Raw genomic sequence first — 72089 nt, forward strand, 5'->3', positions numbered from 1 at the left:
TTAGTATGCTAAAAAAAATTAACTTATGCTAAACTATACATATTCTGACTTAGAAATTGGTGCTTGATTTGGTTGTTACATAAACACGAGTAGAAAAAAAATTAACTATGTACATATTGAAGAAATATTAAACTATTAACGAAGGACATATCTGCTCAATTTCACATACTTTGAGGGCATACTTAATCCTTTTTCATTTATTTTCCTGTTCTTTGGAGGTTACTTTACTTTGTTGGTTCCCCAAAACCAACAAGTTAAAGTCTACTAGAACAATAAGCTAAGTTACCACAAGTATTTGTGGGCGAGTGGTAAGTATCCCTCCATCATTAATCAAATGTCTTAAATTTAATCCATAAAAATGAAATTGCCTTTGGTATAAAGTGTTTAATGCCTAAAGAAGGACTTTCCGGCTTGAACCGAATTAATCGGACTCCAAGCGAGTATTTGACACGAAGTGAACTTTTTTCTTCTTAAAAAAAAGCTAAGTCTTAAAGTCAATGGTTTTAAAATGACTTTCAATAATATGATTAAAGAGTTTTACGTTATCGATCAATTTTGCTGAATAATATATATTTGAATCGTTAAGGTAAACACAGGTACTTTAAGACTTGAACCAAACCAAAAAAAACCAAATTTGAACTGTCAAGGAACCAAAAAAAAAAAAAGAGTTATGAATTATTTATTAGTCGTGGGCTCAAGTCTCCCATTGACAAGTGACAAATACTCAATTAGACACGCAAAAATCATTTCTAATAAAATAGAAAGGTTGAAAGATTTGGTAGTTTGAGTTCCATGTAGTGTTGCTGTGGTCAACATCTCCTCTTTTGGTCCGCTTTTAAAATGTAGAAATTATTGGTAGGAAGTGTGTTTTTCTTCCATGAATTTTATGCGATATAAATTTGAATTAATCGGGTTAGTAAATTTCAAATATCGAATTATTATAAAATAAAATAATATCTTCTTTAGAAGTCTTTGACGGAATTGAAATTTATGTTTTTAATATTCTTTTGTAGAGATGATGTGCCTTAATTTTTGGGAAAATAAGTGTTTGAGTTATTTTCATTTTTTGAATAACAATTCTACTTATTTAAAATTTATTGTCTATTTTATAATCCAAAAATCATTGTGAAAAAAATGCTATGCCAAATTAGTAGAATAAAAATTTGAATTTTTGTTAAAAGAAAAATAAAGAAAAAATGAGGATGAGAAAGTATATCAATTAGATTTAGAGGAAGCAATACAATTTTGAAGAGTAAAATATTAACTTCTAAGAATCCATTTGACTGTTTCCTTATTAGTACCAAATAGGCAACACAAAGCAAAACACTCCACGCCACTAGGATGTGGTTGCAAGTGATTTAAAAATACAAATTATAAAGTATTCTTCAGATGGTTTACCAACAAAAAAGAGAGAGAAAGAACCATAAAGGTTGTTGTGGGATAGATAGGATTTCTTCATTCTTAATCAAAGATCTCAGGTTTGAGTTTTGTATATGAAAAAAAAATTATATTAGGGAGCGTTTCCCCCTTAATGAGCCTTACGCGGTGCCAATTTGAATAAATCGAAGCCCCAATACGAATACTGAACACCGAATGATAAATCACAGAAAAAAGAGAGAAAGAAAGATGATAATGATGATGAGAAGTGGTCAACTAATCGCAACCAACTGAAATAGGAAAAGTGTTAAATCATTAAATATAAATATTATGCATTTTATATGTTATCAGAATTTTTTTAAGAGTTGTATAGTTGATTTTTGAAGATTTCTATTCTGAATAATTAATAATCAAGTAACACAACATGTCAACATTTCATCTCATTAGTTTTCTTTTAAGTATAATTATGCCTTTCTAATTGCACAAAAGTATTTAGAGAAAATATTACATTTTGACTGAGTTAAGATAACAAATGACTAGCTTATTAAAACATTATGATATCGTTGTACATGAAATATATGATTATATGGCTATTTGGAAATTTAATCCATACCAGGCACATATAATACGAGGTTATGTCAAAAAGATCAATTTTCAAACTTATTAAATTGAACATTAGAAAGATAATCACATTTAATGTTGGATCATGAAGATAAATTAATTCTACTATCTAATATAAGATCATGAAGATAAATAATTTGGCATTTAATAAAAAAAAATCTTAAATTTTTCCAACAGTTATCTACGGACTGTGGGTAATAGGTATTAAAATAAACTCAAATATTTTAAAGTAAATGTATACTTATTTCTCTACATATGATAAATAAAAGCTGAATTATATGAATGATGCATGTGAAATGTGTATTTGGTGGTTGAGATTGTAGAACATATGTTATATCAATACTCCCCATCCCAACCGATGTGAAAAATGCATCATAATAGTTGGCAAGATTTTGAAAGAAATTAATGATGTTTATATTTGATGGCATTAATAAATTTTAAATTCTAACAATATTCTCAATTTATACAGTCATTCAAACTAAGTTTTAATGTTATGTGGCATCTTTGAAAAGTTACGAATATTTGATATTTTAATTAAAAAAAAAACTTGAATCAACACAAATTGTTTCTAAGTGTCATTATGTGACTATGATGGATTTAAAGTTGATATCACATTTTGTTTTCATTCGTGATCACTTTGAATAATATTCACGTGTTAATCTAACTACTTGTCAATATGAAATTTTATTATTTATGTATGCGAGTTTACAAATTAACTCAATAAAGAGAAGTATTAATAGTTGGAAAAGACTATTTCGTGCTCCTAGAAAGAAAATAATAGCTATGAATAGTTGCAAAAGATTGTACCGTGCTCATGAATTTTTATTCAGTATGTTGTGCAAGAAAGTATAAGATTGTTTTCAGGAATCTAGAACTGAAGAAATAGAACCTGGAATACTAGTGGAGGCTACTATGAGATATGATGACACTGTTTTTTTCACCATAATCCTCTTGATCCTGGTGCTCTATATGATGTAGGAGTGGCAGTTTATGGGGATTCTTTTTCCTAATATAGTTTCCATGAATGAGGCTTCTGAAATGTTCATGGAATGCAAGGGGAAGACAATTCCTCCTCAAAATCTGATGGGAAGAGTAACAGAGAACAAAACAAGGAGGACCACCATGAAGGAGGTCCTAATCTTGTTCAACAAAGCATCACTTATTTTAACAATCTCTCACCTAGGAGTAACCTTATTCCTGGAGGGAGCTTTTGCTCAAAATCTGTGGATTCTTCCACTCAACTTGTTGTCCAAACAATCCTCCCACCTAATGTTTCTAATGATTAACACAATATCTTGGAATATTAGGGGAATAGGATCTAGTGGATCACTAGAAAGAAATAAAACTTTCAAACAAGAATTCCATATCCCTTTGCTTTGCCTACAAGAACCTTCGGTAGATTGTAGAAAGCTGAAAAAGTACAAAAGAAGTTTAAGATTCCATCATGCCTTTAACAACTGTTCTAACAAAATTTGGGTATTTTGGTCCAATGGTGTTAGAGTGGACATTATTCAAGACAATATTCAACACATCCGATGCAAGCCCACTTGCCTCAAGGCCATTTACAAGGAGCCAAGCCCGGGAACTACAACACTTGCAAAGCCTATTCATTCAGCATACTTTTGAAAGCATCTTGATCCCAAGTCCATTTGTGATGAAGATTGCTTGGGGAGAATAGAGGAAATGGGAAGTTACCACAATGGCTAAAAGATGAAGGAGTGGGCTATTCTTGCAAAGGAGATTTCAAGATTTTGGAAGAAAGGAATAGCCAAGGCCACTCGTCTCAAGCGGTGTTTATGTCATTTTACATTTCTTTTATTTCTAGCATAGTATAAATACTCTCTTCTTCTTCATGGAAGACTTAGACTATTTTGGATTGATATTTTGAGAATTGTGAACTCTTTTGAGTGTTGAGGCTTGCTAAGCTTTTCGAGATTGTGAAATTGTTGAGAGGATTGGTTCTGTGGTGTCAAATCCCTATCGGGTCATCCTAAGAGTTTGGTGCTCTTTAGTTCCTAAATTAGAGGTCAAGTTAATCTAAAAACTTTGGTTGCTAATTTGGGTCTTTAGTCGTCAAATTATCTATCCTTTTCTTTTCTTGCGTTTTATTTCTATTTTCGTTCTTAATCTTGTATCAATTGGTATCAGAGCTTGGATTAGATTTGTTCTATCAAATCTAGCCTACGGTTTGTTACTATTAAAAAAAAAAAAAAAAATCGAAAATCAGAAAACCCCAAAAATATTTTGTTTGTTTTGTTGTTTTGTTGTTTTGTTATTAGATTCTTGTTCCTTAGTACGTTAGGGTTTCAAATCTTCAAATTTCGTGTCAATCGGGTCAATATTGAAGAATCCACCATTTTTGAGTCAAGCTTTTGAAAACTTGAAGAACTTGAAGTTCGGGTCTTGTTGATTTGGGTGAAATTGGGACTTGACACTTATCGGGCTTTGTTCTACAAGTCTGGGGAGTCTAAACGAAATTTGAAGGAAAAACAAGTTGATTTGAAGGTAGTTGGAAATTTGAAAATTGTTGGTGTTCTTGAAGATCTTCAAATCTTCATAGGGGTTAAGGGAGCATTTAATCCAAAGTTTTCAAGTCAAGATTTGGGAAAAGTGTTTTTCTACCCCAAAAAGATAAATACTAGGTTGAGTGGGTCTAGAAACGTCACCAGATCCAAGAAATTTGGTTCAAATTTCGAGAAAGTCGATATCTACACGAAAATCACTGTAGCAGAAAAGGGGAACTTATACGGACCGTATATTTTTATACGGACCGTATAAGTTGGTCGTGCTTCAGGACCAGCGAAGACGACTTACTGTTTCGTGACATCATCTTATACGAGTAACGACCGTATCCTATTCTCGACCGTATAAGTCGGTCGTGCTTCAGATCGCCGAAGGGCGAGAGTTCTTGTTTTGTGACATCGTCGTATACGAGTACTTCCACGGACCGTATAGTATTATACGGACCGTACAAGTTGGTCGTGCTTCAGGACCCAACCAAGAGCACTTACTGTTTTGCGACATCATCTTATACGAGCAAGTCCACTTCGACCGTATCCTCTTCTACGGACCGTATAGCCGGTCGTGCTTCAGACCCAACAAAGAGCACTTACTGTTTTGTGACATCATCTTATACGAGCACTTCCACGGACCGTATTCTATTCTACGGACCGTATAAGTAAGGTCGTATTTCTCGAGGTAATTTACATTGATCCAAGTTTCATTTCTCAAAAATTTCTTGACTCTCATTATTGATTTTGTGTCCCTATTCCTTTGGTAGGGAGCAAAAAAAAAAAAAAAAAAAAAAGAGTATAGAAATTTTAAAATTTTCATTACTTCAAATTGATACCTTGGATCAATTGGGACTTCACGACCGCGTTTTCAAGTTATCACCTACCCGGGCCTGAAATTTTATTTATTTTCCCGATTTTTGCATTCCATTTTCTTGTGTCTCTCAACTAGTAGCCATTTAGTAGTTGTTCCTACTTGTGTTTACTAGTTCTTGTGTCGGCATTTCTTTCGTGCCAATTTTTTTTCGTGCTTTTCTTCGTTTTTGCTTCGTTGTTAATTTCTTGGTTCAAGTCCGTTAGGTTGAATTGAGTCGTCCGTCTTCCTTAGTCTCACAAGAATCTATCCCGACCAAGAGTAGAATTTGAACCCTTGTGACTAGTCGACATTAACAAGCACACAATCTTTGGCGAAAGCAATCGCGAGGCAATTAAAGGTGCGCATACTTGAGCGATTGTGATTTGATTTTACTAATCTAACGTGTTTCGTTTGTTTTGTCGAGTGTCTTTTAATAGGTACCATGGCTACGGAGGATGAAACACAAGTTCCCACCATTGATACAAGGACGGATACGCGGAAACGAGAAATTAAAAAGGATAAACAAAAGGAAAAGAACGATAGATAGATTGACACAAAAATAGGCACAATTAGGCAACCAAGGTTCTTCAATAACCAAGACCTCCTAATTACACTCTAGATAGCACCAACCTCTTAGGATGACCTCAAGGGAATTGAATTCCCAAGCAACCAATCCTCTCAACAATCAATAATCAACAAGAGCCTACCCACAAAGGCCTCTCACAAGTTTCTCTCTCTAGAGATAACCCTAAAACACTCAAAATATTCATAATTCATCCAAAAGCCCTTAAATGAAATGAAAGACAAGCTATATATACAAGCTAAGTAAAGAAGACTAATAGGCAATTACAATGCTACCCTTAATGAAGTAAGAGCCTTGTTTGGCTAGTCTTCTTAGTGTAGTCTTCAATTCAAGGATTGGCCTCCAATGGCCAAACACGTCCCTCCTGCATAGATGACCCTCTAATCAACCTTGCATGCATGGCCTCTTGCAATCATAACCCCTTTTTGCGCAAAGTAGCCACTTGCACAAATAGCCCTTTGCGCAAGTAGCCATCTTCCGACCTTGAATCACCCAAGCTTGCAATTGTAGCCACTTTAAGAGGCAAGCTTGGGACTTGGACTCTTAAAGCCTTCCATCCAAGCTATCTCCCATATCTTGAAGGCCATCCCATGTGGACCTCCCATGATCTTCAAAGACTCCATTTTCAGCGAAGCTCGATGGAATTGGTCTTGTATCATTCTCCCTTCTTGAAAAGGATTCGTCCTCAAATCTAAACCTTGCAAAACCATAAAGGAGACAAACAAAAACCAAGTCCTCAACGGATGAGGGTTAGTGTTAGGGTGGACTAACCTACCACCATGCCAAGTAAGCACAAATTTGTCATATAGCCAAGTATCAATCATTTTCAAGCAAAATAAGCTCTCAAGTAGAGCACTAAGAGCTTGGCTAACCAAAAGATTAAGAAATGAGGATATTCTAAAAGAGCCAATGGTGTCAAGACACCAAGTTGGCAGGACATACAAATGATCCTCAATTGCAAAATGATACCATTCACACCAAGTTAAGACTTCACCGGGTCAAAGGGAAAAGATACCCGTATGTCACGGGCAAGGTAACAACTGAGTACCCCAATAGGACCCCGCCCTCCATAAGATGCACTCCCAAAAAGATCATGAATGTCATCATAAGCAAAAAGATAATAAAGAAAGGTGTCACGCAAAATAACTTCATCTAGGGTGTCCTCAAATGTAGTTTCACTATGAAACTCAAGAGCATGGTCGATACTACTACTATTCGGAATACCCAAGGAAGAATTAGCAATTTGCGACAAGTTTCACCTTCCTTTTGAACACTTCCCCTCCCAATAAGTGGATCACAATTCCTCGGGAGGATCTCCGTCATAGGAAGAGTGTTATCATCCCATAGTGGATTTTCAAATACCATGTAGTCACCAAAAGTGGCCACACTTTCAACATTACAAAACATTCCACTAGATACTTTACTCAATAGTCATGTCATCCTCAAATAAAACATTATCCTTTACAAGAGAGTAATCCATGAACAATGAGGAGTCAAAGCATGTCATTTCACTCTCAAAAGAACCAATGTCATCTTTCAATGCATTTTCGCTCACATGACTATCTACATGACACTCATCACCACTACAAGTTGGAGTCTTATCACATGACACTAAAGTACGATCAAGAGACCCGTTTTGACATGAAACAAACAAGGGTGAGATGTCATATTCTTTCAATTGACCAACTATATCAACATCATCACTAACTAGAGGTACATTAAAAACATCACAAAGATCCTCAAGTAGTGAATTATCATTACAAGCAAGTTGATCAATACAAGTTTCAACGCGAGTTGGTAGTATGTCAAACTCGCAAGAATTACTAACATGATGACCACATGACATTGTTCTACCAATCAATTCACAAGTGTCAACATTAGGTGGACACAAATCGATCTTACAAGAAGAATCAATTTGGTCATCTAAAGGATCAACTAGTGTTTGAGCACCTTCATTCAATAATGCACTATCATTCAAAGCACAAGTGTCAACACTAGGTGGACACAAATCAACCTTACAAGAAGGATCAATTCGGTCATCAATAGGATCAACTAGTGTGGGAACACTTTCAATAATGGCATTACCAATACACGGCAAAGAAGCATTAGGCTTAACGCAAGGTAAACTAACTTTCATACTTGACTTGACATTAAAATCATATGAAGATGTAGGAGTATAAGGATAAGTGATCTTACCTTGGTGTTCATGCAAGCTCCTTTGACCAATGGAAGAAATAGTTGTGGCCGCCGTCCTTGCCTTCAAGCATGGGGTTCTCTCAAAAGAGGTACCCCTCAAAGATTCATTTTTTCTCACATGTTGCTTGGGATATTGGCTTCTCAATATCCTTTTCATGTCCTCCCAAGTCTTGATGGGACTCCCTCACTGTCTCCTACAACATTTCACATACTCCCAATATTTGACAAGCTTTGAGTCAAAAGTTTGAACGGCTAAGTCCATCTTCATTTCTTGTGAATAGTTGTAGCTAGCGAAGATTTCATCTATTATGGACTCCCATTTCTCATATTCTTCTCCACTAGCTTCCCTAGCCAAGGTAGGCCATTTCACATGGGTATCTCGCACTTTTGCACTTGGACTCTTCCTAGTAAGTATGCATGGAAAGAGAAATTTTCCTTTTTTGTCCACTACAAATCGATGCCAATCTTGTTCATGTGGGATTCCATGCTTTTGGAACCAAGGGACTCCTAAACATACATGACAATTATCCATTGGAAGCACATCACACCAAACCTCCTCTTGGTACTCGCCAAGTGAAATGGATACCATCACCCTTCTATCAACCCAATATCCTCCCTCATCATAATAAGGATTTCGCCGGATCGCACAAGGTAACCTTAACACTTCAATCGCACGAGGGGTGATGAAATTTGTATAACAATCGTCATCAAGCATGAGAAATACCTCACTACTACCAATGTTCACCTTGGTCTCCATGAATCGCCTCATTGGGACTACCTTCTTTTGTATAGGATGACCCCAACTCGTACTCACATTCCCACTCATGCCACTTTGCTTCGAATAGGAATTACTACAAGAATGAGCATATGCATGCCCACTAGAAGTCCTTCCATAATCAACATTAGCACTTCCACTACCTCCATAGACATACCCTTCACAAGTCTTATTTGTATAAGGATTTTCCCCATAAGACCCACGTGTGAAGGAGAGTCATATCTCGAGTCATCTTCATCATCATGATGTATAGCACAAGAACCTTCACCTTCATCATGTGAAGCATAACAAGGTTCTTTCTTCATCCCCATCTTCTCATGAGACCCATGAGTACCACTCTCTTCATATTCTCCTTCAAAATGGTAATTTTCTCCCCGAACTTCCTCATGATCACCATTTCCCATATAGCCTCATATTCCCCATCGTCACACTCTTGATAGCTCCCATAGTCCTCCCCTTCATAACTACAACCATCATCATCATCATAACAATCATAATCGCCACCACATGAATCGGAATCCATGGAGAAGTACCTGCAAAGAACACTTAGCAAACACGTTAGTAGTAAAGAGACCTCACCACACTCGTGTTTACACTCGTTTGTGCTCGGCTAGCACCACTCAAATGAACTCACACACTCTTTGCCTTTTACCACTCAAATGGATTGGCCGATGTTGATTCTCGATTGGATTCGATTGCTTGCAAGGTGCACAATTGCTACTTGAGGTTGGAATGGATTCTTGTTGACTCGAAGAAAGAAAGGACGACTCAATTTAAATCAAACGGACTTGAATCAAGAAATTAACGACGAAGTTGTAAAACGAGAAAAGAACGAAAAGAATTGACTTGAAAGAAAGGACAAGAACTAATTAACAACCAAGTAAGAATCAAGTACTAATGGCTAAGTTAGCTAAGAGAATCAAAGAAATGAGAAGAAATAAGCAAACTTTAGCCAAACACTTAGACAAATTTTTTGGAAGTTTTGACCAACATTTAGAAATTCGGAAACAGCTTGCATTTTTTTTTTTTTTTTTATAACGCCTATAAATTTTTCTACAGACCTCTGGTGGATGAACGGCTTGTTGATTCGGAAAGTAGACTTCACGAATTGAATTTACATATATTATGGGTCCGGTAACTCCTTATACGCACAAAGATATGCCCTCTCAAAGTTGGACCGTATAATCTGCCACCACTTAGAAAATTTTTCTAATGTCAAAAACTCCCACTCTTTGAATTTGACCCCCACGGTCCGAGGCGCGTCGTATCTTAGGACCAAAATTGGTCCGACATCATCGGTCGATGTGGCAGATGACGTGGCAATCTTTTTTTTTTTTTTTTTTTTTACTTACTTGGGCCCATGAAACACTTTTTCATAATTTTATTTGGCAACTATTTGGATCAAATAATTTTACTTTGGAGAGTCTTTTCCTTTGGGAAATTATGAAGATTTGAAGGTCTTCAAGAACACTCGAAACAATTCAAAATTCAACTACCCTCAAACCAACTCCAAATTAGCTCAAATTTCGGATTTAAGTTCTCTTTGATGTAGAGAACAAAACCCAGGTTTCAACCTTGATTTCAACCAAATCACAAGACCCACTTTTCAAGTTCTTGAGTTCTTCAAAGCTTCAAATAGCAAAAATAGTAGATCCTTCAAAAATACTCCAAATCACTTCAAATTTTGGATTCTTAACTTCTTCACTAGAATACAACCCAATGACTTTCAAGCTCTTTTTTTTACTTCTTCTTCAAAACCCACATTCAGCTTAAAACCTTCAACTCCAACAATGGTGAATGACTCAATATGACTCCAAATAACTTGAAACTCAAGATCTAGACTCAAAAAACACTAGGGAACTCAAATCTAGTGTCAAAAACAACAAACAAGGACAGATCAAACACGAATTTGAATTTTTGAATTTCAGATTTATTTTTATTTTTTTTTTAATTTCGATTTTTTTTTTTGGTTGAATCAACACCCAAGACTAGATTTGTTGGAACAAACCTAAGCTAAGCTCTGATACCAATTGATACAAGAACGGATACGCGAAAACGAGAAATTAAAAAGATAAACAAAAGGAAAAAAAAAAGATAGATTGATACAAAAACGGACGAGAAATTAAAAAGGATAAACAAAAGGATTAAAGAACGATAGATAGATTGACACGAAATATGGTCCACCCCAGAGTGTTTATGAATTTGTCAAGAGGTTCTTGAGAGCCTACCAAAGGACCTCTAATTACACTCAATAGCACCAACCTCGTTTAATTATTATTCATAAGAATGACCTTAAGGGAATTGAATTCCCAAGCAGACAATCCTCTCGTGCCATCAATAATCAACATAAGCCTTGTTTACCAAAGGCCTCTACGTGTAGTCTTCTCTCTCAGAGATAACCTAAAACACTCAAAATATTCATAATTCATCTAAAAGCCCCTAAATGAAATGAAAGACAAGCTATATATACAAGCTAAGTAAAGAAGACTAATAGACAATTATAATGCTACCCTTATCTGAAGAAAAGGGCCTTGTTTGGCTAGTCTCAGAAAGACTCGGTGTAGTCTTGATTCGATGGATTGGGGCATAAGAAGATCAAGTACATAAGAAATATGAGAGACATTTGAAACATGAAAGCTGATCTGAGATGCTCATCCTAACATCTGTAAATATCTCATGCGCTCTGAAAATGCCTCTGAGGGCGTTCTTGCAATCATAATCCTAAATGCCTTGATGTAGCCATACTTGCACAAATAGCCCATATGTTGTCAACAAGGATTAATAGCATATCATATGACCTTGAATCACCCCGATCCTTGTATTGTAGCTTTAAGGCAAGCCTCAATGGGACTTCCATGGACTCATTAAAGCCCTTTGATCTATATATCATCATCATCAGCGTAAAAATTCTCACACATATGTGTAGAAGGCCATGGCCACATGAAGATTCATTCATGAAATTCTAAATTAGCTTGTCTAAAAATAAAGGGTTTGTTTTGAAGATGGGGATTTTTTTTTTTTTGGAGGGCGTTCTTTTGTTTTTCTTATTGAGAAAATATAATAGATCTTCTTGGCCCTAATATATGATTTATGGAATTATATGATTTAAGAGTCCAGACGTTTACAATACAAAAATAGAAATATATAGATTACCCATTTAGAAATTTTAGAAAAAAATGATTCAAAAGAAACTTTCGTTTCTTTCAAGACCAGATATTCCAGTTCTAAATGTGCTTTATTTAAATCTTCTTAACATATCTTGGTACATTTTCATGATTGTCCCATCAAAAGGCATGATCCTCTGATGTTATCCGGTTAAGATTTTGACCATTTAGCTGTAATGACTATATATTTATTATTTTGGTGTTAGATGGAATAAGCCTTAATGTTTGATGATTCGTTGTTCTATATATGAATTTTTCTTGGTTTAGACCAATTGGTGAGGTTTTATAAGAGCTTCACTATCCAATCTTGTGTTTGATCTTTGATTCTCTTGTTTTCATTTGGGAGGTCCACATAGGATGGCCTTCAAGTTGAAGAGTTGATGGAATTAAAATGAAAAGGCTTGTTTTTTGGATTAGAGAGAGCACTTGGTATTTGTGCAATAAGCTAAACATACTTTTTCTCAAGGAGGTAGTTTGATTGCAACGGCCATATATCAAGGTTGATTAGACATCTCTATGCAAATGGAATAGTGTTATTGAAGGCCGTGGAATCAAGTGCTCACACTAAAATGTATGCAAACAACTGCTCATTGAAAGTTCATACACCATTTGTACGAGCCTTCACATAGTCAAGTGATCTTAATACCAATACCAATGAACCTTTTCTTAACTTTTGATGAATTATGAATATTAAATCTACGGAGTGTTTTACCCTCGTCTACTTCATAAGAGAGAGACATCATTAGAGTTGCAGTTTCGTCGATTGTTCCTAGGTTTTTCGATGGTCGATTCCCGAGGTCAACTTCTATGAACGACGCTAGAGGTCTTAGTCAAATCGTTATTTTCCTGCTAAATTTGAAAACGGTTGTAAATAATTTCTATCTCATCTTTTTTTTCATCTATTTGTTTTATCTCATTTTAATTTCGTTTTCGCGTATCCGGTTCTTGTATCAATTCGTCCCGAAACAGATTAGATTTGTTCAATCAAATCTAGCCTAGGGTTTGTTGCTAAGTATTAAAAAAAAAAAAAAAATCAAAAAAAAAAAAAAAATTGTTTCAAATCCTTGTTTGTTGTTGATTTCTAGTGTTAGATTTGAATTCCTTAGAGTTTTAGGGTTTCAAGACGAAGTTTCGAGTCATTCCAAGTTGTTTTGAGATTTTCACCATTGTTGAGTTGAAAAGAAGCTTGAAGTGGGTCTTGTTGATTTGGGTGAAATTGGAACTTGAAACCTATTGGGCTTTGTTCTATAAGTGAAGGGGAGCCTAGATCTGAAAATTGGATTGAAAACAAGTTGAGTTGAAGGTAGTTGAAATTTTGAATTGTTCTTCATGTTCTTGAGCATCTTCATATCTTCATAGAAGAAAGAAGACCAAAGGGTGAGTTTGATCCAAAATATATTTCCCAAAGTTGCGAAAAGGTGTTTTCTACCCAAAGAAGAAAATACTAGGTTGTGTAAATGTACTTAAGAGTCGAGAAATCTAAGAAATTCGTGCACAAATCCCAGGAGCCAATCGAAGTTTTTCCGAGATCATATTATATGGACGAGTTCCGTTGGGACCATAAAATATTATACGGTCCATGAAACTCAAGTTTAGGTCCGAATGAAAGGCAAGCTATTTGGACCGGTTTCGATTTTGGTCCTAAGGTACGGACGGTTTCCACGGACCGTGAACCATTATACGGTCCGTGAAAGTCAACTCGAGCACTTGTTACTCAAGTTTAGGTCCGTGAAAGGCGATATATATATATGGATATATATATATATATTTTGGTCCTAAGATACGGACGGGTTCCACGGATCGTGAACCATTATACGGTCCGTGAAAGTCAACCTGAGCGTTCGTGAAACTTGATCCTAAAAACCAACATTCTGCCTCAAGTTAGCCTTGTTACACGACCACTTATACGACCCGTGGAAACTTATACGGACCGTGAAACACCACCACTTGGTCGTGTAAGTCCAATTTCATCAATTTCGATCAGGTGATTCGTTCTTAGTTCTTTTCAATTCCAAAAATTTTCTTGGGATTGCTTGTTGGTTGTGTCCCTAATCCTTTGGTAAGGAGCAAAAAAAAAAAAAAAAAAAAAAAAAAAAGTATAGAAATTTAAAAATTTCCGTTATTTCAAATTGATACCTTAGATCAATTGGGGCTTAACTCATTGTGTTTTCAAGTTATCACCTACCGGCCAAAATTTTAATTATTTTCCCGATTTTTGCATTCCATTTTCTTGTGTCTCTCAACTAGTAGCCATTTAGTAGTTGCTCTACTTGTGTTTGCTAGTTCGTGTCCGCATTTCTTTCGTGCCAATTCTTTCGTGCTTTTCTTCGTTTTTGCTTCGTCGTTAATTTATATGGTATATATCATATATATATATTGAATTGAGTCGTCCCCGTTTTTCTTCGAGTCTAACAAGAATCCATTCCGACCTCAAGTAGCAATTGTGTACCTTGCAAGCAACCGAATCCAATCGAGAATCAACATCGCCAATCCATTTCGGTGGTAAAAAGCAAGAGTGTGTGAGTTCGTTTGACGAAGCACAAATGAGTGTAAACACGAGTGTGGTGAGGTTTCTTTACTCTAACGTGTTTGCTAAGTGTTCTTTGCGAGTACTTCTCCATGGATTCCGATTAATCAATGGTGGCGATTATGATTGTTATGATGATGATGGTTGTAGTTATGAAGGGAGGACTATGGGAGCTATCGAAAGTGTGACGATGGGCAATATGAGGGCTATATGGGAAATGGTGATCATGAGGAAGTTCAAGGAGAGAATTACTATTTTGACGGAGAATATGATGAGAGTTGTTCTCATGTGTCTCGTGAGAAAGATGGGAATGAAGAAGACCACTTGTTATGATTCGTATGGTGAAGATAATGAAGCGAAAATTCTTGTGCTATACATCGTAGAAGATGAAGACGACTCGAGTACTTACTATCCGAAGCAAGAGTTATGAGTGGGAATGTGAGTAAGTTGGAGTCATCCATGCAAAGGAAGGTGGTTCCAAGAGGCGATTCATGGAGACCAAGGTAAAACTTTGTGGTAGAGAGGGAACCCTTGTGCTTGATGATGATTGTTATACCAATTTCATTACCCTTCGTGCGGTTGAAGAGTTAAGGCTACCTTTTGTGAATAGGCGAAATCCTTATTATGACGAGGGAGGGTATTGGGTTGATAGGAGAGTGATGGTATTTATTTCATGGGTGAGTACGGAAGAGGTTTGGTGTGATGTGCTTCCCGACGGATAATTGTCACGTATGCTTGTGGCCCTTGGTTTTCAAAGGTACGAGATCCCATATGATCAAGAGTGGTATAAGTTTGTCGTGGATGGGAGGAAACCTCTATTTCCATACGCGGCTTCATAGAACGAGTCCAAGTGCAAAGTGTGAGATACCATGTGAAATGGCCTACCTTGGCTGCACGGTGGAAGCTAGTGGAGAAGAATATGAGAAATGGAGTCCATAATAGATGAAATGATTCGTTAGCTACAACTATTCACAAGAAATGAAGATGGACTTAGCCGTTCAAACTTTTGAAAAGGCTTGTCAAATATTGGGAGTATGTGAAATAATGAGGAGTCCCATCAAGACTTGGGAGGACATGAAAAGGATATTCGAGAAGCCAATATCCCAAGCCGCGTGAGAAGAAGTGATCTTTGAGGGTACTTTTTGAGAGAACCCCATGCTTGAAGGCAAAGACGGTGGCCGCAACCATTCCTTCCATTGGTCAAAGGAGCTCGCATGAACACCAAGGTAAGATCACTTATCCTCATACTCCTATACCTTTGTATGATTTTAATGTCAAGTCAAGTATGAAAGTTAGTTTACCTTGCGTTAAGCACAACTTTCTTACCGTGTATTGGTAACGCCATTATTGAAAGTGTCCCCACACTAGTTGATCCTTTAGATGACCAAATTGATTCTTCTTGTAAGATCGATTTGTGTCCCCCTGTCCTTTTGACATGATTCTTCTTTAAGATCGATTTGTTAGTAGTACAATGTCGTCATGTGGTCATCATGTTAGTAACCTTCCATAGTTTGACATACTACCAACTCGCGTTGAAACTTGTATTGATCAACTTGCTTGTAATGATAATTCAACTTGAGGATCTTTTTGTGATGTGTTTAATGTACCTCTAGTTAGTGATGATGTTGATATAGTTGGTCAATTGAAAGAATGTGACATCTCACCCTTGTTTGTTTCACGTCAAAATGGGTCTCTTGATCGTACTTTAGTGTGTGATAAGACTCCAAACTTGTAGTGGTGATGAGTGTCATGTAGATAGTCATGTGATATAAAATGCATTGAAAGATGACATTGGTTCTTTTGAGAGTGAAATGACATGCTTTGACTCCTCATTGTTCATGGATTACTCTCTTGTAAAGGATAATGTTTTATTTGAGGGTGACATGACTATTGAGAGTAAAGTACCTAGTGGAATGTTTTGTAATGTTGAAAGTGTGGCCATTTTTGGTGACTACGTGGTATTTGAAAATTTCTATGGGATGATCTTATGATGGAGACATGGAATTGTAATCCACTTCTTGTATGGAGGAAGTGTTCAAAAGGAAGGTGAAACTTGTCGCAAACTTGCTAATTCTTAAGTGCCTCTGGGTATTGAATAGTAGTAGTATCGACCATGCTCTTGAGTTTCATAGCGAAACTACATTTGAGGACACCACAGATGAAGTTATTTTGCGTGACACCTTTCTTTATTATCTTTTTGCTTATGATGACATTCATGATCTTTTTGGGAGTGCATCTTATGGAGGGCGGGGTCATGGTGTACTCGAAAATCTATATTACCCTTGCCGTGATATGTGGGTATTTTTTCCCTTTGATGGTGAAGTCTTAACTTGGTGTGAATGGTATCATTTTGCAATTGAGGATCATTTGTATGTCTCCTTGGTGTCTTGACACCATTGGTTCTTTAGAATATCTCATTTCTTAATCTTTTTTGGTTAGCTCAAGCTCTTAGTGCTCTACTTGAGAGCTTATTTTGTGAAAATGATTGATACTTGGCTATATGACAAATTTGTGCTTACTTGGCATAGTGGTAGGTTAGTCCCCCTAACACTAACCCTCATCCCGTTGAGGACTTGGTTTTGAAAATGATTTTGCAAGGTTTAGATTCGAGGACGAATCCCTTTTCGAAAGGGGAGAATGAGACCAATTCCGTCGATGAAAATGGAGTCTTTGAAGATCATGGGAGGTCCACGTAGGATGGCCTTCAAGATATGGGAGATAGCTTGGATGGAAGGTTTTAAGAGTCCAAGTCCCAAGGCTTGCCTCTTAAAGTGGCTACAATTGCAAGCTTGGGTGATTGAGGTCGGAAGATGGCTACTTGAGGCTATTTGTGCAAGTGGCTACATTGCGCAAGGAGGGTTATGATTGCAAGAAGGCCATGCATGCAAGGTTGATTAGAGGGTCATCTATGCAAGGAGGGACGTGTTTGGCCATTGAAGACAATCCTTGGATTGAAGACTACACTAAGAAGACTAGCCAAACAAGGCCCTTACTTCATTAAGGGTAGCATTGTAATTGCCTATTAGTCTTCTTTACTTAGCTTGTATATATATAGCTTGTCTTTCATTTCATTTAGGGACTTTTGGATGAATTATGAATATTTTGAGTGTTTTTAGGGTTATCTCTGAGAGAGAAACTTGTGAGAGGCCTTTGGTAGGCTCTTGTTGATTATTGATTGTGAGAGGATTGGTTGCTTGGGAATTGATTCCCTTGAGGTCATCTAAGAGGTTGGTGCTATCACAGAGTGTAATTAGGAGGTCTTGGTTATTGAAGAACCTTGGTTGCCTAATTGTGCCTATTTTTGTGTCAATCTATCTATCTTTTCTTTTCCTTTTGTTTATCTTTTTAATTTCTCGTTTTCGCGTATCCGTTCTTGTATCAATTGGTATCAGAGCTTGGATTAGATTTGTTCTATCAAATCTAGCCTAGGGTTTGTTGCCAAAAAAAAAAAAAACCAAACACACTAATGAACTAACCTCTTCTTTTCCTAGTTCTATTTCTTCTCTTTTGCGGGAATTTGATGATGTGTTTCCAACGGAACTCCCCGAAAGGTTACGCCGCCCTTGAGGGGAATTGAACACCAAATTGACTTTATGTTGCCAAACAAACCGGCTTATAGAAATATGACATGGGAGAAGGCAAGTGGATGAGCTCCAAAAGGGATTGTGCGAGAAAGTATGAATGATCTTGGTGCCAAAGAAAGATGGATCATGGCGCGTGTGTGTTTGATTGTCGTGCCATACAAGAAAACGGTAAAGTATCGCCATATGACATCTTGATGAGTTGAATGGTTCGTATATTCTCCCAGATAGATCTTAGAGCGGGTATCATCAAATTCGGATGAATCCCGGAGATGAGTGGAAAACCGCATTCAAGACCAAGTTTGGTCTATATGAATGGTTGGTGATGCCTTTTGGCCTCGCTAACGCTCTAGTACTTTCGTACGTTTGATGAATCATGTGATGAAACCTTTTATTGGCAAATTCGTGGTTGTTTACTTTGATGATATTTTGGTGTATAGTAAAACCATGGATGAGCATGTTATTCATTTGAAATGTGTGTTTGAAGTGCTTAGACGAGAACAACTTTATGCAAATGTTGATAAATGTTCTTTTGTGTGGATGAAGTTGTTTTCTTGGGATTTGTTGTGAGCTCGAGGGGGTTGAGGTTGATGAATCCAAAATAGAAGCCATAAGAAATTGGCCCCTCCAAAATCCATTGGAGATGCAGGCTTTCATGGCTTGGCTAGTTTCTATAGGCGTTTTGTTCGATGCCGTAGCCGCTCTCTTTGGTAATCCGAAAGGACAAACCTTTTTCTTGGGGTACGGAGCAAGCTAATGCCTTGAAACTTTAAAACAAATGTAGCTGCACCATTGTTGCAATTTACCCGACTTTGACAAAATATTTGAGGTTGAATGTGATCGAAGCAAAGTGGGTATTGGAGCCGTTTTAATGCAAGACCAAAAGCCCGTAGCTTATTTTAGTGAAAAACTCGGGGATGACTTTGAATTATACTACCTATGATCTTGAGTTGTATGCCTTAATTCGTGCTTTGGGAAATTGGCAACAACTACTTGTGGCTTTAAAGAGTTTATAATTAGGGCCGACCATGAGTCCTTAAAGCACAAAGGCCCGAGTAAGTTGAGCAAAAGGCATGCCAAATGGGTTGAATCCTTCGCTTGTAATCCCGATACAAAAGGGAAAGGATAACATAGTGAGCGGATGCCTTATCAAGGAAACATGTTTTGATCAATACTTTGTCTTCCAAATTGATGGGTTTTGAGAGCTTGAAGACATTGTATTCCGAGGACCCCATCTTTGCGCAAATCTTTCTAGAATGCAAAGAATGGGAAAGGAAAGGTGGCTTAGGGATAATAGATCTTAACCTCTCCTTTATTCTAAGTTTGATGGTTTCTTGTTCAAGAACAAGCGACTATGTGTGCCCATGGCTCTTGGAGGGAATTATTTGTGAGGGAGGCACACAATGGGGGATTGATGTTTGGGATTGACAAGACAATGGGGATTCTTGAGGAGCAATTCTATTGGCCCCCGTACGGCGGGATGTGGCCCGAATTTGTGGCGGGTGCCGAAAAGCTAAATCAGGCTCCAACCCCGTGGCTTGTACCTCTCCTCCCCATCCTGTTTGACATTTCCATGGACTTTGTGATGGGATTGCTAGGACAAAAAGGGAAAAAGATAGCATTTTGTTGTTGTTGATCGTTTTTCGAAAATGACTATTTCATTGCTTGCCATAAGGTTGATGAACCTTGTTTGTTGAAAATGTGGTTAAATCGCATGGCGTTCCCAAACAATTGTGAGCGATAGGGACCCCAAGTTCGCCACTTTTGGAAAGAATTGTGGGGTAGGCTTGGAACGAAGTTGTTGTTTTCCACCTCTTGCCACCCACAAACCGATGGCCAAACCGAAGTTGTCAATAGGACTTTGGTTAAGCTTCGGGCCGTAGTAAAAGGAAAGCTACCTCTTGGGAAGAATTGCCTTTAGTAGAATTTGCATATAATAGAGTTATTCATAGCTATTTGTCACCTTTTGAGGTGTTGTATGGTTTAACCTAACTGTAAGGATCTAACGCCTTTGTTTCAAGATGTGGTATTGAGTTTAGATGGTAACAAGAGAGCGAAGCTATGAAGATCCGTGAAAAGGCAAGGCTCAACTTGAAAAGAAGAATCAAAAAGGTGGCGAAAAGCAGAACCGAGGGAGAAAAAGGGTGGTCTTTCTAGGGAGATTGGGTGTGGGTGCACTTCCGAAAAGAAAGATTTCCAAACAAGAGGAAGACAAAGTTGATGCCGCGTGGGGATGGTCCGATTTCTTGAGAGGCTTAATGATAATGCCTACAAATTGATCTCCTCTCGAATATCAAGTTCACAACACCTTGACATTTGTGACCTATCTCCCATGGAAATGGAAAGTGATGAGCCATCAAATTTGAGGACAAATTATCTTGAAGATGGGGAGAATGATGCGAAGCCCACTTGCCTCAAGGCCATTTCAAGGAGCCAAGCCAGGAACTACAACACTTGCAAAGCCTATTTCATGAAGCGGGAGGCTCTTGAGTATACTTTTGATAAGCATCTTGGATCCCAAGTCCATTTGTTGATGAAGATTGCTTGGGGAGAAGAAGATGAAATGGAAGTTACCACAATGGCTAAAAGATGAAGAGTTGGCTATTAACTGCAAAGGAGATTTCAAGATTTTGAAGAAAGAAGAATAGCGAACAAGACCTTTGTCATTAAGGGTGTTTATGTCATTTTACATTTCTTTTATTTCCATAGTATAAATAGTTCTCTTAATTTCATGGAAGACTTAGACTATTTTGGATTGATATTTTGAGAATTGTGAACTCTTTTGAGTGTTGAGGGCTTCAGCTTGAGATTGTGAAATTGTTGAGAGGATTGGTTCTTAGGGTGTCAAATCTTATTGGTCATCTAAGAGACTTCTTTAGTTCCTAAATTAGAGGTCAAGTTAATCTAAGAACTTTGGTTGCTAATTTGGGTCTTTAGTTGTGTCAAATTATCTATCCTTTTCTTTTCTTGCGTTTTATTTCTATTTTCGTTCTTAATCTTGTATCAACATCCTTATCAAAGTAGCTCACAATGATGATCTAGTTTTCTTCCTTTCAGTAATCTCTGCTAAATGCACTGAAGATCTAAGAAAAGATCTTTGATCAGAATTGAGGGACATAGCTAATAATATTCAAGACCCTTCGGGTGCCATTGGAGAGTTCAAGTGCTATCCAGTGATGAAAAATTTGGTGGTAGATCCCATAGAATGGAAGAAAGTCTTGACTTCCTTGATTGCCTCAATGATTGTGGTTTCCAGGATGTAGGCTTATCTGGTGCTAAATATAATTGGTGTGACAATAGGGACCTCCCCCCCCCCCCCCCCCCCATTATTATAATTCGGGAAAAGTTAGACAGGTTAGACTATAATTCTCAATGGTTTGACAAGTTCAATGACACATATGTAACTCATTTGTCTAGAACTTGTTTAGACCATGCTCCTCTCCTAGTCAAATTGAATACGGAGAATTGACAAATCATTAAATACTTTAGATTTTTAAACATCTGGGCAGATCACTCTGAGTACAAAGAAACTGTCCAGAAAATTTGGGATAAAGTAGTTTATGGTAACCCCTTGTACATTTTTCATCAGAAGATCAAGAAAACATGTAAAGTTCTGAGTACTTGGTCTAGGCAAGCCTTTGGTAATATCTATGAAGAACCTAAGAGGCTAGAGGTTCAAATGTGAATACTGGAAGAAAACAGTGTTATGAATAACCTTTGAGGAGACTAGAAGAGAACTGTCTAAGAGTAAGGCTGAATTTACTAAATTCCTCAAATTCCAAGACTCAATTCTCAGACAGAAAGCTAGAGTAAAATGGATAGAAGATGGGGATGCCAACACTGCTTAATTCCACAATATTATCAATGACAGAAGGAAGAAGTTGAACATCAAGAAAATTATGGATGAGCATGATCAATGGCTTGAAGGGAATGATATAATTGTTGAAGGGGTTGTTAGATATTACCAGAACCTTTTCTCTTAAGAGCATGTCAACCCTTATTATAACCCTATCAATCTTCTCCCAAGATGCATTACAGAATAGATAATGATAGGCTCAGCTCAACACCTTTCATGCAGGAGATTAAAGATTGTGTTTTCTCTTTAGACCTTAACAGCGCTCTTGGACCTGATGGTCTTAGTGGTTTCTTCTATCAAAGTACTTGGGACATCATTGCTCCAGACCTTCCCAGAGCTATAACAATCTTCTTTTCAGGTGCTATTATTCCAAAATTCTATACTCATACTTGTCTTGTTCTAATTCCCAAAATTGAGAACCCTCAATCCTTCTCAGATTTGAGACTTATCAGCTTATGTAATATGTCTGGTAACATTATTGCTTAGATTCTTAATAACAGGTTAAGCACTATTCTTCCTAGAATTATTTTCAAAAATCAGAGTGGCTTTGTTAAAGGCAGAGCCATCATTGAAAATATTCTTCTTACACAAGAGGTCATTAGTGACATGAGCAGACCAAACAGAGGAGGCAATGTGGCCATGAATTGACATAACCAAAGCCTATGCTAGGGTCTCTTGAATATTATTTACGCCTTTTTCAATAATTGGTACTCTGTGGTTGTGAGGGGAGACATCGGTTCTTCAAGTCCTCTAGAGGTTTAAGACAATGAGATCCCCTGTCCCCTTCCCTTTTCATTCTTAGAGCCCGTTTGGATGGGCTTATTTTTAATACTATATATTCCTCCACCAAGAGATAAATGATTGAAGTTGCTTTTAAGCATAAGCAATAAGTTAGGAATTGTAGCTTTTGACTTTTGACTTATTTGATTATTTTGGCTTAAAAACAAGTGCTTAAAAGCACTTTTGTACTTTATCCAAACACTACAAAATGACTTAAAAGTTGTTTTGGCTTAAAAGCACTTAAAAATAAGCCAATTCAAACGGGCTCTTAGTGCTGTGCTTCTTTCTCAAATACTTAATAAGCTTCTTGCTTATAAGGTTTTTATATGTCCAACGATGGACCTAAAATCAATCACTTAACCTTTGCTGATGATACTATTATTTTATATAATGGTTGCAAGAGATCTGTTGAATTGATTATGAATACTCTTAATAGGTATGAACAAATCTCTGGGCAGCTGATCAACGAGTTATTTCCCTTAAATCTAAAACAAGTCTCGTTACTATCAATATGCTGAAAAGACTCACTGGGCTGAGATATCAAGAATTTCCCATCAAATACTTAGGGTGTCCATTGATCACAGGAGCAAAAAGCTATTCTACTACTCTAATATTGTTAATAAAGCCACTAACAAGATTAGAGGATGGCATACCAAATTCCTTTCCACCGGAGGGAGAGCCACTTTAATTAGACATGTCCTTTTTACCCTTCCTACCTATCTCTTGAGTGCCATTAACCCCTCCAAAGGTACTTTGGAGCTAATTGGAAAAATTATTGCTAGATTCTTCTGGTTTGGGAATGAAAATGGAGGAAAGTACCACTGGATTGTTTAGGAGAATCTGAGTTATCCATATGAGAAAGGTGGAGCAAATTACAGAAAAATCTCTGATATATGCTTAACTTTCAAAGCTAAAAAGTGGTGGAATTCGAGAACCAATAACTTTCTGTGGTGGTGCAGTGGAATAATGGGAACTCTCAAGGATGGAAAATCATGTGTGAAGCTCAGTTGCATTCTGAACATCACATCAATTGGAAGATTGGTAAATGAGAGGTCTCATTTTGGTTTCATAACTGGTCCAAATTAGGACCACTTTATTTGTTATGTCCTAATGTTGAAGGTCAAAACAATATCAAGCTCAATTTTGTGTATGTGAATGGAGTGTAAGACTAGAACAATATCCGATTTCAACCCCCAATGACCTGAAAAACAAGATCATCAATCTGGATATAGTCTTGGACAACCATATTCATGATAAAGTTGTTTGGCTGACTCCAGCTGTTTGGCTGACTCCAACAATGGACATTTCATTGTCCACTCAGCTTGGAACAATATTAGGCAAAAAAGAGCTCCTAGCTATGCCACCAGTAAGATTTGGAACAAAAGTATCCCTTTCAAGATGAAATTACTTACCTAGAGAGCCATATATAATAGGCTTTCAACTGATGATAAAGTTGCAAAGTTTGGGATCAACATCAACCTTGGGGGGCCATTGTTGTGCTACTAACATTGAGAATACCACTCTTGAGACAGTAGACCACCTCTTTTGTCAAGAAAACTTTGCTAAAAAGGGCTGGAGTGATATTGTTAATCCTTTGGGTGTGATACTCACCAACAACTCCCTTAGTATCTTATCCTTAACTGGTGGAACACTCAGGCCAAAAACCCCATTCTTTGCTCTCATAATCCTCCCCCTATCATTTGTTGGGAAATATGGAGAACAAGTTGTGCTACCAAATTTGAAAATACTAAACCTTTTGTGTACAGGGTTAAATCTAACGTTTTGTTTACTGTTGTGCAATTAACCAGAAAACAATTTGGTAAAGCAAAAATAGAGGAAAACTGGAGAAGCTTGCACCACATCTTTGAAGCTGATATTCAACAAAGAAGCATCACCATGATCAAATGGATCAAACCTCCAGATCTGACTATCAAACTCAATACTGATGGTAGGTGCTTACAAGGGAGGTATCGAGGAGGTGGCATAGTCAGAAACAGCTTGGGAAGCACCATATTTGCTTTCTCTATTAACTTGGGACATGGCACTAGCAACATGGCAGAAGCAACTGCACTTTTCCATGGCTTGAAATTGTGTGTTTGATAAAGGTTATCCCATGGTTTGGGATGAAACAGACTACTTACTACTGGCCAAATGCATCAGCAGAGAATGGAAACCACCTTGGAGGATCTCAGACATGGTTCAAAAATCCCAGAAGTTAGTTGAAGAGCATGGATACCATATAAGTCATTGTTTTAGGGAAGCAAATAAACCTGTAGATTAACTAGCCTCTCTAAGTCATGGACTAGAAGGGATCCATGAATGCAGCTCATTTTCCACTATGCCACAAATTGTCAGAGGCCTCACAAATATGGACAAATGGGATCTACCTTTTTTCATAAATAAACCATCAATGCCTTCTAAGATTGTATATGACCCACCCTAATCTGTTTTCACAAATTTAGTGTCAAGATTAAGATGCTTGTTCTTAGTTGGACCCTCTTTTGGTGTTTCTTAGAAGATCAATTCTAGATTGGCTCTACTCAATGATTATGTAAAAGTTTGGATGCCAAACTCAAAGCTGTCCTTTTTGCACAAATCAACGTTCAATGGAGGCAGTTCAATTAAAAAAAAAAACCATTTCATCTCCTTAGTTTTATTTAAGGATATGCCTTCTGATTACACAAAAGTGTTTAAAGAAAATATTACATTTTGACTGAGTTTTGATAACAAATATCTAGCTTATATTAAAACATTATGATACCGGTGTGTATAAAAATATATAATTATATGGCTGTTTGGAAATTTAATCCATACAAGGCACATAACATATAATAGGAGGTTATGTCAAGCATATCGATTTTCACACTTATTAAATTGAACATTAGAAAAATAATCACGTTTGATGTTGGGTGTAATTTCCTGATTTGTAAATGAATTTTCATATTATTTTATTCTACTATCTAATGTAGATCATGAGTATAAATTAATTTGGCATTTAATAATTTAATAAGTTATTTCCAAATATTTTCGGTAATCTCTGCGGGTAATAGGTATTGAAAACAAACTAGAATTTTCTAAAGGAAATGTATATTTTTCTTCTTCACATATTATATTATATAACTAATAAAATTGCAAAGAGGCTGAATTATATGATTGATGCATGTGAAATGTGTATCTGGGGGTTATTTCAGTACTCCTATCTGAATCAGTGTGGAAAATGTGTCAGGTTAGTTGGCAAAATTTTGAAAGAAATGAATGGTGTTTATATTTGATTGCATTAATAGATTTTAAATCCTAATACTATTTTGAATTTGTACAGTCATTTAAACTGAGTTTTAATGTTACGTGGCATATTTAAAAAACTTGAAATATTTGATATTTTAATCAAGAAAAGCTTGAATCAACACAAAATGTTTCTAAGTCATTATAAATGATGCTATAAAATCCTTTGGATGTTTATCTCCTTCAAAAATAGTTGAAACTTGGCACTTTGGAGTACAAAAAAAAAAAAAAAAAAAACTTTCTCCGTCTCAAATTATCTGTCGCTTTTTTATTTTACACGCCTCTTAAGAAATAAATTAATTAGGAGGGGTATTTGACCATCGTTATCCTTGTTTATGTCTAAGTTATAATTTCTCTCCATTAAACGTTTACTCTATTTATGTGTCATCTCTATTAATGACAGAATTCTACTAAGGGTAAAATGGAGAAAAATAATTAAGCGTGTCTTGGACTTCTAAAATGATAAATAATTTGAGACAATTAATTTTAAGTAGGCGTTTGGACATGCGGTTTGAAATACGAGATGGACATATAAGTGTTTGGACGTACGAATCTCATGGTTTGATTTTTGAAACCCCAAATCATCCAAAAAGGCATGATTTGGGGTTTCAAAGGTTTCAAAAATATCAAATATAAAACTTGACCCATAAGTTTATATTGTCAAGTTTTATATTTAAAAAAAAAGGACCCATAAGTTGGTAAATATTTTTAACAATTACTCCCACCAATCATTTACCAACCTCATTAACTTCCACCAACCTTTATTTATGTCTACCATATGGAAGGATTATATTAAAGAATAGTTACATTACTATTCATGTTAAATTTTCGTTTTTATTGAACTAAAGTTTGATCAATTGATGTTGTATTTTTTAGAAAGGCATTCTAGTAGTGTATTAATTTTGTTCTGAATTATGACTTGCTCATTTGGTAAGATTATATAAGAATTGAGAATGTTTTGATAGTTTTCTCAACTTATGGGTTTCTATGTAAGAGAAAATACAACCTAAGATATCCAAATTACATATTCAAACATTGCAAATCATGTCCAAACGAACAACCACGGTAGATAATTTGAGGCGGAGAAAGTAAGTCTTTTTTTTTTTTTTTAAATAAAAATAAACATAGAGTTCATTTTCCTATATTTTTGTGGTCCTTACCGTCAACAAATATGATACGTGCCCCCAACCCACAAAATAATAAAACAAAATTGTGGTATCCATTGATTTGGCTATTGCTGGATCTATTCTATAACTCTTAAATTTAATACTCTTATTATATGTCAACCAAAAAAAAAAAAAAAAAAAAAAAAAAAAAAAAACTGAGAAAATACGCAACATCCTCATCAACATCATCATTATTATCATATATATATATATATAATCACCATCTGAGACAGATATAGTTCTCATCTCTCCAATTTCTCTCTCTGTTGATTTTTAGCTTTTCTAGAACATCCCACATTTTGTTACATACAATAATACATATAATCCCTTTTTTGTTTCTTGATCCATTACCATTCCCTAAATTTGGGATTTAAATGCAATTGGGGTTTCAAGATTGAGTCTTTTTTGTTTTTAAAGTCAAAGGGGGTGTTTTGTTTGTTGTAGTTGAGCTGGTAAACAAGAAAAAAAAATGATATTTTTGGAGCAACTTAAGTGTATTGTGATGTTTGTTGCTTTGAGTGTATGTAGTGCTTCATGATTGGATTTGTTTTTTCATTGTTTTCTTGGATTTGAATGCTGGAATAGTTGGTTCCCGAGCCTGAGGCTCGGGTTTTGATTGTATCATATTAGTTCAAATATATATAGGGAAGCTTGTGAAATGGAGCAACAACAACAATATCAACATGAACAAGAAGACCTTTTTGCCCCTCCAACAATTCAAGAAGGGTTTATGCAGAAATTCAGGCTATATCAAACACTATCGGTAATAATGCATTGCCTTGTTTTATGCTTGGTTAAGAAAGTGAAGTGTATTAGATGAGGATCAGAGGAGTTTAAGGGTACTTAAAATGTGTGTTGTAAGTAGTGAAAGACAGTTCAAAAGTTGATCGTTCAATGGTCAAGAGATTGCATTTCCTATTGATCATTTGATTTAGCTAATTGGATCAAGATCTTATGATGTAATTGACACTCTTGAATTCCCTCTAGGATAGTAATGATAATTCAGTTTATGGAGTGCCAAAATGCTTGATATTTGATTGTGGTAAGGTTCATAGGATATTTTCTTAAGCTGGCAATTTTTTATTTTTGAAAATGGTAACATAAAATGTGGTAAGCTTAAGCTGGCAAAGTTGGAGGGAAGCCTTGGCGTAACTGATAAAGTTGCTGCCATATATCAAGGAGGTCACATTTTCGAGCCGTGGAAACAGCCTCTTGCAGAAATGCAGGGTAAGGCTGCTTACAACAGACCCTTGTGGTCCGGCCCTTCCCCACCAGCTGCCCTTTTAAGCTTAAACTGCAATTATGTGGAGTTCATTCCCTGGTTTGAAATGATAGATTTAATAAGCCTGTTAAATCTCCACAAGCTAGCATGTATTGTTTTGTTAGTACCTTCTTTGTCGACAAATGGTTTTATTACTTGCTATAACCTGTTAACTAATCTTTCTTATTTAAGATCAGCTTGAGTGTAAATGCTCCTAAGCAGCGATTGGACAGTTTTCCATCCTATGCAGTCATCAAAGTGCGCAGATATTTGACTATTTGATGCAATTCTATATGTGCTCATACCAATATTTATTCGACAAGATAAATCATGTTGTATTGGTGCAAAGTTCGATAAAATGTATGCGGGTGTATCTGGCACAAAGTAGTTTCCGTTGCTTTCTCTGATCAAAGAGCAATGAGTATTATCTAAGGATGGCGCCTTGTGCGTGTATAATATGGTTGGGGCCCATTGCCGAAGTGTCCTTTAGTTTTCTTGTTTCAGTTCAACTTTACTTTTGGAGGAGTACTGTCCTCTATGTTTTGTATTATTTCCCTTTTCTCTCATTAAAGTTCTTGACATACTTTTCTTGTTTGGTGAAAAACTTTGTCACAGAAATTTTACATAATAGGAAGGGACAAGAGTAGAGCATACTGGAGAGTGTTGAAAATTGACAGGATGGAGCCTTCTGAGCTTAACATACGTGAAGATTCAGCTACCTATACTGAACGTGAGTGCTCTGACTTGTTGAGAAGGATACATGAGGGGAACAAGTCTACTGGAGGTCTGAAATTTGTCTCTACGTGTTACGGCATTGTCGGTATGTGAATTCTTGAGTATAACTTTTCTGATGCGAGAGGCTTCATTCTTCTGATTTCAGTTATCTCTATGCTCTTTGTTAGGTTTCATCAAATTTTTGGGTCCTTATTATATGCTGCTTATCACGAAAAGGAGGCAGATTGGTGCTATTTGTGGTCATGCTGTGTATGCTATCACTAAGAGTGAAATGATCCCAGTTCCAAATGCTGCAACAAGGTCAAAGATGGTTAATTATAGCAGTGAAAACAGGTGCGTCTTTTTCTATGTTTGGTTTGTCTTTCTCTGATAAGGATGTTTCATATGGTCCATCACTTTTAAACTTTTTGAGTCATCTATGTATTCTGGTTGTTTTTGTTTGACTTGTTATTGGTGCAAATTGGCATTTCTTACTCCAATGATAGAAGATTGGGCTGTAAAATAGTAGAATATTGAAATGAGTTTGAAAGCTTTCACTTCCTGCAAGTGAAGCTGGAGGTTAGGCACCATCTACCTCTCTCAGTTCCCCTGCATTGGTGGTACCCTGGTTAATAGCATTCAACCCAGTTTGCTGCACATCACACATTCTCTGGATATTTCTTGCCTTGTCTACTTCAAGATCATGCTTATTATCACTGTTACCATTATCAAAAAAAAGATCATGCTTATTATCTTGACACTGAGCTTGGCGTGGTCTGCATTTAAAGGTGTAAATTTTTGTTAGCCTTAGGTGTTAGCATCTCCAGCTGTTCTTGCTTATTTGACAGCTAGAATGTGGAGTTTCTGTTGTGTGCCTCTGAGTAATTATGCCATTTTCAGTTTTGGGAAGAGTTCATGCATTAAAGGAATGTTTGGTTTTGGGATTAGAAAAATGTCATATAAAGTTTGGTAGTCTGTATTGTGTTTGGTTGGTGCTCCGTTTCTGGTATAAGCAATACTGGTATAATTTTATATTGCAATTCCGGCATTTATTTTTTATGACTGAGAAATCCGTCTGGAGCCAACTCTTTGGCTAACCGCAATCGGGGATGATGGGCCTTTCCCTCTATCCTTTTTTTTTTAATTCTTTTTATAACTGTGGTGTCCGGGCCAGCTTGCCCGCACCTCGACTAGTTCGACGGAGTACCTACTACCTCTCACCAGCCTAGTTACTAGGTAACGCTATCCAGCAAGGATTGGACAAATGAGAAGTGCCCGCTAGGATTTGATCCTGAGACCTCATGGTTCTCAATCACTTTATTGACCACAAGATCACATCCTTCTCTCTACCCTTCTCCACTTAAATATTGGACTTAGTTCAATTAGCACAGAGTTTGAACTTGTGACCTAAGACACAAGTCCCTCAACCTTTGCCAATTGAGATAACCCCTTGGGGAATTTTGGCATTATTTTATATATACCGAATTCAACACAGGATAACTTATATGAGGATAAAGAACCTAAAAAACCAAATAACATTGGTTTCAGTTTTTTACTTTTTATTTACTCTAAAATCTTTCAAAGTTTGTGAAGAATTTCTTGCCAAAGAGACTTGACAATTCAACAAAGGGGAAAGACGTTTTGGGATTTGAGATTTAGAAGGGGTTTTCAAGATTGGGAAGTGAGTGAGTTTCAAAGATTGATAGACTTACTTTATAGGCAAGTGAATCCGGTGGATAATCCCGATGTGTGGTGGTGGGGCTTGAGAAATAATGGAGTGTTTTATGAGAAATTTTTGGTTAGGGAGGAGGTTGATTTCCCACGTAATGCTATATGGGTTCCAAGTGTGCTGAAGAAGGTGTGTTTCTTCACCTGGCTAGCCACCTTAGGGGTGATTTTGACAATGGAAAATCTTAGAAAGTGGAAGGTTGTCTGTGTCAGTTGGTGTTGCATGTGCAAGGAGGCTGGCGGGGACATGGACCATCTTCTTCTACATTGCGGGTTTACCATGGGATTATGGTGGGATATGTTGAAGTGGTTTCGAACTCCTTGGGCAATGCCAAGAAGTGTGAAAGTTCAGTTGGAAGAGTGGATAAGGAGGAGAAGATGAAGGGCTTGGAACGTGGTTCCACTTGCGTTAATGTGGGTGGTCTGAAGAGAGAGAAATAGGAGAGCTTTTGACAGAGTAGAGTCGAGTTTCTGTCAGTTAATGAGTAGTTGAGTAGTCTCTGCTCCCTTATTTTCTTTTGGTGTGAACAGGAAGTTCCTTGTAGTGTAGATGACTGGGCGGAGTTTGTAGAGAATCATATTGTGTAGATGCTTTACCTTTTGGTATATCCCTTGTATACGGCTAGTTTGGCCATGTTTATGAATGGAAATACCTTTACTTGATCCACAAAAAAAAAAAAAAAAAAAAAAAGAAAGAATAGTGACCATAACTGTGCAGTGAAACTGCAGTCGCAGTGCAAAAAAAGGTGACTGTTGGTCTCTTCAGCTTCCCCACATAATTGACATACGGAAAGAATGGTCTGCCCCTTTCTCTTTGTAGTACAATCCCTGCATTATAATCGCCGTATAACTTTGTCCGTGAACCAAACAAAATTAAAAGGTCTGTTTGGGAATTTAAATTTTGGAATGGATCTAATTTGATCTTATAGTCTAATCTAGTCAGTTTGAATTTCCAATTTGTCTTTAATCTTTGATATAAGTTGGATATTAATAGTGATGTGGTGAGGTTGGAGGTAGCAGGTACGCGGTGGAATAATTGAAGTTCGTGCAATAGCCGTACACCATCGTCATAAAGAAGGTTGTGATGCTCCACTAACATTTGGGCTGTATACAATTATCAGCTTAGGCAATATACACAATCTGATCAGTGGCCATGGAAATTCATTTGGAAGACTAAGGCTCCTTATAAGGTTTCATGTTTCTCTTGGCTGGTAGCAAGAGAAGCATGTCTCACCCAGGAAAACTTAAGGAGAAGGGGTTTTCATCTATGCACTAGATGTGTTCTGTGTGATGCAGCCAGAGAAAGTAACTCTTATTTATTTCTACATTGCTCTTTCACTATACAATTGTGGCAACTTTTCTTGAACATGGTAGGACTAAGTTGGACTATGCCGGCAACCAGCTGTGAGCTATTGAAGTGCTGGAACTATAATGGGGCAGCAGTAAGATAAAAGAGTTGGTGGAAACTTGTTCCGGCTATTATTTGGTGGATAATTTGGAAGGAGAGGAACAATAGAGTTTTTGAAGACAAATGCAATTCTGTGCTGAAAATCAAGAAGAATTGTATCATTTTGTTTCACTTTTGGTGTAAAGAAAACTATGTAGAAGAGGCTGAATCACTAGTTGATATGATAGGTTCCTTGTGAAGCAGTAGTCCTAGGGTTTTTGTAAGTATGGCTTCACTGTTATGGTGCAGGTTTAATATATATATATATATATAGTCTCAAAAAAAACTAGTATGTGGGCTGTATAGAAAGAGAAAAATAGGAGCGCTTTCTAAGGGACACAAAATGATTTTGTATATTTTTAAGGAATAACCTCTGATATCCCTTTTTTTCTCTTGGTGTACTAATGAGATTCCAATAAAAGTCTGGGTTTCTTTCCTAGAGATTCATATTTCTTTGTAGATTCTCTACTTTTTGGTAGACCGCTTACATACAAGAGTTTTTCTTTCCATTTATTTTACTATATCAAGTAAAAGTTAATGAGGACTTGTTCTCAATCCTGTATGCAAATTATTGTTTCAGATTTATCTTTATAAGGTTTGCAATTTGTTAATCTGGTATGTGGTACTAAATTATTTTAGTGTATGTTGGAGACAAAATATGCATGCACATTCGATTTCTTCTAATTATATAGGCATGTGAAGTAACGGAACATCAAAACTGAATAAAATAAGACTCGATCTGGATTTAATCTCCTTTTGGAGAGATATCCCCCCCCCCCCCCGAAAAAAAAAGTAAAAAAAGGGGCAAGAAAAAAGCAGACTTACAAAATTAACTGATGTTTAGTTTCAGTAATTTAGTTTTGGAGGTTCCTAGTCATCTAGTTTTCTTTAGGCCTTCCTTTGCTTACTATATGTGTTTGACTGTTAATTTTTGGGTCTATGGAGGAAAAGCATTGATGATGACTAAGAAAGTATCATGTTGGTTTGAACAATTCAGAAAAAAAAAAAAAAAAAGAAGAAGAATAGTACCATGTTGGTTCTGCTCTCTCTCTCTCTCTCTCTCTATGATGCGGGCAGGGTTGACGGGTTTTCCACAAAACTATAGGCCTTTGTACGTTTCTGTTCATTTCAACTTTTATTAGTTTTATGATCGGTTAGTCTTGATCTGCTCATGGTATAGGTACAGGAAACTCCTTTGCATGGTGGACCTTACGAAGGATTTCTTCTTCAGTTACTCATACCATGTTATGAGGAGTCTACAGAAGAACATGTGCAATAATGAGAGTGGACCAGACCTGTATGACACCATGTTTGTCTGGAATGAATATCTGACACGTGGAATACGAAATCTCCTTCACAACACTATTTGGACAGTGGCATTGGTTTATGGATTCTTCAAGCAGGTGATCATCTGGTATTTAAAGTTAATTTACATTGATTCCCACTCTTGTGGAATATAGGCCTACTGATCTAGCCCATGGAATGCAAGGAGAACCATATGATTCCACAAGCGTTCTTTTTCTCTTTTCTGTTTGGCTGGGGGTTGATATTAAGGATAGGATCAAACTTGTTTGTCTAACTGATTTCTCTTCCAGCTGTTGAATTATCTTGTTAATAGTGCTTCTGTTATTTAGGCAAGTCTGGGTGTCTTTTTCATGCGAACATATCTGAAAATGCTATTTCATGATTTTGTTTTGGGGCTTTATGTTGCAACACAAATAGAAGGGAAATTTAGGGTTCGTGATGGTGGTTTTGGAATAGGATTGGCATTGACTACGACAGCAACAACAACATACCCAGTGTAATCCCACAAGTGGGGTTTGGGGAGGATAGTACGCAGACCTTACCCCTACCTTTTTGAGGTAGAGATTACCTTTGTGAGGTAGAGAGGCTGTTTCCGATAGACCCTCGGCAGGAATGGCATTGACTAGTAGCATGAAATAGTAGCAGGCAGCAGTAAACAGAAGGCTGTTCTCTCCTGGTGAATAGTGAGGGGAATTGGTACAGGGATATGAAAATGGAAAAAAAAATAAAATTAGAAGTCCAGGAATTTCATGCCGAACTCCATAGGGCCTATATTCAAAGAACTGAAGTACCTGACCTTATGACCTGTTGCGTAACCTGACGATCTGCCACATAATTTTGCTATTTAAGAATGTTTATTGGATTGAAATGTGAGGCTGTTTTGTTTAAAGCATAATACATTATTCTTTCTCTTACTTTTTTTGTCAAGTTATTCTTACTATTAGTTTGATGCCTTGATACTTAGGTTGTTTTTGTGGTTTCCAAAGAGAAGCCTTTCTAAAACTAGATTGTCTGACTTACCTTATTCGCAAACTTAAGATGTACCATTAATCTAGTTATTCTGATGAATCCAGGATACTCTGTCTCTCTCTGGGCGGGACTTCAAGTTGACTTTGATAGCAAGACGTTCACGTCATTATGCTGGTACCAGGTAAACAGTTAAATATATTAAAGATGTATGTAGCTTGTTAATGCAAAATGCATTTATTGATTCGCCAAGGCAATGTCAAAAATATATATTGGTGAGCAGGTATGCTACTGCTCTTCTCACAAGTCTACCCAACTGTCTATACAAAGTGGTACTTTCTTTGAGCCAAACGTATAAATGAATTCATAAATCTTTAGTCATCTTAGATTTTCTTTCACGTGAAAGATTCTCCTAGTCCTTTCACTCTAATTGTGTCCACTCTGAAGGTTAGCTTTCCATGCTGCTTTCCTCTCAGGACCGAACTTCCTTATCTCCACTACTATCACCTCTTATACTATTTTAGGAAAAAACTCAATTGATACCTATTAGGGTTGGTACTTGGTCCATAGTTGTGAACCACTGAATAATGCAACATTAAGTGATTTATATCTTCTCCATCATTTTTGCTCATTCAACACGAACTGACAACTATTCGTTTCCTTCTAAGATAGTCAGCGAAAATTCACGATGAACACCGTCCATTTGGACAATACTTGGTTGAAGTTGAAAAAAAGTATTTGAAAGCTTCAGCTGTGTTTGGATATAAATTTCACTTGGATGAAAAGGAAAGGAAGGCTATGATTAAACTTGAGGAAATTGATCATGGTAGGCTACATGCGCAGGAAGATATCACTGTTACTGCTGAAAGGAATTCACTTCCTTCACAGGCAGAAGAGGTGTCACAGAGACAGAAATGAAGGGAGATATGGATAAAGCAAAGAGTACGAATACAAATTTGTTCACTGGAAAGCTTATGCACATTAGAGATTTAATTGTATTGATAAAATTAAAATTGGGGAGAAGCTGGTGGAAGATGAGGAAAGTATCAGAAATTACATAGTAGGTTATTATAAGGGGTTATTTGCAGAAGTGGAGCATTGGAGGCCCACGTGGCATGATGAAGAAGTGGCCAAATTAACTGACGAGGACAGGGAATGGTTCCAAAGGCCCTTCACTTGAAGAGGTTGAAGATGTTAAATCGTGTGGTAGGGATATGATACATACTATTTATCCTTTGGAGGGAGATTTATTTTGGTTAATAGTGTGTCCGATGATATACCAACTTATTTAATGTCATTATTCCCTATACCTTTAGTGGTTGAAAAGAAAATCAACTCCATTAGGAGTCATTTTCTCTGGGAAGGAAATGTAGAGAGAAAAATGCAGTTGGTGAAATGACAGAAAGTAATGAGAAGTGTGAAAGTGGGAGGAGTTGTGTTGAGGAATTTGAAGTTTCATAACAAGATTCTACAGTGCAAATGACTATGGAGATTTAACGAGGAAGAAAATGAGCCTCAAAATGAGCCTCGGAACAAACTGATTACCACTAAATATGGTAAAAAGGCTTTCTGGGATCCTAGTCCAATGATTTCATATATAGGAGCCACTTTGTGAAATTATATTTGTAGTTATGGCCTGTGTTACAAAATTCTGTCATTTATATAGTGGTGAAGCTTGGAAATTGGTCCAAAACTAGATTTTGGACAGGTGTTTGGGCAGGAGTCATGGTCTTGGAAGATGCTTTGGAAGACCAAAGTACCAATTAAAGTTGCTGGTTTTGGATGGATTGCTGCCCGGCACAAATGTCTTACTCAAGATATGCTAGAAGAGAATATGCTTTATGCAACAGGTGTTTTTCTTCTGAAGAAAATCAGGAATATGTTAATCATCTATTTCTTCACTGCAAGCATACGGCATAGATCAGGGATCTGTTCCGTAATATCTATGGGTGAAATGGGTAATGCCTAATAGTGTTAGAAATTTATTGGAGATTTGGAAGTTTCAAATAGTAGGCAAGAGGAGGGAGAAGATATGGAAGACCATTCTTTTGTGCATCACGTGGACCATTTGACTGGAAAGACACAGAAGATGCCTTGAACATCAGAGGCTCTAGATTCCTATGCTATCCTTGCAAAATCTATATTTCTGGTGTAAGGAAAGGGTAGTGGAAAACTTGAAACGATTTTTAGCTTTAATGGAACTGTAGGAGTACATTTTGTATCTGTTTTTCTTTGGTAGTTTGCTTGTACTCTATAAGTACCTTCTTGGTATTCCTTTTGAATTTCTTTATAAAACTTATCTACGTGAGAAAATTGCAAATAATATTTGATTGAAGTTAATGTCCAAATGCCTATCAAGATCTTTCCTTTTTAGGTGCTTTTTGTTAAGAACGCGGAGCTTCTTTTAACTATATTCTAAAAGCTAGTTCAAGTGGTGAGGATTATGCGGAATCATATGAGGAGATCACATTCCATACAAATAGCCAATGGGATTCTAACCCATAGCCTTCCTCTGCACTCCGAGGATTGAACATATGTAGCGTGGAGTAGCATAATATGGGTGTCACCAATGTTGGATTGCCCAACATCAAGGATGGGTCTAACTCTGATACCGTATTAAGAAAATGGATGTTGAGCCTAACTGTATCTGAAAGGCTAGCTTAAATGGTGATGATTGTCCATAACCGTATGAGGAGGCTTCAACCCATACACTTAATTGATGTGGGATTCTACTTTCTTGTTTTCCCTTTCTCCAAGCTTCCACTTGTCGAGCATGAGTACCAAGATCCCATGGTGAACTCTCTTGCATACATGTCCTCTCTATATTGCTCTATAGTCACTTTAACCTATCCCGATGTAACTGTAGATCTTGAGTATGAATTCATCTAGTTCTTTTCTTCCAAATTCTGACTCCTTAGGGAGTTTAGTCCTAAGGTAGACACCTAGTGGTTTCTATAATGAGGTCAACTGGTGATGCTACTCTATTTCTTACTATGAGCCTGTTTGGACGGGCTTAAAAAAAGCAGCTTATAAGCCAAAAAAAAAAAAAAAAAAAAATTGGGGTAGCCCAACTTATTTTTTTTGGCTTATAAGCTGCTTTAGATAAGCTAAGCCAAACGGGCCCAATTATTTTTTTGAGCTTATTTTAAGCACAAAATGACTTATAAGCTGGCCAGCCAAACACAAAAAGTTGAAAACAGCTTATAAGCTGTTTTCAGCAATTTATAAGCCATTCCAAACGGGCTTTATGTCATATGCACGTGGCATGGAGATGCTTCCTTCAGGAATAAGTCTCTAAATCATTTGTTCGACTAGTCGACTTTCCCATCTGGTACCAAGAAAGAATCTTTCCCTTATATGATCTCTTTCCAGAAACTTGCTTCATAAGGGCTTGTTACTTCGTTTGAAAATCATCCATTACTCGATCTCCCATATTACTCAAATATCACCTTTCCCCGTTATGCATTTCTAACATTTGAGGATGTCCATAGCCATTCCAAAAGGAACATATTGAAGGCCTTTAGTCTCCTGATCCTAACACTCTCCCTTTTTTTTTTTTTTTTTTTTTTTTTTTTTTTTTTTTTTTTTTTTTTTTTTTTTGTGTGTTGTTGTTGTTGTATTCCTCAGCATTCCTTAATGCTGGCAACCTCCAAAAAGGACAGTAAAGAAAAAGAAAAGATAAACTTACAGTGCTCCTAATAAATCTACAAGATCATCTACATTCTCTATACATTGTTCTTTACACCAAAAGTAGAATGATGCAATACAATTCTCCTTCACTTTCTGAATAGAATGTGATGTATCTTCAAAGCATCTCCCATTCCTTTCTTTCCATACCGTCCACCAGATGCATGAAGGGATTACTTTCCACCAGTTTTTCTGGCTCTTGCTTCCCCCTCTTCTAATCCAGCGGCTTAGCAAGTCAGCAGTATGCTCAGGCATTGTCCATTGGACTTCTGTGAGACATAAGAACATTGTCCATAATTGTGCTGTAAATCTAACACACTCCCATTTTGAAGGATCTACCTTCTGCATTCACTACTTTTTAATCTTAAATCTCTATGTTGGACGGTGGCAATTTCTGTACGTTGAGTAGTCACTAATGACAATATTTTTACTTATAAAACTGACTACAAGGTAATATCTGAGTTTCTTATGACGGTCATGCAATCTGGAAAATGACATGTGATATCTTCTGTTTGCTCAGTGTATATTAGCCTTGTTCTGCCCTATTGAACAGTTTAAAGTGTACTGTTCTCATTATAAAATACAAAAGCTTTTGGGCCTTGTCATGGATAAGATATATTATAGGAAAAATTAAGCTGAGCGTCCATTCAGGCATCTAGTTTGTCAATTTTGGCCCAACTATCCACTTCTTACCCCAATTAACCCTTCGGCAATTTAGTTTGCAAGTCTCCCACGTGAGGCTCTGTTTATTGGATCTATCTCTTCCATGGCTTCTCCATCTCCTTCTACACTTTCCCAAAGCTCCTCACTCAACTAACTTATTTCCCTTCTCCCCATATTCCTCGTTCTCCGCTCCTCTCTGTTTCTTCGCTTATATACTTTTTCCCTTCTTCCATTCAAACAATGCCCTACAGAAATGGAGCTCCAAATCCGAATCCTAACAAGCCGGAGACACCTCGTGCTCTCTTTATTCAAAAATGGAATCTTCCTGTGTTCCCCTTTCAATGTTATTTCTCCCATGAAAAATCCTCTATCTGTGCTCTACTCTCTAGATCTCTACAGCTATTATTCTAACTTCTCTATATTGTGAAGAAGAAGACTCCTTCTGTATTTCCCTGTTTTGTGTGTGCGTGAGCAGTGGAGTTTTGGGATGACGATGGAGATGAACGCTGCCGGGGGAACGAGCTCGTGAGCGGCGTGAGCTCTGATGTTTGCCAAAGTGCTGATGAAGAATTAGCTCTCTGCCCTCTCCTATGTCATGGTTTCTATGTATATGATGGCGCATCTGTTGTGGTTCTGCCTAATCCCTATGTTTTCTTGAGTAGTGACTCTCATTGTGCTACTGTGGGAATGAAACAATGGATGATGGTGTACAGATGGAGATATGGTGGTGTTAGATAGGAATTTTTTAGTCCCCGCATAGTTTTACAATGTTTATGCATTGTTATACAAAGCATATACATTAATGTATAGTGTATATAAAAAGGCATCAAGCAGATGCAAAAGTTACAAAAGAAGTTGAAAAACTTATACATAGCTATACAGAACAGATACATTATCTATACACTGCAACTTGAGTTGGTTTCGTGTGTTTATACCTGATTATACAAAGCATATACATTATATAGACAAAGTAGATACCATGGGCTACATCGGCTGCAAACTAGATGTGTGGGCCGTATATATACATTAGTATATATACCGATGATACAGTGGGCTCGGCTGCAAACTAGATGCGTGGGCCGTATATATGGGTTATTTCCCCTATATTATATATATATAGACACACACACACATACGTATGTGTGTGTGTGTGGGAGAGAGAGTATTTAACATTTTTGATATGGATAGGAAGTATGGTATTTAACGATTTTGTACTGCGTGTGTGTAGAAGTAGTTACAGTTTATCATCTAAACTTTCTCGATATTAGTCTACATTTGCAGAAGGTATTCTATTTTGGCAAGTTGGCCAAGTTTTCTGTATGATCTGTGGCTTCAATCCATGGTTGGCAGTTAATAGCATAGTCTACGTGGCTACTGATGAGCTAGTATAGCTTATGTTTACAGGAAACCAGACAACCTGCAGCATAACTTAATAAAGTTATTATAGAAAGATGCCCAGGCTTGCAATATTTGTTACTGTACATTTTAAATGGGTGATTGTGTAGTACTTTTTAGCATGGTTTATTATGCAATCCCATAGGTTTCAGGTATCTGTTCAACTACTGGACATTTCCATCAGTCTTCTTGAATTATATTTCTCATCTGGCATCATGTCTTTCTTCTTAGAGCGCACTCTTCAATTCTGGTGCTGACTGTTTTTTTTTTGGCCTTTCTAGATATCTGAAGCGAGGCGTAAATGAAAATGGTAGAGTTGCGAATGATGTTGAGACTGAGCAGATGCTATTTGAGGATGTCGCTGAAGATTTGCCAGTGCAAATTAGTTCTGTTGTTCAAAATCGTGGGTCCATCCCGCTCTTTTGGTTTCAGGAAACTTCACGACTAATTCTTAAGCCTGATATTATATGTATGTTCAAGCTAGTTCATGCTACCTTTGTAAGAATTTAAAATTGCTGTTAGGTTAACTTAGTGTTTGTCATTTAGTGTCAAAGAAGGATCAAACATATGAAGCAACGAGACTTCATTTCGAGAATCTTGCTGAGAGATATGGGAACCCCATAATTATATTGGATCTGATTAAGGTGAGGGATGTTTTTTTCAGTCTGTTGTTGTCTCTGTCAAAGGATCAGACTCATACTGTTATAATGTCTTAAGGGGCAAGTAAAAACATGTATCTTCTTTGGAGCAGAGAGCCTTCTTCCTTGAACACCCTGATTCCCCCCTCCCTAGCTCACTAGGCATGCTAATATGCTAAAAGAAGAGAGAATAAGGAGAAAAGCATCTCACCACTGTGAAATTCTTCAATTGACAGACCCAAGAAAAAAAGCCCCGGGAGTCTATCCTTCGCACGGAATTTGCTAATGCAATTGAATTCATCAATAAGGATCTATCTGAGGAGAATCGACTTAGATTTCTCCACTGGGATTTGAACAAGCATTCACGAGGGTATTTGACTTTTTTATTTCTGTTTCTTTAACTTCTTATTCAAAGATCTGATTTGCTATAACTTTTGCTTTTTCTTTTCCCCCCTTTTTCAGCAAAGCTACAAATGTCTTGTTTTCTCTGGGAAAAGTGGCTACATATGCATTGAATTTGACAGGTTTCTTCTATTGTCAAGTAACACCAGCCTTAAGATCTGAGGGATGTTTGAAATGGCCGACTATCGAGTAAGTTTCTCATGTCATTTGACAAATGCAAACATTGGGAAGACATTCTTTCTATACAAATAATCTGCTTTCATGTGTTGGCACATATAGAGTTCTGTATAATTGCGTTGATTATTTACATCATGTCCAATTGGTCATTTCTCATCTTAAGCAAAGTCTTATCTTTTTTTGGTGTTTCATTCTCTTTGATGTTTCACCTTATCCCTCTATGCTGCTGTCAGAAGACCAATCAATTTTGTATTATTTCTTTACACTCACGGTCTTGAATATCTAGATTTTTTTTTTCCCTCTTTGGTGTAGTTGCATTAAGTATCCTCCTTCGGGTAGTGATTCCCTTTTTTATCCCCCTTCTTAAGAGCTTATGGAAATTTTATGGACTAATGAATGTAAATCTTGCCAAGCTGCATCAAACGGATGGTAATTCTTGAAGTGTGTGACCATCTCATCAAAAAGCTTTAGCTTAAGTGAGCATACTTTAAATTACTTAATTATGTCTTCACACGCGCTCCCTCACCTGCGGGCTTCAATTTTTTTCATGGGCCAAACACATGGAAATGGGTGGCGGTGAGACTCTAATCCAGGACCTCTGCCTGCTTTCATATTATTTTGAAATGTGTGACCATCTCATTTAAAAGCTTAAGCTATTAGAGAGCATATTTTTAATTACTTCATTATGTATTCAACAGTGATGACCATCTTTTCCTGAACTTCCTGTATTTAAAGTTTGGATCAGTTATTGGTCTAACATACTACTAATAAATTACCCCAGGAGAAAGTCATGTATCCGAATTGCGAAAGAACTGCAGTCTGTAGTTATGCTGTGCTTGTCATCTCAGTTGATTGGCTGGGTATAATTGTCTTGAGACGGAAATAGGCTAAAACTTTTGAGACATCTCGTTTTTGGTGTTTGACTTATTGTTTTGTCATATTCGAAGTCCTAAGTGATCAGCCCCCGGTCTCTGCAGTCTAGACAGGTGAAAAGGCTCACTAGACGTATGAGGCTGCAGGACGGCATACTTGTGCTGATTTAGATTTGAATTTGTGGAGGGATGGTGCAAAACAAATTAGGTTTTAGTCCCTGTCATTGTCAGATGGCATGATTAAGGGATATGCTTATGCTTAGAGGAATTAACTTGATACACATGAACAATAATTAGTTTTAAAACAAAATTACAAGCTTCATATAATTGTTTCTTTTTAAAATCTATTCATTCATCATCAATTAAGATTCGATTTATATTGTTTCCTTGGGATCAAATTTGATCCTATGAGGTGGGACAAAGGCACAGATGTTTCTACATTTTTTTTGAAACTGGTAAATTGTATTCCTCAGCATTTAGGATATGCTGGAGACCATCAAAAAGAGTTAAACTGAAGGCAGAAAGAGTAAAAGAAATACTTACATTGATCTTAATAGATCTACAAACTGATCTATATCTTCTAATCCTATTTCTTTACACCAAAAGTAGAAAGATACTATACAATTCCATTTGACTTTCTGAATGGAATTGGATCTATCTTCAAAACACCTTTCATTCCTTTCTTTCCAAATAGTCCGCCAAATACAATGAGGGATCATCCTCCACCATTTTTTCTGGCTCTTGCTGCCTCCTCTTCTCATCCAACAACTTAGTAAATCTGCAGTATGCTCAGGCATAGTCCAGTTAGTCTCTGTCAGGTTGAAGAACAAAGACCAAAGCTGTGCTGTGAATTTGCAGTGAAGAAAAAGATGGTTGTTGGTTTCATTGCAAAGATAACATCTGGAAACTATGATGCGTCCCTTTCTCCTCAATACTTCATGTGTTAAACAAGCTCTCGTTGCCACCAGCCAGGTGAAACATTTCACCTTGGTTGGGGCTGGACACTTCCATATTTTGAGCCAAAATTTTGACTGCTCCCCATTCTGCACCATGTCCTCCTTTTTGTAAACCCTGCTTACAGTGAATTGCCCATCAATATTGTGTCTCCATCTCAAAGCGTCTGGATCAGAGGTAGTGCCATGAAAATTACCAGTTCTATTCAACAAACTAACCACCCTTTCCACCTCCCAGTCATTCAAAAATCTTCTAAAAGTTAAGTCCCATCCCTGAGCACTCCAAACTTCATGTATAGTGACCTCTGGGTTGTCACTTAAAATGAATAGATCTGGATAAACTTCCATAAGTGGGACTTGTTCATTCCAAGCATCTCTCCAGAACTTTGCTTTTTTCCCATCTCCTACTTTCATCTGCAAGTTCCTTTCCAACTTTGGCCACAGAGCTCTTATTGTTTTCCATACTCCAACACCATAAGTACCATTACTCACATTAGTACAACATGGATTGAGTTCACCAAATTTGCATTTAATAACCTCCTTCCACAGTGCATTTTCCTCACTATTGTACCTCCATAGCCATTTCATCAATAAGCTATTGTTTTGTGATCTCAAGTTTCTGATGCCCAAACCACCTCTCTCTTTCCCCTTCATTGCTATCTGCCATTTCACCAAGTTGTAACCTTTGCCCTCTCTATTCCCATGCCACAAGAACTCCCTTCTGAGTCTATTCAGAATTTTCTGTATATTGGAAGGTAAAGGGAACAAGGGCATAACAGAAGTAGGCAAAGAATCTAGGAGAGAGTTGATAAGAGTCAGCCTTCCTCCCAGAGATAAATATTGAGCCTTCCACCTAGCCAGTTTTTTTTTTTCCGTTTTCTCCACTATACCATCCCAGATTTCCCCTGCTTTGTGTTTGCTTCCTAGAGGCATGCCAAGGTAAGTTGTTGGCAAGTTCTCCACTTTACAGCCATAAGATGTGAGCAAGATTTTGTATGTTTGGCACCTCCTTTATTGGAAACAAACTTGTTTTCCCCCAGTTGACTTTCAATCCAGAACAGGCCTCAAAAATTGTCAAAATCATTCTAATGTAACCAATCTGCTCAACCTTAGGCTCACAGAAGATCACTGTGTCATCTGCATACTGCAAATGACATATTTCCTTCATCTGCCCCCTGCAGATGTTTCTACATAAGTAGGTCCAAATGTGGTAGAAAGCCGAGCCGAATGCCAAGGTGTAGGGGAAGCCCTTTACACTAATAATCGCTGGCCATAACCTGCTTTCCAACATTTTCTAATAGAGACCGCATCAACTATCCTCGTGCATTTATTCTTGTTCTGCAATAGGGGATGTGGGTATATCTGTTCCCAAATGATGAATACTACACACCCCTTGCCCAAAAACCTGCCAGCTCCTCTGTTTATCCATTCTCTAGTACTGTAAATAACATAGTATCTCGTAGTTTCTTCCCAGTTCTACCTATCAAGACTCCCTGGTTCTAGCGCTCTTCATTGTGAAAGAGGTTTCTCTGTTTTTCCTTCAGAAAGCTTTTGGTACAGTCCTACTCTTTTGCTATTTGATTGGCTTCCTTATACAATGCCTTGCTATAATTTTTCTTGATGCCATGGTACATCTGCTACCTTTCAAGTCATTACAACAAGAGTCAAAAGGGCTTTTCCATTTTCAGTGATTCAGCTTAGAAATTCTGCAATCAGAGTTTTCCAAAGATGATAGGAAACTTATACGTTGATGTGAGGTATCACTTGAAGTAGGTCAATAACAAAGGGATAACGTTGAATTGAATATACATTAGGTTCTTCTGTTGGATGTTTGAGCTGCTTAGAATTGTATTTTAAAAATAGTTGCAATGATGTGGCACAGATATGCTGCTGCTAGTAATGTGGATCGTATGAGACATTTTGACCCTGATGTTGAGAAACAATATAATAATGACAACAGTGAGTCAGATAACTCAGATGGGAAAACCAGTGGATGTAACTACGTGAGTAACGGCTATCTGAAACCAGCAATGTTCCAAAGGGGGGTGCTAAGGACAAATTGCATAGATTGTTTGGATCGTACTAATGTGGCACAGTATGCATATGGATTGGCTGCTTTGGGTCATCAATTCCATGCATTAGGAGTTACAAATTCAACAAAGATAGACCTTGATGATCCTTTGGCGGAAGAATTAATGGGGTTCTATGAGAGGATGGGTGACACACTTGCTCATCAATATGGTGGCTCTGCAGCTCACAACAAGGTATAGCTGGTGCTTAGCATTTCCCTTTTCTTTTTGCACATTATTTATAAATCAATATTTCATTAAAAAATAAAGACCTCATCGGTGTCAAAACTATGTTAAGTTGAAAACATGACACAACCCGAGTCATTCAGAGTCGTCCATCAAGTTTGCCAACTGTCAATTAATATGGTTATTTACTTCCATCTCTAATTTTCTTTCTGCAAATTATTAGGTTGGCTAGACTGTAATGAAAATTATTTGCGATAATTCTTAATGCAGTAGATGATACATTAGTCTTTCAGTTTTCTTATTTGATATTTGAAATGACTGTACTCCCTAGGCAGATAAAAATATCATAGAAGTTTCGTTTTCCCAAAAAAAAAAAAAAAAAAAGTATCAAAGAAGTTATGTTACAAACAGCTACATTGTTGTGATTTCTAGGGTGTCTGGGTGGGGAGTTCATGTGTTTTGTACTCCCAACTCTGTTATATCTTTTCTTTTGTTTTTCATCTTCACTATAAGGTGTGAAAATTAGTTTCTTGCAAATTGAGAAAGGAAAGAACCTTTTGACTTGTAATTAGAGCCAGCGACCTAATAGAACTATTTTTTTTTGTTTTTTTGTTTTTTTGTAAATAGAAGATACAATCCAGCGATTAGAAAATGAAACTTAAGGAGATAAAATGGTAGGGACCCGAAATTAGTTATTCTTGCCTCATTTTTATTTGCTATTATCCCGTACGCCTCCTTGATACTAATGGAAACGAAGCCCAGGACATTCTACACGTGTATGTTTTATCTTTTCTCATCCAATGTTAATAGTTTAATCTTGGGACAACGTCCTGCAGATATTTTCAAAGAGGAGGGGCCAGTGGAAAGCTGCAATTCAATCACAGGAGTTCTTTAGGACTCTTCAGAGATATTACAGCAATGCCTACATGGATGCAGAAAAACAAAATGCTATTAATGTGTAAGCTCATTTTCTCTTTATTCGCATGTGTCAACGCAGTCTGAGCGAGTGGTTTAGTTTGTGCAAATCCTTTAAGTTCAACTTCTCTTCTTCTGATAATCTATTTGCCAAGTTACTTGAAATTTCAGATAGTTTTAACAATGTCTATGAGCCTGCTAGTTGGAATTCTGATGACATTCTATGAACAGGTTTTTGGGGTACTTTCAGCCGCAAGAGGGTAGACCTGATATATGGGAACTGGACATGTATCAGCATTACTATGTGGGTAGGAATGGGGAAAGCTATGTTGGTGACAATGGAAGGTATGATTGTCAGACCTGTGATGTTATGCCTCTTTAACTTTCTTGCTTTCCATAGATTAGATATTTATCATCTAAATCAGGATGAGACTAGACTAATATATAAGACAAAGGCTTTGATATTCTGTTGCATTTTCAAGGTTTACTTAATTTACTCGGAGATAATGTGTTTCAACAGAGATGGCAGAAATGTGCCCCCTAGCGACTTGATCTTTTCCTGTAATTTCTTGTTTTGAAGTAAGGATTATGGTGATAAACAGGTCGCTCTTTCAAAGATCATTCTCAGATGGGAACATTCTTCATGAAAGTCAATTTCCCCTATCAACTCGGAATATTGGAAAGGGTCTTTCTAAGTCTAATAATTCAAAAGAAGGAAGCAAAGCTCTCTCCGAATCAACACCGGAAATGTCAACTTGTGAAAGTGATTTGACATATTCAAGGTACACAAAATTTATATGATTGAAGGAAGTCTCTTAGGTTTTGCATCTTTTTTATACCGTGCAATTATGGATCTATTGGTGATTCTGCAATGTTTTAGCTAGTGACCTGCTAATTTGGACTACTCTCTACATTATTGTGCTATTAGGATTTATTAGTTACTTTCCTATTTTCTGCTTTTTTGGGGGTCATATTTTAAAAGTGGAGCTCTAATTTTGACCTGAAAATCATGTCAGGTGGAATGGGTTCTTATTTAACCCACTTTCTTCTCCCTATTTCCTTTAAAAGACTTAATGCAGCCCCGTGCAGCCCCGTTTCTCGTTCAATATTCTTAACTGGTTCTTTTTCCTTCTCACCAGCTTTTCTGTTGCTGCTTTTGCCCCAAATTACCCAAATTATGTGCCACACTTCCTATTGCAATTGCTTTTTTTGTCCTCTTTCTGCAAACAAGCTTTTTCCCTGTGCAGGTCAATGCTTTTTCAGTATGTTTCTGTAAAAAAAGTACTGGAAGTTTTGTTAGTCTGTGAGGTATCAGTGTTATAATCTTGGAGTTAGAATGGTACAAGTTTTAGGTTTTCAAGTAAGATACATCCCACATTATATGAATCTAATATTCATTATACATTAACTCATCCAGACATTTTTCTCCTGTTATTTTCTCATATGTTACCGGAGTTACAGTCTCAGTGTAATGGCGATGACCAGCAGTTGATGACCGAACTCTCATCGGGGTGAACCCAAACTTCACTACCTGTTAATCGTGAACACATCATAAGGGCGCTCAATTGCCCAAACCAACACTCTTAGACATACCATGTATAGATAATCCTCAAAATGTGGATACCATAGCATAATCACATGCATAATACATCCCGACAAGCGATTGCATCATTCACGTATTCCAAAATGTATAAACTACTTCCGTAGGGTCATCATGGACCTCCTAAAGATGTCAAGAGGTTGGGAACTGCCCATAAACTCAACAAAATAAAGGTGGAAGCTCACCACTGTGCCTGGAACATATGAGAATCGCCTGCTAGACTCACCTATACTTGCTAAAGAATCTGCAGATCAAAGGTTGGGAAGTGAGTCTTATGACCCAGTAAGTCTCATAAACTACCTTTAAAAAGGTTGAACAAGATTTTAATTTATAAGCAAGCATACATAATGTAACATAACACAATGCAACATGAGTTACCCTTCTAAAAAAATAATGCAATGCAAAGTGTCATATACATAGCAATACTATATCTACGGGACTACTTATATGAGTGTCGGATATGCACGGATCTAGAGGTCGGATTTGGCATAATCTAAATTTTAAGATTCGGGGTGCGGACCTTGCGGATATGAGAAGGGGTTCTAAAATAATTCAAAATTATAAGAAAGATAACAATCTATGCTAGAAATAAAAGAGAAAAATAATTTTTTATAGTTATGTTTCATTTATAATTAAATATTAATTTTTAATTAACTTAAAATCAGAGATGTTAAGTGTCCACTCTTCAAGAGCTCTCCGTTTCTTTCTATTTTCAAATTTTTTCTCAGATTGGTCCATGGATTTGGTCAAAGTATCCAATGTCGTTTTGACCAGATCCGAAGAATCCGGTTTTGATGTCGTTTCGGACAGGTTAGCAAAAGTGAACGGTCCGAGCAACATATGATAGCAGATACATATCATACAGGACCTACTTATATGAAGAATCATATGCAAAATTTGAGGAAAAAGAAAAGGCTTCTTTGTATTTCCGTACAACCTTACATCCCATGAGAAGGGGTATTTAAACAATGAATCGTAAAACTAATTGAAATTACAATGAAAAGAAATATTCTATTCCTATAATTAACCTAGGACAAGGAAAATAAAGGCTCCTAGTCATGCTGATTAATTAACACAATCAACACCACCTTCAAGTTGGAGCAAAGATATTGGGCATGCCAAACTTGCAAATTGAAGTATGAAAAGTCCTTTTGTTGAGACCTTTTGCAAGCACATCCGCTAGCTGTTTTCCTGGCGGTGCTGGTGCATGAAACAAACTTAAGGTACCACTTGTAGCTTTCTCTTTGATGAAGTGCCGATCAATTTCAATATGTTTTGTGTGGTCATATTGAACAAGATCTGAGCTATTCTAATTGCAGCTTTGTGTTCACAGTACAAGGAAAGTTTTCCTTTTTCAGAAAATCCCAATTCTTCCGGTAACTTTTGTAGCCAAAGATGCTCATAAATATCGTGGGTCTATATTTCTACTTTAGCACTGGATCTGGCAACTATACTTGCTTCTTGCTTCTCCAAGTAACCACGTTCCCTTCTACGAGTGTACAGTAACCGTATGTAGATCTTCTATCATCTAAAGATCCAGTGCAATCCGTGTCTATAAAAGCTTCTATCTGGACTTGACCATGTTTAGAGAAAAGAAAAGTTTTCCCTAGAGCAGACTTATATACTGCGAAATGTGAAAGACAACTTGCATATGAGAATCTCAGGGACTGACTCACCAAGCTGACTGAATAGGCTATGTCTGGTCTAGTGTGAGAGAGATAAATGAGTCATCCAACCTCTGATATCGCTTCTTATCAATTGACTCTCCAACCTGTGTTTGTAACTTGTGATTCCTTTCTACAGGCAATTCTGCTAGTTTGCAACCTATCAAACCAATTTCTTTCAAGAGATCTAGAATATACTTCATTTAAGAAATAAAGATTCATCTTTTTGATCTAGCAACCTCAATCCCCCAAAATACTGCAACTTTTCGAGATCTTTGATTCTCAAAGTCTTGTGCTAACAACTTCTTCAATTGGGTCATCTCCTATGATTACTATGTCATCAACATATACTATGGGAAGAGGAGTTCACCCTTTTGATGTCTTATGAAGATGGTATGATCAACGTTGCTTTGTTGGTGATCGAAAGGAATCATCGCTTGGGAGAACTTGTGAAACCAAGCTCTAGGGTATTGCTTCAGTCAGCACAAGGCTTTTTTTTTTTTTTTTTTTTGTTGAGAAGGTAACATGTCCGCACAAGGCTTTTTTGAGGCTGCACACCTTTCCCTTACTTTGTTCAGTTTCAAATCCAAGAGGGATCTCCATGTACACCTCTTCTCCTAAGTATCCATTAAGAAATGCATTCTTCACATACACCTCTTCTCCTAAGTATCCATTAAGAAATGCATTCTTCACATCCAACTGTTGGAAGTCCCATTCAAGATTAGCTGCACAGGACAAAAGAATTCTGATATGGTTCATCTTTGCAACTGGGTCAACTCTATAAGTTTGAGTGAATCCCTTGGCAACCAATCTTTCTTTTGATCTTTCAATTGAGCCATCAACTTTATGTTTCCCACACTGAACACCCATTTGGAGCCAACCAACTTTTTGTCTGGTGGTGAAGTGACAAGTCCCCAACACTTTTTTTTTTTATTTTTTTTTGACAAAGCCTTCATATTTTCAATCAATGCTTGCTTCATTTAGGATCTGCAAAAGCTTCCCTCCAATTTTGGATAATAGACACAAAAGTAATAGACAAGGCAAAGGCTCTATAAAATGAAGATAGGAATTATAGGAGACAAATTAAATAAAGGATGTTTGGTATAAGATTTGACTTTTTTCTATGAGCAACAGGCAAAATAAAGGATGTTTGGTATAAGATTTGACTTTTTTCTATGAGCAACAGGCAAATCTAACTCATTAGAAAATGTAGATAACTCACCAGTAGAAGAGGATCCAACTTCAGCAGATTGTGTAATGACTTCTTTTGCTCTATTTCTCCTTGAGTAAGCTATCATATCAAATCTATCCAAACATCCAAAAGTCTCCACTTGAAAATTGTCTCCAGTTTCACGTTTTCCTGTGATGGAACTAGAGAGAATCATCTTTTCCTTCTTATTGCTCTCCCCCTAAAGAGGGTGATGGTGTAATACCACAATAGCGTTCGGACTCTCAAAAGGTAAGATAAATGCTGACAAAAAATCTCTTGGAAAGAGGATGATGGCATTTGTACCCTTTTTGTGTAGGATAATACCCAATAAGATATGTTTAAGAGCTCTAGGATCAAGTTTCCGAAAATTCCTAGTCTGAACAAACAGATTTGTGAAAGAAAATAATTCCTTGATACTAGACAGGGGTAGAGGAAGATGTTCAAGAACTCCGTTTAGATTTGAGAATATGTGGTTGTGAACAGAGGACTTTGGGGATGGCGGGTTGGTGGAGTAGTTACGATGTAGAAGGGTATCCTTCTTTCAGGATTGCCAAAAAGCTAAACATGCTCAAGAAGGACATAGAAGTGTGGAACAAAGAGGTATTTGGGAAGGTAGAAGTGAGGATGAAGGAGATTATGACAAAGGTGGGGGTACTGGAGAAGGAGGAAAAGGTGAGGGAGGTGGGGAAAAGGGAGAGGGAGAGGAAAGAGGGTTTGAGAGGGAACTAGCGGCTTTATCATTAGCCCAAACTAGTTGGAAACAGAAGTCGAGGGCTATGTGGTTTTAAGAAGGGGACTCATATACAGAATTCTTTCATGGGGTTGCAGTAGCAAACAAAAGGAGGAACTTCATAGAATCGATGGAGGTGGGTGGGTAGTGCACTGGGGGGAGGAAGGTGTGGAAGGGCTGGAGCAAGAGCCTTTGAAGACAATGTGTTCTGAAAAACTATAAATAAGCAACAGAAGGCCACCATCAATGAGGTTTGGTCCGTCCATGGGTGGAATCTCAACTTATAGGAGATTCTTGAATATAATTGGGAAATCACTAGAGTTGCAGACTTCTACAACACAATCAACCCATTCATAGGGGTCACTCAGAATGAAGACATGGTTTGGTGGTTGGGACACAACTCAGGCAGATTCTCCCCCAAAAGCTCCTATTAGGTGCTTAACTAGACAATATTATGACAAATTTTCGCCCTGGAAGCATATCTCGTAAGTAAAGACCCCCTGTAAAGTGGCATGTTTTGTTTGGCTAACCAGAAAGGCCTGCTTAACACAGGATAAAATTGAAATAAAAGAGGTCTACAACTCTGCTCTAGATGTCACTTACTTGAAAGAGAGCCGGAAACTAATAGTCACTTGTTCTTACATTGTACAACTTTGGGATATATTTCTAGCATTAGCAGGGATACACTGGTCATGCCAAATAACACCAAGGAAATGTTGTCATGCTGGAACAAAGGGAGAAGACTGTCTGCTCAGCAATATAGATGCGATTTAATTCGTGAATGCATATGGTGGACTGAATGGAAAGGAAGGAGCTCAAGTTGTTTTGAAGATAGGGATACATCAATCCAGGACACAAAGTGAATTGTCTGCTGCTGTTTTATTTTTAGTGTAAGCAGGAATACACGGAAGATTCAGAAGCTATTCTAGCTTTTCTAGGATCTTTGTAAGAAGATGGAAATTTCAGATGTATATTTTGGTACATTCCCCTGTAGTTATGGCCATTGGCCAGAACAACTTTTTTTCATTTTGAATATACAAAAATTGTTACCATCTCTGAATAGCTGTGTGTTGTCTTACCATTATTTCTGTGGTTAGTCGAAGTTCTGGTCTATGGATGCTATTTCTCACTGCATGCAAGTGAATATGCTACTTTTGAGAATCTAAATGAATTTAGATTTAGCATGAAATCTAGTTTAAGTAGCTGTTCTCCTAGTAAGCAAAAACCTCCATATACATCATTTTCTTACTTACCTTCTGCGCTGCTTATTTATCTTTCTTTATGCAGGTATGCTCAAACAGTTCCTACAAGGCAACATTTTGTAGACATGCAAAGAGATCGATCCCTTGAACAACAAAATACAGATGCATATGACTACTCCAACTTTGTTGACTTAGATTGGTTGTCTTCTTCTGGGAATTCCTGTGAGGATGAGCTATTGGACAGGTAATTGATTGAGGACACTAAGACTTATATTTCATGCTTTGTCGATAATAGGGTTAAGCTGAACATTATATCTGAGATATTTTCTTTCTTACGACATATTTTGTTGAGATTTAAATTCTCTCAAGCTCTGTTGGCTTTAGAGTCTTGGGACTAAATCACTGCTTATGCCATTTTAAAATCCGATTCCTTTATTGAAGCGAAGTTTGTTTATGTATTTATCTCCCATCAACTCAACTAGCTGAGATGTGAGACACTTTGCACTTAGGTCATTCCAGGTTCTAAAATTTTCCATAATCTTCCATGTAACTCTTAGGTCTTGAGAATCCAAGTTATCTGTTAATTGATATTTCTTTTAGTATGCTTTTTTTTTTTTTTTTTTTATGACCGAGTAATCCGTTGGGGCAAACCCTTAGGACCAACTGCAGCCTTCAAAACTAAGGGATACGGCTCGTCGCTCTACCCTTCTCTACTTAAGTACCACGCTTGCGGCTCAGGGCTCGAACCTATGACCTAAGTCACAAGTCCCTCAACCTTTGCTTCTTGAACTAAGCCTTCGGGGCCAATGTTTTTAGTATGATTTCCTTTTCATTTTAACTTTTTTTAATTCTGGTCGTTAATTTTGGAAGACTCAAGTGTTATGCGGTGAAATTAATTTCCTGTAAAATTGGAGATCAAATTGCTTTAAAGTTCTCAAACCTGCTATCATTTTTAGTACTCCGTGGAATTCGTAGGTTTCCTTTATGCCTTGAATTTTCTTGGATTTTGTGTAATGTAAGCTGGTCATGCTCTGTCAGTTGACTATGTTGTGACCGGTCTTCCTGTGCCAAACTCTTTTCTTTTCTTGGTTTAAAAAGATACCTTCAAATGAATATTCTGGTGATATCTGTTTTTGAAGTGGTTTTAATCTTGATGGTTGTGTAGGACTAGGACTCTTCCTTTTCGTGTTCTCTGTGATCATTATTTTCTCATAATGGTGTCGTCAAGTTGCTGTTTCCGTAATCCTGAACTGCAGGAAGAATAATAAACAATGTTGTTTGTGCTTTCTATTGGTGCAGGTCTCTGTTCACAAACTCCCCAATAGGTGGGCTATCATCAGAGAATGTTGTCAGTGACATAGTAGGGGAAACAACCCCTCTCTCCAGTGAAGGCGGATGTGGCATGAATGTTGGTATTTCAGTTACTTCACAAGTAAGGCTTTACCACTTTCTTAAAATTTAGATTTTGCCAAACCACTCAAGTGATGTTCTTGGGTGCAATTTCATAACACCGAAAAAAAGATTACATGAGGAGTTGCTTATAGAAGCCTTTGTCTCCAGTGTTGCATTGAGGAATGAGTAAAACCTATCCCTATGCAAAAATTATAATTAACTAAGTGAGGAGGACTTCTCCTTTAAAAGATGTATGCATTTGAGCTTTCAAAAAAGATCTAACTAAATGTTAGAATCTATATATTGACGGAAGCAACATGCATCCAGGTTCAAAAGAAAATCTACCTTCCTTCACTCGAGTCCTGAAATTTGGCAATCCATTTCCATCATTCTTCAATGGTAGCTTTAACTTGTCTAGGCAAATTTATATCCTCAGCGAAGAATGAATTCTAGTTCTTCTGCTCCCCCAAATTTGCAAGTCGGTCCCCCATAAACTTAGCCTCCCTGTAACAGTGAGTAAAAGAAAATTGCCTTGCATCCTCATTTGTTGTACCTCCCCGAAGTCTTGTATCTGCCATGATGCTTTAATTTCCTTCTTGATCATTTGTGTTATCAAAAGTGAATCAGATTCCACTCTTACCTTGTGATAGCTATTGTCAAGACACCACAGTTGTCCTATCTTCAAGGCTTGGACCTCAGCTTTATCGTTACTGCAGCAGCTATTATGAGCAGTGAATACCATCACCAAGTGTCCACTGTGATTTCTAAGTACGCCAACACCCTCTGCACTTCCTGGATTGCCCTTACGACAGCTATCAACATTCAGCTTCAATCCATTGTAGCTTGGTTTAGTCCATCTTACCAACTTGATATCCAGAATAGGTCTAATTTTGTTACACCTGTGCACATAGATCTGACTATGAACTAGAAAGATCTAAAGAAGGAAACTGTGAGTTAAGCAAAAGTTTCATCAAATTGGAAACTTTATCTATAACTCTACTAGTCGAACTTCTGATTCTGTAACTGATGGTGCAAATTGCAAAAACAGCTCATGAACTTTGTTGTCAAGTTTAGTCAGCCACCACCTCAGAACATTAGTTCTGATATTTCCACCTGAAAAGATAATACCACAAGAATTTGAAAAATAATTCCATATGTGGCCATTTTCCCTTCACAGAAAGATGGTTGATAGCTACCACATTACAGGTTTCTATTGTGGTTCTATGATTAGATGAATGACATTATTTGGCAATTGGCGGTTCATATTAGACACCTTCTGTCTTTTGGTTTACCCTAGAAAATTACTTGACTGACGGCTGATGACCATCAAATCTTGTCTTTGTTTCTCGAAGCTCTTGAGGAATATGGTTAAATGGTGAATCATATCTTCTTTAAAAGAAAAAAAAATGATTCATATTGCTAAAGACTTAAGTGTAGAAAACACATCTACCTGTGGCATGTTACCGTGTATATAGTGTTGGTTGGACCACGAATCCAGATCAAGTGGATGCTTCAACTAGAACTTCACTAACAAGGCTGTCACTACCACTTATAATGGAAGTAACAATATAGGTTTCAGATTGGCGATAACTATTAATGTAACTAATAATGTGATAATCCAATAAAATTGAGTATTATAAGAGTCACAATTGTAGTAGGGATCATTAGTCTAGGAAAAAAAGGGATGGAGGACTAATGAGATACTTTTCCCAAGCTCGACCTTTAAAAATAAAAGTTTCTTCACCTTCTTTGGACAAAAAAGATCCAATTTTATAAAGTTTGTCAACTGCAAATCTTGAATTTCGGTAGCTAGTTTTTTCACCTTCCTTTGGACAAAAAAGATCCAATTAATAAAGTTATTTGTCAACTGCAGGTCTTGAATTTCCGTAGCTTGTTTTGGTAACTGGGCAGCTACTAACAGAAAAGTTAATAGTAGAGAGTACCATTTGTAATATGTCATAGACACTTGGCTAAAGACTTTCTCAACTCCCTTGATCCTCCCTGTACATTTCCCGCACTCTCTTGGTGCTATTTTCATAAAAAGAAAAAAAACTGAATGTATTGATTGTAGTAAGCTCAGTTTGCTCACCACAAAGAAAAAGTCCTCTGAACAATCTTAGCAACTTTCCTTTGTGTGCTGGTTCATTAGTCACCTAACACATGATTGTAGTCGCGTCTGATTTGAAGCCATTTTTGACTGACTCAGTCTTTGTTTCTGGTAAAGTTGACAACACACTGTATTAACAATTCATGCTTAGTATATCTAAGTTACTGAACAGTGCTGCCTACCTTCTCTTTGCTTGATATTCACCTATAGAATTCACTATCTGCAGGGAACAGAAAACGCTGGACCAGGGGCATCTTACAGTGATGCTCAGAACTGTGTAGTTGTCGAGGAAGTTTCAGATAGCTTTGTACGTTGGGTAAACTATGGAGAGACCCTGTGTCATTGAGCCTTTGAACATTTGTAATTCATGTCTTTCCCGTGAGTTATGTGTTGGTAAACGTGTCGGCGCCTTCAGCTCATTCTGTTACTGGCATGCCTCATGTTTGGAGAAGTGTCGCGTGGGAATCCTAGGATGAAACGCAACATTTGTTGTATCAGCATTCTTTTTACATATCAAGCAAAACCATCTAGGCCTGCATTTATTTGATTGTGGAAAACGTCGGGTCTAGTCGGATACCATTAGTACATAGTCAACAGTTATAAGATTCTTTCTGGAACTCTTTTCATGTATTTTAGGTTCCAATGTTGTAAATAGACAGGTTTGACTTGCTAGAGCTCCATTCGACCTATTTTAGGTCAATTTTTCATTTCAAACAAGTACTTCTATTGGAAGTGACATCTAATCGTGCAATAAGTTGTTAAAACAAATGTGCTACTTATATTTTCCGCATGGATTTCTGGCAGCAAGCTCGGATCTTGAAGCTTTTGAGTATTTGGTTGATTCTTTTCCTGGCGAACCATGCTTTGGGCATGGGCAAGTGGGTGTGACATATTGTATTTGGATTTCAATTTTATGTTTCTTCCCAGTAGTTGCAATTTGGATTAGCTCAGATAAAGATACTTCTCTTTCTCGAACTGATTTTGGGAGTCTTGTTTACTGTGCTACCACACTCAATGTAGAAGATCAAGATGCTCAAACCATTTATATAATTTAGCTGATGCATTTTCATTTGCTGTGCTAGATAAAATTGGCAAATAGCCATTATTTAGAACGTTAATCAAAATTTACGTAGCGTTTCAAAATTATTCAAGCTGTTCATTAATGCAGAAGAAAATAATCTGAACAGAGATACACCTAGCTAAAACACGAAAATATTCTAGCCCAGTATGCTAGAGTTTGAAGTTTTTACATGTGAAATTTGAGGAGTTTGAAAATGTGATGGATTTGAACCGTCTCCTTTTCGGATTCCAAGATAGTATTACGAAGTTCTACTAGCAGTATAAACTTTTAAAAGTGAAATACAGCAAATTGTGCTGGAATTCTGAGTTCAGTTCTTGTTGGCTTTTTCTCCAATATTCTTTTTCAGCATGTAACAGACCTCAAATACAGAGACATTTCCACGGTACATTCACAATTCTTCTGTCAATTTTCATCATGTCAATGAACAAATTGGTCTACTCGATAAATGTTTATCGGTATTTCTGTAAGAGCTTTTGAGTTAAGGGTGTGTTCGGTACGAAGGAAAATGTTTTCTAGAAAAATCTTACTTATTTTCTTATGTTCAGTACGCAAACAAAAGATATTATCTTAAACACATTTGTATATAATCTAGGTAAATTGTGGGGGGGGGGGGGGGGTGTAGCTCCGGTGGTGAGGTGAAGATGAGGTGTGTTGGAGGGTATGGAAGATACAGTCAATGTAGAATGCCACCTGTGGAACTAGTTTTCCTTACTCCCGTTAAGGAACTATTTATAAGTAATAATATTGTCTAACATTAGGAATAAATCAGGTATATTAAACATAAACATCTTGTATATTCTGAAATATATGAAGTTACAATATCAGGTGGGAAAATTTAAGGTATGTATATGGCATATGTATACACATTATAAACTATTTATACGTATGGTAAATATTTTAGCGTATATACAGCAATTATTATTATTATTATTTTTTTTACAGTAAGCCATATTGTATAATCTTAAGCAACAAATCAGGTATACTATTTGAATTTCTAGTTCTTCAAACGCAGAACTTTGAAATATAAGAGTTTTGAGGCAAAACCTCATAAAAATCTAACTTATATGCATTATATTTATAATGCAGTACGACGAAAATGGTCAAAGTGAAGAAACTTTATAGTTCAAGAGGACTAAAGTGATGAAATTTGTACAAGTGAGGCCTTTTATGAATGGAAAGAATCAAACAACTCCAGACCTCATATGGGGCAAAAAAAAAAAAAAAAAAAAAAAAACCACCCTTTAGATCTCATGGTATGGGTTCACCTTGTTGAAGTTTTGTCCAAGCGCCATGTACCACTCGGCCAAAGTTCTCTTTGTATTCATAACCACAAAGACACCGAGCAGAAGTGTTGTTTGACGATGGAGAGAGGAAAACGACAAGAAGAGGAAAGGGGTGATGGACGATGGGCAGTAGTGGCAGTTTGAAAAGTGGAGAAGAATGAAGATGAAGAAAAGAGGAAGGAGGGTGGCTGCCGGTGGAGTTATGGTGGCAAATGGCGGGACAGGGACACGTAAAAAAATGGAGAACATGAGCACCCAAGGGTGTGTGGTCTGATACGGTGAGTTGAACGGTGAGATCTCAAGTTCAAATCCAGCCAAAGACAAAAATCTTGGTGATTTTTTCTTTAAATACTGTCATAGCGCTTGATAGATAAGAATACCAGTATCCGTTGCTTTGTGAGGAGGTATCCCGTGGAATTAGATGAGGTCCCCACAAGCTGGCGTGGACACTGTGGTTATTAAAAAAAAAAAAAATGGAGAAGATCTAAGAAAAAAGAGGGACCCTCAAATAAGTAAAGAGTTGAGTCCTATCATTTTGAGGCATTTAAGAACTGAAAAAAAGATAAAACCATCTTCAATCAACTAGTAGATCATCAACACGGGGCACATTTAATTTTCCAGATGAGTTGGGAGTTGGGGCAACCCGCGTGCAATACCAATCCTACACTCCTTTAAACTTGTGTGCTTTAGCAAAAATAACAAAATGGAAAAAACTTTTGGTGGGCAGGGCGGGATCAAGTAGAAAACAGAAAAAAATGCTCATGGACCGGGTGGAAACTTTGTGGGGGGGGGGCGTTAAAGCCCACTCTGCCAGTCATCCTTAGAAGAAATGGCAGAGTGAAGATGCAAAGAAACACAACAATCATACAGTTAATTTAGAAGTGGCACTGAAACATAAGCAGAAGTACGAATTTACAGTAGTAGCCGGAGACATAAGGAATTGAATGTGTAGAGAAGTAAAAGTGGGAAGCTTGTCATATGCAAGTTGGTCCAATCATGAATGTGCTATCACGTTATGAAATTTCCAAACCTTGTCTAAGACCTGCAAATATTCATCATCACTCATAATGTGATAACCAGACAATGCATCTTTGTAATGATGAATTTTACTGCATCAATAAGTGATTCTAGAACAATCATTGGCTAAACAAAGGTATAACACATCGTCCATGTCGAATGAAACTAGGTTGAGCAGTATGCAAAGGGTTTAATTTCTTATAAGAACTACTACAAGCATGAGCAAGTATTACTTTAACAGCAGCCTGTCATCTCAAGAAGATAAAACAATATATGGATGCATAATAAGTTGTTAAAACTGCCAACTAAAATTGCCAAATATGGAAGAAGAAATCTCTGAAAGTACGGCACCAGATAAAAAGTTCAGCGGAAACCCTGATCATTAAAACTGAACGCTTGGAAAGGATAACCTCCATTGAAGGAAAAAAGGCAATAAAAAGTACATAGAACTACTTGAATCTTAACAAATGGAGTAATTAGATAAAAGAAATTGTTATACCAGAAACAAAACTACTCTTGCAAAGCTTGTGTAACAATGGCAAGAGATATTACTCACTTATTTTTCAATTTTTAAATTGGATTATGAACTCCAAGTCTACTATGTAAACCAGAAGTGAAGCGTTCTTCTAGTACATGAGGAAAGATTATCATAGCATCACCTGGAAAAAGATCTAATATATCAAAGATAAACAATCTCAGCATCAAAAAGGTGAAAAGAAAAACTATTATAAAAAGACCATGTGCATTTACCAGCCACCTCCACCTCTTCTGTCTTGCAACTCCGCTTGCCTCTCCTCCTTCAGTCTCTCTGCAATTTGAAGAATATCTCGGTTATAGAAACGATCACGCACAAACTTCCTTTCTTCAGCTTGTATCTCCTTGATAGCACTTGGATATGGATTCGGAGGTGGTTTCTTCCCTTGAAGTCGAGCAATCTGCTTCAATCGAGAATATGCTTTCTTTTTCGCTTTTCTTTCTGCTCGATATTCCATCTATAGCAACAAAACGACAAAAGTTTTTAAAAGGGGGATCCTAGGAGAAGATTGAACTTCAATGAATTTAAATCTAGAAAGATGAGATACGTACATCAGCTACAGCCATAGCTTCCTCTTCACTGACCCCCTGTTCTTTTAACTCAAGCACTCGCCCCCCAAAAATTCGGGCTGGAGGAGGGTCAAATCCAGAAATTCTGTTATAAAGAAAATAACAATAAAACCTCGATTGCACAGAAACATTGAGAAATTTAACATGCCAGTTTCTCCAATAGGAAATCAATGATAAAACACTGATTCTATTCTCGACTGCATGACATAAGATGTGCTGAGACCTTAATGATTTTCAATTCCTAATATAGTATTTGTCACGTTAAGTAACTGGTTGTACCTTTCCCACGTTTATCCGGAATAGTTTTTCACTTTATTTGAAAATCGTAAATCCAACTTGAAGTTCATTTTAAAATTTGGAAAACAGCCTGTTTGCCAACTCACTTTTCACTTTTGAAGTTGTATTTAAGTACATTCAAGCATGAAGATTATTCCAAATATTCTTTGCAAAAATTATAACCAAACACAACTCCATCTTCAACTCCAACTCCAAAAATTCTAAATAAAGTGAAAATTATTTGGAATCTATTGCCAAACGCCTATTAAAGTAAAAGGATAAAAAATACAACATGGCCTACACCTCAAGGATAGTTTACTGTCGGAGCACGTTATAAGGCTACTAGGAAGTCAAATAATACATACTAAAAGAAGCATAACAGGTTAGAAGCCATACTTAATAGCATCTTCGTGTTTAGATTCTGGGTGCTTCTGGAAGAACTTCTTGATGTAGACATCCTCAGGTAGACAGATGGGCTTCAGTTTGTTCTCAGCGCGAGGAAATGTTGCAGGTGGAGCCCTAAAAAACAACAATGCCAAGGCATTACAGGCATATTTTCATATTCCAAGGCAGAACGAATACACATAACAATAACATGGATAATTCTAATCAAAATCTTCCCAGAAAATTGTTGTGAATATAAATAATTTTTGAGATAATAATAAAAAACACACTTGAACTATCACTTTTTTGCGAGCTTCACTCCCCAACTATCGGTTGTTCCCTTTTCCTACCTGAACTATCACCATCAATGTATTAAAACACACCTAAGTGATAGTTCAGGTAGGAAAAGAGAACAACTGATAGTTGGCCTAATTAGCTCCGAGATGTGTTTCAATACATAGATGGTAGCTCCTAGGTGTGTTTTAATACATAGATGGTGATAGTTCAGGTAGGAAAAGGGAACAATTGATAGTTGGGGTGTGAAACTCGCAAAATATTTCAGGTGTGTTTTGACCATTAACTCTTATCGTTTCTATCAATACTGTCGTGAACTTAAATTTACACATAAATGTGTAATGGGGTAAGCTTTCGGATGAGGTGATACACACATTTCAATATAGTATTAGAGCATGAAGAATCTCAAGTTCAAGTGTTGCGGAATGGAATTTGAGCTAAATCTACAACTAAAACTAACCTAAGCTAAGCTATACTAGATAGAGCTAAAGGATGATTTTCATTGATATCCTCTAAAATGGTTACACCAACAGAATATATACCAACGAACCCTAGCTAGCTAATGGGCCTAAACGAAACTATTTACAATAAGAATCCGGGTAAAATGTATAACTAGAGAACTACACTTAAGGGGTCTGAATATAATAAATGAAACTGGTGTCCTCCTTCCGAAAATCAACATTCCAGCAGCTATGTACTGCACCAATTGCACCCAGTACAACCACCCAAGCATTAGCTCATCTCCCATAATATAGCTCCCAAATTCATATTGCATCATTACTCTCTCCTTCAAACCACCCTTGTCCTCAAGGGTGATAAAATCACCGGGATCAAATGGAAATCCTGAAAAATCACCAACAATAAGATCTCTTTCCCACACCAGAAGACCTGTAACTTTAGCAGCAGTAGATTGCAATTGTCTAATTTTAGCAACATTAATCCCCCCATCATAGGTCGTATTAACCCTATAATAAGTCTAAGCCAGGCCTTCTGAAGGTGAGTATTGCCAAAGTTGTTCAACAGTCACATTGTGATTAAAATTTGTACCATCACCCTTCATAGATGCGAACACTTAAGACATTTAATGCTTTTGACACTTTACTTCCCTTCCATAACGTCTCGGGGCCAAATGCAAGATAAAATCCCCCTAGATATTGGCACGCAGGCTTCGACAACGAGGGATATAACTTCAAAAATTCAGCCACTTCAACTATAATTTCAACATCAATGTTACAGAACAACTTAGCAAAAAGACCCCGAACTTCAGCTTCAATACACTCAAGTGGTAGTTGGCGCATATGACAGTTAGCAGATTCAAAAGAATGAAAATTCATACTCTGTCACTTCCAAACTAGGCATTCCGCTATTATTATCCTCAAAAGAATTACACTAGCCTTAAGTTAGCAAACATAACTGCTGTTTCGGCTATAAGTCTCGCAATAGCTATAACAATAGCTATAACAACAGCTAAAGATGAAGTACCATTTGGTTCATCCCACTTTGGCATCAGTTTCCCATCAAATGTACAGGTAACGGTTCCAAAAAGAAGCTCATCTTCACTAGCAAAGACTAGACCAGAACATAACCTGTTCAACTTAAGCAGTGGGCAAGAGAGTGACCTGCTATCCAGTCTAGCACATTGCCCCATATTGTAAATCACAGTATCCTTTGTCAAGCACAATAACTGATTGTCGCCAATATACTTTTCAACTTTTTCCAAGCTTTCAAAATTAGGAATGTAAATATTGATTTTTCCATGCATAGAATGTTTAAAATGGTGGTGTAGTATATAGCAAGAGCAAATATGAAAGGAGGAAAGTTCCATGAAAGCTTCCATTTCCGCTACTGGTCTATATAGTTTCCCAGGGTCCCAAGTCTTGGAAATTGTATCATGGAATGTCCAGTTATGCAAAAAAACTTCTTATTACTTCTTTTTCTGCATAATGGACAGACTGAATATTTTGCAGATCATGTTGCCCACCTTCCTTTCCCACAAAGGCATCATTTGAAGATTCTAAGATTTCTACCAGTTTCCCAGCGTAGTTGACCTCTAAAATATTGGAGAACTCTTGCTCTCAGATGGAAATTGTAATCGATGGGTAGTTGAATTCCATTCATACTTTTCCAACAACGAAATCCGTTCATGCTCCCCCAGCCGCACATGACCTCTATCTTCATAGAATTCAATAGCATGATTCATTCTTTTCAAAATAATGTCAGAATTTAATATGTTGATACTCACACCCACACCAGAAAGAGCATTATATTTTAACACTTGAAAAGAGTGAATCTCAGTCGGCAACCAGAGGTCCAAGATGTTGTAACTCACAGTGGGTGAAAATTGGTCGAGAGAATAAGAGTGTAAAGTTGACACTCGTGATTTCGGAGGTGATAGTGGTTGACATAGCTGCAAAGCTCGAGATATCCTTCATAGCCTGAGTTGCATAAAACTATCCCACTCCCCATATTCACGTTAAATTAATCCCTTATTCTTTGTCACATCCTGCATCGTCCCCGAGAACCTTTTTCCAACATCTCTTCCACATTAGTTACTGAACTTTCAATGCTCTCACTTTGCCTTGATCCATTCTCATCCGAATCCTCTGTTTCTTCACATCTGAAGTAGATTCAAAGGGCTGGTCAAATTTTGTAAGCCGAGGGTCCAAGGGAATTTATAGCTCAATTTCATTCCTAATAGGAACGGCCTTCAGCTGGTCCTCCACGACTACAGTTTCAGCCATATGTAAAAAGGATGAAGGCTGGACATACGGGCAATAGACTTCTGACGGTTCACCCACAAAAGCAGAATCCTTCATGGGTTCATTTTCCTCCTTGAATACTGTTTTGCTTAGCACTGCAGTAACCTTAAAATTAACAACATTGCCATCTACAACCAATATTTAGAGGAGACCCTCGTCCAATTGATCTTTAGACAGAATCTTAACCTCGTTAGTTATCACTGGCCAAAAATCAGCTAACAATGTAGTTTCATTCTTTTGAGAACATTCATCAAGCACCTGGTCCTCTTTATCCCCATTCTTTGGTTTCTTAGCATCTTGATCGAAAGTCTGAGCTGAACCTTTACACTTGAACTCGATGGAAATTAGTTGCTTCATCTCGATCTCAGTGGTAACAGCCTCTTCAGTTGGCATTTTATCAAACAACTTATGCCCATATTCTATCTCTCCCTTGTCAGCTCTATTTTCCTCTATCCCATCTGCATTACCCTCCAAAGTTCTTACAGAGCTTTCATCAAACACTTTCACCTTCATCACTATTTCTAGTATTGTATCATCATGGTAAGTATTGTCAATATCATTCTGCAAAACAAGGTCGGTACAGAATGGTAGACTCACCAATGGCATAGGCCGCGACTCAAGAGCGGGACACCTTTCCTTTTCCAATGGTTCAGCTTCCGGAATCACAACATCAATAGAATTTCCAGCGATGGATACCCTGTAGCTTTTGGACATAACATCATCAATCACATCTCCTCTGTACATTCCTACCCTTCTTGTGCCTGGTATCCGACTTGGCATAAAATCATCAGTAACAGAGTTAAAATAGTCTGTTGATGTGGCATCAGCAAAGGCGGAGAGGTATGATCCCGTCCATGGTCCGGCTATAGCCATTCTCGTGATAGAAGGTAACCCAATGTTACCCGATTGGAAACCCATTGTGTCGCCTCTGTTTCGAACCACTCCGGCAGTGCAAAAACTTGAAGAAGCAGCGCACAACTCCGACGGTCGGTAAGGAGGAAAGGATTGGTAACTAGCATATTCCGAAGGTTGCGCCCGAGTTTCAAACCTGGAGACGTATGGCGGAGCAACGTAGAATGGCGATGAGAATGAGGGCTGTGCGGATATCTCCGGTTCTAATCTCCAGTGAAAATTATGTCTCTCTAAGATTTCTCCACCACTGTGTCATATATGCGTTTGTTCCGGAGAGACTGATGAATGATACCCACTAAGTGCATACACATTCGTTGGTGCACTCAAGGAAGACTTGAAATGCGGGTCTACTTGTTCCCTTATCACTTCCCAAGAATCTTTGATTTCTCTTAGTCGAGAAGAAAATCTCTCGGCCTGTCGATTTTGCCTTGAACTTATGCTAGAGAGTTGCAGAGCAAGCTTTTGCACTTTTTCTCTAATTTCCTCCATTTCGGAAGCCATTGATGAACACCCACAGTTGCAAGGATTGTTGCTCTGATACCAAATGTTGTGGAATGGAAGTTGAGCTAAATCTACAACTAAAACTAACCTAAGCTTAGCTATACTAGATAGAGCTAAAAGATTATTTTCATTGATATCCTCTAAGTGGTTGCACCAACAGAATATATACTAAAGAACCCTAGCTAGCAAATGGGCCTAAAAGAAACTATTACAATAAGAATCCGGGTAAAATGCATAACTAGAGAACTACACTTAAGGGGTCTGAATAATAAATGAAACTGGCGTCCTCCTTCCGAAAATCAACATTCCAGCAACTATGTACTGCACCAATTGCACCTGGTAAAACCACCCAAGCATTAGCTCATCTCCCATAATATAGCTCCCAAATTCATATTGCATAATCAAGACTAGGTTTTTGGCTCTAGGAAAAAGCAAGCTGCACGTGGTGAATATAGATGAAACTGTCCATTTTGTAGCATTTTAAGCTTTTTAGATGGAGGGTGTCTACGATAGTTTTCACGAAAATAAGTGGATTTCTTACTTATTTTCTTGTGTTCGTACGTAATTAAAACATATTATCTTAAAAGCATTTCTGTATAATAAATATAGACAAATACTGTGAGAGGTAGGGGTGGGGGTAGGGGTGGTGAGGATGGGGGCTACGGGGTGGGGTTGAAGACGAAGTGTGTTGGAGGGTGGGGATAGTGGCGAAGCTGGGATTTTCACTAAAGGGGTTCAAAATACGAAGAAGTAAACATGTGAAGAAGCCAAAGGGGGTTCAACATCTACTATATATACATGAAAAATAATTTTAACCATATATAAACAATGTAATTTTCCGCCAAAGGCAGTTCGGATGAACCCCTGAGCCAAAGGGGTTTCAACATCTACTATATATACATGAAAAATAATTTTAACCATATATAAACAATGTAATTTTGATGAACCCCTAAGCCCTACCAGGCTCCGCCCCTTGGTGGGGAGGATGCAATCAATGTTAAATATAACCTGTGAAACTTATTTTCCCTACTTCTACTAGGGAATTCATTCGAAAATATTTGACCAACCGAACATAGAAAAATTGAAAATTACACCATACCGAACACACCCAGAGTTGAAGAAATGGGAGTGAAATAAAGAGAAAAGTGAATGAAGAAAAGAAAGAAGGAAGTACTGACTGCTCCATCGCTTTGAGCCAGACAGGTTCAGCCTTGGCCAAGCCTTTGACAAGCCTTCTTGTTCTGCTTAGCAAATCACCTTTCATAAACGACATCCTACCACAGATCCAAAATGCTGTTAAATCCATTGAATGATAAATTTGGAACTACTGATAAGGAATAGCAACTTAGAAGAAAGCTAATTATCTGTCACCTTTGATCCTGGAAATATGGTATTTGCAGGTGCTAAGCCGGTAGTCGACGGAAAGCCAGTCGGGAACGTTCGGCTCACGGATGGTTTTGGGGACTTACAGGGACGAAGTGGGTGAATAACCACTTTACCATCTGTTCACAAATATTAGCCACTGTTTTCAAAGTTATTGTAACATTTAGCCACTTTTTTGGTCCGTGAAAAAAACACTACCAATTAAAATAACGGAACAAACGGTGCTAAGAAATTATTTATGGACTCTAATCCAAACATTTCTATTGGGAATTTTACCTCATGTCCTATAAAAATAGGGGACATATCTCACGTCTTCCATGTCCATTTTTGAAGAACTAAGTGAAAAAAACTAAACCACCGCGTCTACATGGGCATACTTCGCAAGTCGTCTTCACGTTGGTGCGGCATTTTGAAGAATTTGTCGAAAACGATGCAATTTTGCAAAGTGCATACTTCGAAGTAATTTCCGCTCATTTGGTAAGTAAAATATTGTTGTTTTGTTTCAAGAGAATGATAAATACTTGGAAGACAAGAAATTTGTTAAAGGAAATTTTACGTTGTAGAGGTGGCATAGTTTATCTGTATTATTGTAGTTTTGGGGACTTACGGGGACGAAGTGGGTGATCTTTTTTCAAAGTTATTGTAACATTTAGCCACTTTTTTGGTAGTGCAATTAAAATCAAACGGCCTTGCTAAGAAATTTATGGATTCCAAACATTTTATTGGGAATTTTACCTCGTATCTATAAAAATAGGGGACATATCTCTAGTCTTGATATGCACGTGCGACAACAAATACGATCTTGCATGACTTGCTCACGATCTTGCTATGCAAAATCAGCCTAAATTACTGCTCTTAGGATCGCTAAGAGAATGATAAATAAGGAAGACAAGAAATTTGTTAAAGGAAACTTTTTGTATTAGAGAAGACTTAATTGATTTTTGCTTGATGGTTTTTACAAATGAATGCCCTCTATTTATATTGCTCACCTAGGGACTAATATGTAAACAATAATTATTGCATAAGTCGCTACATATTTACTCCTTATGTCTTTAGAGTGTTCGAGGGACTTTCCGTACAAATCTCGAGGGATTTCTCGCTTGTATGTCTTGTCTTCTGTGTCTCGAGTCTATCCTTGTCTTCGCATAGCTTTTGGTTATCAATGATCTCGATCTCCCAATCGTGAGAGATGGTGATGGTAATCGGCACCGACTCGGCCCGACCCTCTTTGGGATCATCCTTGTCTTCATGGTATGGCTTGAGTATCTTTGGCATGGAAGACGGGATCATGGTATGGCTTGAGCATCTTTGGCATGGAAGACGAGATGAATCTTAATATGAGGCGGTAACTCTAACTTGTATGAGATCTTGCCCACCTTGAAAACTATCTTAAATGGCCCTCGTATACATGTCGGGTTCGGTGCACGTCCGTAGTGCGCCAAAGCGCCGGATTAAACTTCGCTAAAACCGTGTCCCCCGATCTTATAATACGGGAGGACGCTTGCGGTCGGCAAACTTCTTCATCTTCTTTCTTGATTTGTCCAAGTAGGACTTAGCGATGTCCAGTAGCTCCTCGAACCCGCCGCGTATAGTAAGCCCCCAAACTCTTCCCCTCAAACGTTGTCGGTAGTGAATGTGAAGTTTGTGGTTGTTGGCCTGTGGCTAGCTTAAATGGTGTCCATCCCGTGGACTCACTCCGTTGTAGGTTATAAGAGACTTGGGCTATGTCTCAAAGCCTTGCCCAATCCTTCTGATGTGCACTCACATAATGCCTCAAATAGCACTCCAATAAGGCATTGACCCATTCTGTTTGTCCGTCTGTCTGCGGGTGGAAGCTAGTAAAAAAGTGCAACTCCGTGCCAAGTATGTCGTGTTCCCAGTGAACTGGGGTCTCGATCACTGATGATATGCCTTGGTAAGCCCAAATATTTCACCACGTTCTTGAAGAATAGCTTGGCGGCTTCCTTAGTTGTGCATCCTGCTGCGGCGGGCATGAAGCTAGCATACTTTCGAAAATCTGTCCACGACCAGCATGATAGTGCCATAATTGTCGGACTTTGGTAGACAAGTGATAAAGTCCATAGTCACACTCTCCCATGGACGCTCCGCAACTGGTAGTGGCTCCAGAAGTCCTCCGGGCTGCCTCTGCTTAACCTTGTCTTGTTGGCACACAAGACAATCTGCCTCACGTATAACCTCTATCTCCTCTCATTTCTTGCGGCCAATAGTAGGCGACTCGACGAGGATCTAGTGTGACATTGGCCTGGATGACCGGCCCGCAAGGAATCATGGCTTTTCTTCATAATACGCTGCCCAATATCTCCAAACTTTAGCATGTAGACCCTCTGACCTATGGTGAGCAATAGACCATCTTACACCGAAAAGCGCCTCATCTTCCCTAAGGTGGCTAACTCTATAAGCTGCTTAGCGGCTGGATCATGTTGCGTACCTCCTTTATAGCCGCTAGGATGTCCCCGACTTGCTTTGGGCGATCGCGACGAAGCTTGGCGCCTCGACTCGAAGCATTGGCCGTAACATTACCTGCCGCGTATACTCCGGCCACATAGTCGAACTCGACCAAGAAATCTTGCCACCTAGCACACGCGGTGTGAGATGCTATATGTACGAAAGTAGCTAGTCACCACATTGTCAGTCTTGACCACGAACTTTGACCCCAGCAAATAATGTTTCCATGTGCGAAGGCAATACACAATGGCAGTCATCTCCTTCTTTTGCATCGTGTAACACCGCTCCGTCTCGTTCAACTTGTGGATCTCGACTATTGTGGGATGCTTATCTTGCATTAGAACACCCCCAATGGAAAATTCAGATGCATTTGTATGCACCTCGAACGTGTTGGTAAAGTCGGGCGGACAGCCAGAAGCTGACGCCTGCCCACGGCGCCTTAAGGTCTTCAAACGCCTTTTGGCAGTGCTCCATCCAAACCCACGATTTGCTCTTCTGTAGCAACTCGGCCAAGGGGGCTGCCTTGCCTGAATAGCCACTGATAAACCACCGATAGTAGTTAACAAGGCCAAGGAAGGATCTCAACTCGGTTACTTTTGTAGGCACCTCCCATTCTTGGATAGCCCGTACTTTAGCCTCATCCATATATCGCTCACCATTGCTAATGACATGGCTCAAAAAGTGCACCTTTGATTGTGCAAACTTGTACTTCTCCCTCTTGATATATGGCTCGTTCTCCCGCAAGACTTGGAAAACCTTTCTTAAGTGTTCCACGTGCTCCTCCAAGGTGTTGCTGTAGATGACTATATCATCCAAGTAGACTACCACGAACTGATCCAGGTAGGGATGAAAGATATCGTTCATGAGAGCGCAAAATGTAGCGGGTGCATTGGTTAAGCCAAAAGGCATCACCAACCACTCGAAGGCTCCGAATATCGTCACACATGTTGTCTTCAATTCGTCCCTTCTGCAATCCCAACCTGGTAGTAACCCTTACGAAGATCCACCTTGGTAAAGTACTTGGCTTGTCCAAGTCTACCAAATGAGTCGGTAATGAGTGGGATCGGGTACTTATTTTTCTCTGTGACCTTATTAAGTGCCCGATAATCTATACATAAGCGCAATGATCCATCTTTCTTCTTTTGGAACAACACTGGTGCGCCAAAGGTTGCCTTGGATGGGCAAATGTGGCCGGAATCGTGTAACTCTTTTAGTTGCTTCCTAAGCTCCTCCAACTTAGGCGGTGCCATGCGATAAGGGACGAATGCAGGTGGCTTAGCCCTTGGCTTCAACTCAATCTTGTGATCCACCTAACGTTTAGGAGGCAAGCGCTTAGGTAGCTCGTCGGGCATAACGTCGGTGATTATCCCAAAAAACTGCATGTAAGGTGGATGTCTCACGAGGACCCTTGTATTCCTCTAAACTTGCAATAGTTGCCATGAATGTCGGCTCCCCTTTCTTGAGCACTTTGATAAGCTGAATAACTGAAAGTTGTGCTTGGCCTTGTGCATGCGACATAGTCATTGTCGGAACCATTCAAGCGCCTTCTCGCTCGAAGGCCAAGAGATATTGGAGGTAGGGGTCAATCATCACGTGGCAATGTCTAAAGAACTCTTGCCCTAGAACAATATCAAAGATATCCATAGTAGTGACGGTAAAGTTTATGGTACCTTTCCAGTCGCCCAATTTGAAAACAACACCATTGGCTACACCATGAGCATTTTCTAGCTTAGCATTTACAGTCTTGACATAGGCATTAATTGGAGCGAGCTTAAACTCTAATCTCCTAGTTGCGGCCTCGGTCCCAAAATTATGAGTCGCCCTAGTGTCCACCAATGCACGAGTGATGGATATAAATTTTTCATGTAATTTTAGTATAAAAGTAAAATATTTTAAAATAAAATATGAATAATTTATATCATATTCTCGCACTTTTCTAACAAATCTTGCAGGAAAAAGAATACATGGAAAAAGAGAAGAAGCAAGAAATAAAAGTCCAGGAAGGAGGACGTATCCATGAAAACTTCATCAAAGACTACACAAAGTCAAGAGATACAAAGTTGTGGCAAATT

At 37.7% G+C, this 72089-nt stretch overlaps 2 protein-coding genes across 4 annotated transcripts; one reads left to right on the forward strand and one right to left on the reverse strand.

The window, feature by feature from the left end:
* Positions 1-27415: 27415 nt before the first annotated feature.
* LOC132041192 (phosphoinositide phosphatase SAC2-like) lies at positions 27416-56713 on the forward strand. The gene is made up of 16 exons (XM_059432016.1): positions 27416-28037; positions 29151-29355; positions 29438-29603; positions 33605-33827; positions 34803-34879; positions 40722-40909; positions 40987-41084; positions 41315-41448; positions 41541-41669; positions 45365-45746; positions 46574-46695; positions 46884-46997; positions 47255-47434; positions 53144-53302; positions 54358-54490; positions 55112-56713. The coding sequence occupies exons 1-16, from the start codon at positions 27933-27935 to the stop codon at positions 55376-55378; spliced, it is 2682 nt and encodes an 893-aa protein (XP_059287999.1). The 5' UTR covers positions 27416-27932; the 3' UTR covers positions 55379-56713.
* A 3621-nt stretch (positions 56714-60334) lies between these two features.
* Positions 60335-67698, reverse strand: LOC132040289 (uncharacterized). Of its 3 annotated transcripts, none has more exons than XM_059430928.1 (6): positions 67540-67698; positions 67347-67442; positions 61715-61837; positions 61025-61127; positions 60689-60930; positions 60335-60597 (listed from the first exon to the last, which is right to left on the reverse strand). In XM_059430928.1, exons 2-6 carry the CDS (start codon positions 67439-67441, stop codon positions 60594-60596), a joined length of 567 nt encoding a protein of 188 aa, XP_059286911.1. In that variant the 5' UTR covers position 67442; positions 67540-67698; the 3' UTR covers positions 60335-60593. The 3 variants fall into 3 exon arrangements, with proteins under 3 accessions (XP_059286911.1, XP_059286912.1, XP_059286910.1); XM_059430929.1 differs by having other exon boundaries at positions 60335-60609; XM_059430927.1 differs by having other exon boundaries at positions 60335-60930.
* Between the last annotated feature and the right edge of the window lie 4391 nt (positions 67699-72089).

This window comes from Lycium ferocissimum, chromosome 12 (assembly GCF_029784015.1).
Source record: "Lycium ferocissimum isolate CSIRO_LF1 chromosome 12, AGI_CSIRO_Lferr_CH_V1, whole genome shotgun sequence".
NCBI lineage: Eukaryota > Viridiplantae > Streptophyta > Magnoliopsida > Solanales > Solanaceae > Lycium > Lycium ferocissimum.

Coding starts and splice junctions, on each gene's coding strand:
- LOC132041192 (XM_059432016.1), top strand. CDS start 27,933: ATGGAGCAACAACAACAATATCAACATGAACAAGAAGACCTTTTTGCC. Junction 33,828..34,802: donor TTTATGGATTCTTCAAGCAG/GTGATCATCTGG, acceptor TGATGAATCCAG/GATACTCTGTCTCTCTCTGG. Junction 41,085..41,314: donor TTATATTGGATCTGATTAAG/GTGAGGGATGTT, acceptor TTCAATTGACAG/ACCCAAGAAAAAAAGCCCCG.
- LOC132040289 (XM_059430928.1), bottom strand. CDS start 67,441: ATGTCGTTTATGAAAGGTGATTTGCTAAGCAGAACAAGAAGGCTTGTC. Junction 61,838..67,346: donor TGGCTCAAAGCGATGGAGCA/GTCAGTACTTCC, acceptor GTTGTTTTTTAG/GGCTCCACCTGCAACATTTC. Junction 61,128..61,714: donor AAACACGAAGATGCTATTAA/GTATGGCTTCTA, acceptor TCTTTATAACAG/AATTTCTGGATTTGACCCTC.